At 43.2% G+C, this 63380-nt stretch overlaps 3 protein-coding genes across 10 annotated transcripts in view; all 3 read right to left on the bottom strand.

Annotated features, from left to right (window-relative positions):
• Positions 1-2634: 2634 nt before the first annotated feature.
• On the bottom strand, positions 2635-21847 carry zgc:153184 (uncharacterized protein LOC751652 homolog). 5 transcript variants are annotated; one of them, XM_034292900.1, is made up of 5 exons: positions 21730-21847; positions 9988-10121; positions 9209-9283; positions 5185-5403; positions 2635-4608 (listed from the first exon to the last, which is right to left on the bottom strand). In XM_034292900.1, the coding sequence occupies exons 2-5, from the start codon at positions 10096-10098 to the stop codon at positions 4129-4131; spliced, it is 885 nt and encodes a 294-aa protein (XP_034148791.1). In that variant the 5' UTR covers positions 10099-10121; positions 21730-21847; the 3' UTR covers positions 2635-4128. The 5 variants fall into 5 exon arrangements, with proteins under 5 accessions (XP_034148791.1, XP_028976197.2, XP_028976201.2 ...); XM_029120364.2 differs by having other exon boundaries at positions 9988-10074; XM_029120368.2 differs by having other exon boundaries at positions 9988-10071.
• A 16686-nt stretch (positions 21848-38533) lies between these two features.
• On the bottom strand, positions 38534-45280 carry mlnr (motilin receptor). The gene is made up of 4 exons (XM_034294641.1): positions 45224-45280; positions 44893-45087; positions 44167-44758; positions 38534-41216 (listed from the first exon to the last, which is right to left on the bottom strand). Exons 2-4 carry the CDS (start codon positions 45058-45060, stop codon positions 40882-40884), a joined length of 1095 nt encoding a protein of 364 aa, XP_034150532.1. The 5' UTR covers positions 45061-45087; positions 45224-45280; the 3' UTR covers positions 38534-40881.
• Positions 45281-54903: 9623 nt separating this feature from the next.
• The window catches only part of fndc3a (fibronectin type III domain containing 3A), a 94190-nt gene continuing 85713 nt past the window's right edge, over positions 54904-63380 (bottom strand). For all 4 annotated transcript variants that reach the window (XM_029119395.2, XM_029119396.2, XM_029119397.2 and 1 more), the window contains one exon: positions 54904-57439. In XM_029119395.2, the coding sequence (XP_028975228.2) occupies positions 57116-57439 (324 nt within the window). In that variant the 3' untranslated portion in view covers positions 54904-57115. The remainder of the gene's footprint in view (positions 57440-63380) is intronic.

Here is a 63380-nt window from a genome sequence, read left to right as displayed (position 1 = left end):
TGAATAAATGTGCAGTGAAGACAAACGCAAGTCTAAATGTGCAGTGAAGACAAATGCAAGTCCAAATGTGCAGTGAATACAAACGCAAGTCTAAATGTGCAGTGAAGTAAATTGAAGGTGCAACGCATTTCTGCGTGCATGGCTGACAACTGCTCTTGAATGTCAGCCCACCACCTCAAGCTCAATCTTGACATGACTGAGCTGCACATCTTTTGCGCGAAGACCTATTAGTTCCAAGACATGTCCAGCATGGTTGAAAACTGCTCCTAAGGCGTGGTCACCCTGCACCTTAGCCCTGGACTAAGAGCCTCCTAAAACCTGGGCTAAGAGACTCCTAAACCCTGGACTAAGAGCCTCCTAAACCCTGGGCTAAGAGCCTCCTAAACCCTGGGCTAAGAGCCTCCTAAACCCTGGGCTAAGAGCCTCCTAAACCCGCCAAGTTTTTGCCAAGTTTGACAACAAACAAGTAACTTGTTCTGGCCTGTTGGTGCAACAATGTATACAAAATAAATAAAGGAAATAAAAACAAATAAGAAAAGTGGACTGAGCATAAAAACAGTACACTGATGTGGGGAGGGGTTATAGATTTGTCCAGTTGAGGGTTGTGTGGGGAGGGGTTATAGATTTGTCCAGTTGAGGGTTGTGTGTGTATGTGGGGAGGGGTTATAGATTTGTCCAGTTGAGGGTTGTGTGGGGAGGGGTTATAGATTTGTCCAGTTGAGGGTTGTGTGGGGAGGGGTTATAGATTTGTCCAGTTGAGGGTTGTGTGGGGAGGGGTTATAGATTTGTCCAGTTGAGGGTTGTGTGGGGAGGGGTTATAGATTTGTCCAGTTGAGGGTTGTGTGTGTATGTGGGGAGGGGTTATAGATTTGTCCAGTTGAGGGTTGTGTGTGTATGTGGGGAGGGGTTATAGTCAACTTGGTTCATGAGGCCTACTGCTGTAGGAAAGAAACTGTTCTTGTGACGTCACGTTTTTGTCTTGATAGATCTCAACCTTCTTCCAGAGGGGAGAGTTCTGAATAGTCCACTTCCAGGGTGAGAGGGATCAACACCAATCATTGCTGCTCGCCTCGTTGTCCTGGAGATGTGTAGGTCAGGTAGAGACGGTAGATTGCAGCCAATCACCCTCCCTGCAGAGTGGATGATGCGTTGCAGCCTCCCCATGGTCCTTGGCAGTGGCTGCAGTGTACCAGACAGTGATGGAGGAGGTCAGGATGGACTCCATGAGGGCAGTGTAGAAATGCACTATCATAGTCTTTGGCAGGTTGAACTTTGAACATTCTTTGTAAGAGAGGTGATGTTCAGCTCCCACTTGTGGTCCTGGGTGATGATGGTGTCCAGAAAGCAAAAAGACTCCACATAATTGACTTGGGAGCCACCCAGGGGGATGTGGGGAGGGTAGCTGGGCTTCTCCTGAAGTCCACTGTCATCTCCACTGTCTTGAGGGCGTTGAGATCCAAGTTGTTCTGACTGCACCAGGACACCAGATGGTCAATCTCCCACCTGTAGGTGGACTCGTCTCCATCAGAAATAAGTCAGATGAGGGATGTGTCATCCGCCCACGTCAGGAGCTTGACAGAGTGGTGACTGTTGGTGTACCAGGGGAAGAGTAGGGGGACAGGGGACAGCCTTGAGGGGAGCCAGTGCTGATGGTCAGGGGGTCAGGAAGGCTGTGATCCACCTGCATGTGGACTGGGCCCCTCCCAGTTGGGACAGCTTGTCTTGGAGCAAAGCAGGAATTATGGTGTTGAAAGTCCACAAACAGGATTCTGGCGTAGGTTCCAGGGGAGTCCAGGTGCTGGAGGATGAAGGGAAGAGCCATGTTGACCACATCGTCCACAGACCTGTTGGCTCTGGAGGGAAACTGCAGTGGATTGGTGATGGTCTTGAGGTGGGACAGGGAAAGGCGCTCCTGCAGGTTCATGATCTACAATATTGGTAGAGTACAACCTCACCTCACTCAGGAAGCAGCACAGACACTTGACCAGGCACTGGTCATCTCATGTCTGGATTACTGCATCTCACTCTTGGTGGGGCTCCCGGCACTTGCCAACAAACCCCAGCAACTCATTCAGAATGCAGAGGCCTGTCTGGTGTTCAACTTTCTCAATTCCTCCCATGTCACCCCGCCTCTTCGCACACTACTCACCTTTTCATAATAAAATAGTTCCATGTCTGTTGTCATTTGTAAACTTTGCTTTTAATGTTTATTATTTGAACAGTCTTCTTCCAGCACTGACTTTTGCCGATTAACAAATTCATTTAATTAGAATTCACTTACTACTAAACTGTGGTTGGTTCACCTAGCTCTCTAAAAACACAGCTCCGGAAAAAATGAAGAGACCACTGCACCTTTTTCTTTCCTTTCCAAAAATGTCAAAAAGGAAGGTTTTCAGTGAGGAACAGAATGGATAAAATTAAGAGACCACTGCAAATTGAACACTTCTGTTCCTCACTCAAAACTTTCCTTTTCATATTTTCTGTAAAGGATGCAGTGGTCTCTCTGGTCTTTTTTCCAGAGCTGTATATGAGCTGCATATGAATTTACTGCAAGTCGCTCTGGATATCTAGTCCAGTTCTAGTGACCTCTTTACGGTCATACATATGGACATTATTACATTGGATAAACAAACGCATGTTTAAAATAGCATTTATTATTATCTTACCCACATGCAAATCAAAAAATGTTAAGCACTTAAATGTACATTTTATTGTATGTTTAAAAAGCAGGCCTATGATTCTGTTTAAAGATGGTTGAGGCAGTAAACTGTAACCACTGACCTTTACAGACAGACATGGAGGAATGACCCTGACAATGTTTTTACAACATTTTCTGGTTATTTGGTGCTTGTTTAGATATTTAGTTTTTTAAACAAAATAATCAATGTAGGAACTAAGGATTTTTGTTTTAATAGTTTAAATAGTTTAAATAAAATAACTCACATTAGCTGATTACTCTTCACTTCTTTCAACAAAAAACATTTGTAAAATATAAATCATAGGCTTTATTGAACATCTATTTACATGACTGAATGCCGTTAGCACGAGCAAAAAATTCAGACTGTTCAATACAAGCCTTCTCAGTCAAAACTGTAGCTTTGTAATTTCCATTGTAATTTATAGCAAAACAAAATGTAGTCTAACAATTTGTTTACACATCAACAACTGACAGAACATGTAGCCTCGGGTATTCTAGAGGCTACTGCGTTACGGACTGCTGAACATGGGTTTGAATCCTTCTCCCTGCTCTTTCAGCACAAACGTAAACTCTTTCCTCACTGTCACTGTTCAACAAAGCAAACAAAATACTCAACAATATATCTAAAAAAACAAAACAGCAAATAAAACTCAAAACACCTGCAGAAAATAAAAGTAGGGCACAAATGACAAGTATACATTTGTACTTCTAATGTTGTTTTGGGGGCACATAAGAGTTTCTTCACATTCACAAGACACGCTGTTAAAGATTGAAAGACGTATTTTTTGCTTGGCCGTAAGCTCCTTACACCAGTGTATTTATAGTACATCCCAAATGTGCACTCAACAACTTGCGTCACATTTAAAGAAACTAGAGCCTTTTCAGGTTATACTGAAAAGTTATTTAAAAAAACAGCAGCCATTGGTCATGACAGAAAAAGCTTAGAGACCAATTAAACCCAGTGGCCATTTTGTCTTGTTCTTGCAATTTGTGTTGTGTACTGCCTTGCTTCCTGTCTGAACGATCATTGCTGTGTTAATGTCACCAAAAAGCTAGCTTCATGGAAGCAAATACATTTTTCAAGTTACATTTTTCAAAGATAGAATGAAGAGAACCAAAATTTGACAGAACTGTGCCACAGTGTTAGTTGACAAGCTGCTCATCCAACGATGAGAGAAGTGACCAGGGTAGGGAGACAGACTATATATTATTACAAAGATTATAATTTTTTCATAGACACAAAATAACTGCAAATGGTTTATGATATATAACAAAGCAATGGTCTTTCATAGAAGATTTGGTTAATTTCACAGATGTTAACATTTAAATGTATGTTAGATATGGTTCTAGGTTTGAAGATGAGTAAAATGTCCGACATCAAGTTTCTCACAGAAAGAGCAGGTAAGTGGTTTGTAAACATTGTTGGAGGTTCAGAGATGCTCTTCCTCAGACAGTGGGTCCTCCTGTTCCTCGTTCTGGATACTGTCTATTTTTCCAACAGAGCAACATGAACCCTCCTCTTCTATGGCCTCCAAACAGTCTAAAGCCTGGGGCTCGCCTTGTATCTGCTCCCCAGCTTCTTCCTCCTCGTCCTGGTTAATAGGGTCCACCTCCATCTCCTCTGTAGTGCCTGGAGCTTTGCTCTCCTCTGCCTGTTTGCTGTCCCGACCGTTGTCTCCGGTGTCTGTCAGAGCGGCTGGGGGAGATGGATGGTTCCCCTGGGACCCCTCCCTGGCCTTCTGGCCCTCATCTGGGTTGGTGAACACCTGGTCGTGTGCCCCGTTCTCTTGGGGGCCGTCTGTATCAACCGGGGACACATCCCCGGGCCCAGAGGCCACACCTTCCTCGCCACATGACATGCGGTGCTGTCGTGTGGGCGGACGTCTCTTGAAGGATAGACGAGCTCGACTCTGCGGAGAGACAGGAAGTCTTACTATACAACACTCTTCTGGGTGAGTGGCCCGGCATGCCTGTTCAGAATTACAGTTCCCTATCATGTTAAGGTTATGTTTATTTCATTCAAGTAGAGGTTTTGACGCTCATTGCCTAAACTACAATCTTGGGTTTTGCAACATGACAGTTTATAATTCAGTTGTTATTAAAAGGCAGGGGAATGTGGGGGGATTGGAGGTTTAATTAAGTGGATTACATCTCCAATCCCCCTGGACCTTTTACTGAGGCTCTGCTGGGGAGGGGGCCTGCTTAACACCAGGGGGCCTGCTTAAATCCTGTCACAGCTCAGCACAGGAGACAGCATGAGAGAGAAAGGCCCTTGTGGCTTCTATGCACGCAGCAGAAACTACTTTCACTCAGACCAACTCATATACAGCAGGTTGAACCATCTCTTCATACTTCGATTTTCAGGTGTTCATCGTTAATTAAACGTGTATTTTCTAAACATTTACTGTAGATACAGATTCATTTTCCTGAAGAGCAAAGAATACAAACATCTCTGTCTGTATAGATCGTAACTATCACTATTCTACCTTGTTGAAGTTGGGCAGTGTGGTGCCCTCCACTGGCATCTCGAACGGGATCGCCTCCTCTGCCTTGCTGGACGGCTGTGACCCCAGGGTGGGGCTCTGGGGACTGAGGGGGCTCTGGTCACTGCAAGGGCTGGTGGGACAGAAGGGCGACGGTGGCAGCTTCACCTTGGGACTCTTGGGCGAGGACAGCAGAGAGGTGGACGACAGGGCAAGATTTGCCTGAGGGAGTAAATAAAAGAAATACAAAGAGAGAGGTGAAAGAGAGAGTAAAAGAGAGAGGTGAAAGAGAGAGTAAAAGAGAGATTGAGACGTTAGGTCTGTTCAGTTGTGATGGACGCTGCCAATGTTACACAGACACATACTGAAGGACTACAGGTGAAAGTTTGCCTTTAGGATTGAATCGGTCACATTTCCAAAACCTTGTCAAATGAAGGCTACCAAAGGAAGCTAGCTGACAAAACAGCCAGAGGAGAGAGACAAGGAAGAGCTTGAATCTGGCATGAGCATTGAGTACACAATCAAAGGAAGTAAAAGGTATGAGTACACACATTCAGGGGAACTATGAGGTATGAGTATATACAAGCAGAGGAACTATGAGGTATGAGTACACACAATCAGGGGAACTATGAGGCATGAGTATATACAAGCAGAGGAACTATGAGGCATGCGTATATACAAGCAGAGGAACTATGAGGTATGAATACACACAATCAGGGGAACTATGAGGTATGAGTACACACAATCAGGGGAACTATGAAGTATGAGTATATACAATCGGGGGAACCATGAGGTATGAGTACCGGTACACACAATCAGGGGAACTATGAGGCATGAGTACACACAATCGGGGGAACCATGAGGTATGAGTATATACAAGCAGAGGAACTATGAGGTATGAGTATATACAAGCAGAGGAACTATGAGGTATGAGTATATACAAGCAGAGGAACTATGAGGTATGAGTATATATAAGCAGAGGAACTATGAGGTATGAGTATATACAAGCAGGGGAACTATGAGGTATCAGTACACACAATCAGGGGAACTATGAGGCATGAGTATATACAAGCAGAGGAACTATGAGGTATGAATATATACAAGCAGGGGAACTATGAGGTATGAGTATATACAATCAGAGGAACTATGAGGTATGAGTACACACAATCAGGGGAACTATGAGGCATGAGTATATACAAGCAGGGGAACTATGAGGTATGAGTACCGGTACACACAATCAGGGGAACTATGAGGCATGAGTACACACAATCGGGGGAACTATGAGGTATGAGTATATACAAGCAGAGGAACTATGAGGTATGAGTATATACAAGCAGAGGAACTATGAGGTATGAGTATATATAAGCAGAGGAACTATGAGGTATGAGTATATATAAGCAGAGGAACTATGAGGTATGAGTATATACAAGCAGAGGAACTATGAGGTATGAGTATATACAAGCAGAGGAACTATGAGGTATGAGTATATACAAGCAGAGGAACTATGAGGTATGCGTATATATAAGCAGAGGAACTATAAGGTATGCGTATATACAAGCAGAGGAACTATGAGGTATGAGTACACACAATCAGAGGAACTACAAGGATTGAGTACATACAATCAGAGGAACTAGAGTATGAGGTATGAGTACACACAATCAGAGGAACTACAATGTATGAGTACATACAATCAGGAGCCAGGTCCTCCAGAGAACATCGATCAAAGCCCAAAGACAACCGCTTACGAAAGAAACACACATGACGACTTCAATACCAAAAAAAAAGACAAACAGAATCTAAAAATGAATGAAAACGAGTAAATGACCCAGTTCTCCTATTCACTCAGGCAAGGACACACTGCTGTGTCCCCTCAGAGTAGCTGTGTAGGCAGCAGGGAGATTTACCTGTGTCACAGAACAGGACAGATTAGTGTCCTTTCTGCTTTAGAAACAACTGCCACGTCTACCATGGTCATACCGTGTCCTGAAACACCTCCTGTATTCAACACCATGTACCTGACACAGCCCACACCCCTCTAACGTACTCTGTCCTTGTTCGGGAACGTTATCCCGCCCTTTCCTACCTGGATGGGGGAGAAAAAGTAGAGAGAGAAGCGGCAGCCGTTCTGTCCCATGGCTATAACCTGCTGCCTCTCTCTGAGCTAAATCCAAGCAGGGAGACTGAGGTGAGCCGATTGGAGAGTGTTTAGAGATTACACTACTCACACATGAAGAGATGAGGTTTATTCAAGCAGTGGTGTCGTTTGGCCACTAGGAGGCAGTAGAGCACTTTTCCTCGGGGGGACCTGAGGTGGTGTGTATTTGTTTGTATTTCTAGGGCAGTGAGATTTGTTTCACACATGATTGGCCAGGAGTGAGGTTAGATTTTTTTAACACATTGTGATTTTACTGTTTATTTTGGATAGGTTAGCTAGCCATACCGCAAAAGACCAGGCTATACTTTCATGTTATATCCGATTACAGATGGCACAAAAACCAACACTAACACAGATTTGCTAGTAGAAATAGCTGAGAATTTATGCTTTCTTGACTTTCTGCTAAATCTGGTTGACCTAACCACGTGGTTTGTACTAAATGCAGTATCTTGAATAACAGCCAAGTAAATGCATTTGCAATTTTTCATAAATTAGATAGTAGAATGCAGTAGATTAGTTAATTCCCCTTGGCCATGGTTTTCAATAAGCAAGGCTCAAATAAGTTTTCATTAGAATGACAGGAACTAGCAATATGAAAAATAGTAGGCAATGTATTTTACAGTAGATTACCAGCCACAGATCTCAATAGTTGTTGTCTTGTTAAAAGACAAGTCTTGCTTATTGAAAACCCTGGCTATGGTAATCCATTACTGAGATCTGTTGCTAGCAATCTAATGTCCAGTGGCCACTCCATTTAAACATGGTTACTTTGCTGTTATTGCAACAAATGAAAGCATACTACATGGAAAGACCAGATTTAGAGGAAAGTTGAGAAAGTGTGAATTCTTATTTCCACTGGTAAACGTGTTGATGTTTGCATTTCTCCTGGTAAATGTGTTAATTGTTGGTATAGTATATGATGTGCTGTTGGCTTGTAATTACTATACAGGCACAGAACACCACATGGGCTTGATCAACAGCGGTGTTTCAAAAATAACTGTAGTTTAAAGAGTGTCTTTTTTGTCTTCTAAAATGAATCACTGTTTTCTCAGATTGCTTAGGAACGCAATATCTAAGTTCGCTATGAATTCTGGAACTTGTGGTATTTTATGAACAGACCAATACAGATGAAGTAGATTTGACTATGAAATGTTAATTATCTCACTCAAAGTTGTGTTGAGGAGATCTTGTGTTTTTATGACACATGTATATTTGGTAACATTAAGTAGTTGTGCTATGCTGTAATGCCTCTTTAATAGAGGACAGCTATGGTCTTTAGAAGTTTGGTGTTGCATTGGGTTCACTACAAAAAAACTAAAGAGAGGCAAATCTGTCAACACGTCTTGGTCATTTAAATAAAACTGTTAGTGTAAAAAAACACTCTGAATAAGCACTTTGTGAAAACTACTTACAAATAAAAGGCTTTCAAAATACATTTTATCAGTTGATAAAGCATGTCAACTCTGTGAAATACTGGCTGGGGTTTTTACTGCCAATAAAATGTTTAGATTTGTTGTTAGCAGAACACTATGAATGTCCAAACCCAGCGTAGCAGGGACAGCCTAGTTTAAGATTGTTTGGGTTTTGTCTCCTCAAATGAACAGTACATTGACATATATTGCCATGAGTTACACAATCACATATCTATGGCAATTTAGTAATTGAGCAGACAGTTCAGTGGATGAAAAGTTAGGAAAGTTGTTTTCCAACCTAGGACAAAACTATATTTGCTGAAGTCACAGATTAGGTGATTGCATGGCTGATGCCTGACTGACTGACTGGCTAACTGACTGACTGACTGAATGAGCTGACATATGCGTCACGTACCACTAATTCAACATTGAATCATGCTGTAGGGCAGACTTCACTTACCTGCAGACGCTCAATGAGGGGGGAGCACTTGGAGGTCTGGACTTTGGGAGCATGTGGAGAGACAGGGCTTGGTGTCTACAATAACGACAGACAAAACACATGAACACCAAGACAAAACACATGAACACCAAGACAAAACACATGAACAGCAAGACAAAACACATGAACACCAAGACAAAACACATGAACACCAAGACAAAACACATGAACACCAAGACAAAACACATGAACACCAAGACAAAACACATGAACACCAAGCAGAGACAGAACAACTACCACATTTTTTCCATTTTCCAGTTGCAACACAATGTTTTATTTCAGAAACTGAAACTGAATATGTGGTCATATCTCTGGGTGTGAAGTGATTAGGTCTCATTCTGACTGGCTTCCACTAAAACAGAATTTTGGAATATGTATTTTTTCCAAACTGAAGAGGGAACTTCAGTTTGGCAAGTAGTAGACATAATTAGAAAACAACAATAGATGAACAAAAGAGAACAAAAGAAAACCCATTTTATTTAGAAGCCATATGTAAGTTTCAAAGCCATAGTCTTTCTGATTTAAAAGCTGCATCCATAAATACAGCCATGGATGCTGCTCTTCACAAACAGTCTATTGACCAATCACATCAGATCTTTTAAAGAATGTGAAAATTGAAAAAAAGATCAGAGTTTGCCTTCCTGTGGGAATGCAGCCCATGTGTTTACTATTTACACACAGAAAAGATCAGATTGGTCTCAGTTATAGCAAATATTTAGCAAAAGATAGGATGATTTCACCTCCTTCTGTACAGTGGGCATCAGAATAGCGGGACCTTTGAACCTCCCAGCCATCTCAGCCACCGACAGCTTGACTGGAGAATCCTTCTGAAACAGATTATTCAACAACATAGAAACATCACTGGAGAATCCTTCTGAAACAGATTATTCAACAACATAGAAACATCACTGGAGAATCCTGAAATACATACAGAACTAGTTTATTACCATTGAAACATTACTGTTGTGTACATCACATCCAAAACCATAGATGAGATGTATGCCAGTATGCATAACACCTGTGAGTGTACTCGTGAGATGCGCAAGTACTAAGAATAGGAACCACTCTCTGGAGTGTTGAGCCACCTGTTCCCCAAATGGCACTCTATTCCCTATATAGTGCACTATTTGTGACCAGGCCCAGGGTATTTATTAGTAGTTCTCTGTATAGGCATTAGGGTTCCATTTAGGACCCAGCCTGTGAATACAGAGCCACGATTGTGGTTCTGTATGTAACAACAGGAAGCTTCAGGGGTTCACCACTACCCTCCAGTCACACAGTCTGTCTTCACCACCACCCTCCAGTCACACAGTCTGTCTTCACCCCCACCCTCCAGTCACACAGTCTGTCTTCACCCCCACCCTCCAGTCACACAGTCTGTCTTCACCACCACCCTCCAGTCACACAGTCTGTCTTCACCACCACCCTCCAGTCACACAGTCTGTCTTCACCCCCACCCTCCAGTCACACAGTCTGTCTTCACCCCCACCCTCCAGTCACACAGTCTGTCTTCACCACCACCCTCCAGTCACACAGTCTGTCTTCACCACCACCCTCCAGTCACACAGTCTGTCTTCACCACCACCCTCCAGTCACACAGTCTGTCTTCACCCCCACCCTCCAGTCACACAGTCTGTCTTCACCACCACCCTCCAGTCACACAGTCTGTCTTCACCACCACCCTCCAGTCACACAGTCTGTCTTCACCACCACCCTCCAGTCATACAGTCTGTCTTCACCCCCACCCTCCAGTCACACAGTCTGTCTTCACCACCACCCTCCAGTCATACAGTCTGTCTTCACCCCCACCCTCCAGTCACACAGTCTGTCTTCACCACCACCCTCCAGTCACACAGTCTGTCTTCACCACCACCCTCCAGTCACACAGTCTGTCTTCACCACCACCCTCCAGTCACACAGTCTGTCTTCACCCCCACCCTCCAGTCACACAGTCTGTCTTCACCCCCACCCTCCAGTCACACAGTCTGTCTTCACCCCCACCCTCCAGTCACACAGTCTGTCTTCACCCCCACCCTCCAGTCACACAGTCTGTCTTCACCAACACCCTCCAGTCACACAGTCTGTCTTCACCACCACCCTCCAGTCACACAGTCTGTCTTCACCACCACCCTCCAGTCACACAGTCTGTCTTCACCCCCACCCTCCAGTCACACAGTCTGTCTTCACCCCCACCCTCCAGTCACACAGTCTGTCTTCACCCCCACCCTCCAGTCACACAGTCTGTCTTCACCAACACCCTCCAGTCACACAGTCTGTCTTCACCACCACCCTCCAGTCACACAGTCTGTCTTCACCCCCACCCTCCAGTCACACAGTCTGTCTTCACCCCCACCCTCCAGTCACACAGTCTGTCTTCACCCCCACCCTCCAGTCACACAGTCTGTCTTCACCACCACCCTCCAGTCATACAGTCTGTCTTCACCCCCACCCTCCAGTCACACAGTCTGTCTTCACCCCCACCCTCCAGTCACACAGTCTGTCTTCACCCCCACCCTCCAGTCACACAGTCTGTCTTCACCCCCACCCTCCAGTCATACAGTCTGTCTTCACCACCACCCTCCAGTCATACAGTCTGTCTTCACCCCCACCCTCCAGTCATACAGTCTGTCTTCACCACCACCCTCCAGTCGCACTTCTGCTGGGGGAGACATGATATCAGACGGGTCCTGTCCTGACGTCACACGGTCTTCTTATCAACGGTTACTGGCCTCACTCACTCTCTATCTACACCCCCTCCCACTCACTCTCTATCTACACCCCCTCCCACTCACTCTCTATCTACACCCCCTCCCACTCACTCTCTATCTACACCCCCTCCCACTCACTCTCTATCTACACCCCCTCCCACTCACTCTCTATCTACACCCCCTCCCACTCACTCTCTATCTACTCTCCACTTCTCCGACCTGTTTACTATCTCTCTACTCTCCACTCCCCTGTTTACTATCTCTCTACTCTCCACTCCCCTGTTTACTATCTCTCTACTCTCCACTCACATCTGTTTACTGTCTACTCCCCCCATACATTTAACTCTCTCTCATTTACTCTCTCTCTACTCTCCCATCTCTCTACTCTCGCCACCTTTTTCTTAAAGTGTTTTGGGAGTTGTTTTCCTGCTGAAAGACCCAAAGTCATATTACCTAATATTTTAAGGGAGTTTCCTAACTCCAGCCCTTGAATACTCCCAACCATTCTCAAATGATGTACAGTGAGTCAGTACAGCAGGGTTGGCGCTGAGTACAGTGAATCAGTACAGCAGGGTTGGCGCTGAGTACAGTGAATCAGTACAGCAGGGTTGGCGCTGGGTACAGTGAGTCAGTACAGCAGGGTTGGCGCTGGGTACAGTGAGTCAGTACAGCAGGGTTGGCGCTGAATACAGTGAATCAGTACAGCAGGGTTGGCGCTGGGTGCAGCGAGTCAGTACAGCAGGGTTGGCGCTGGGTACAGCGAGTCAGGACAGCAGGGTTGGCGCTGGGTACAGCGAGTCAGTACAGCAGGGTTGGCGCTGGGTACAGCGAGTCAGTACAGCAGGGTTGGCGCTGGGTACAGCGAGTCAGTACAGCAGGGTTGGCGCTGGGTACAGCGAGTCAGTACAGCAGGGTTGGCGCTGGGTACAGTGAGTCAGTACAGCAGGGTTGGCGCTGGGTACAGTGAGTCAGTACAGCAGGGTTGGCGCTGGGTACCAACTGAAATATGAATAGTATAATCGGGGGAATGTGTTCATTCATCAAGTGTGTATCGGCTTCTTGCTTCCGGGTTGAGCAGTTATCAGCATCAGGCTGGAAAGATATGCTTGGTCTTGCACTTTCCCTCACCTGTAGTTGAGTTGCTGTAACTCGGCAAAGGGCCAAAAATGGGAATTGGATTCTCTCTGTCTCTCTTTTGGATTTACTCCATCTCTGTAGTCTAGCAGTTATTTAGTCTTTCTGTAGTCCAGTAGTTATTTTGTCTCTCGTAGTCCAGTCATTTTTTTGGTCTTTCTCAGCAACATTCTTATAGTCACTGATATACACCCAAAATCCCAAAGTTGTAACTTTCATTCCACCCTCCCCACCCAAATCTCCATTTCTGGTTCTCCAGCTCTCTCATTCTTCCTCTGAATGATGTCACCCACTTCTCTTCCTCCATCCAGTTATGCCATCATCGACTGACTGCCTGTGTATATGTGTTTGTTGTGTGTACGTGTGTTTGTTGTGTGTGTACGCGTGTATGTGTGTTTGTTGTGTGTGTACGTGTGTATGTGTATTTGTTGTGTGTGTGTGTGTGTATGTGTGTTTGTTGTGTGTACGTGTGTGTGTGTACGTGTGTTTGTTGTGTGTATGTGTACTGAAACAACTCCATTGGGACCACCCAGTCTCAACCTTTATTTTGTCGGCCTTGATTGTTTAACTCTTTCCTGTGTGTGAAAACAAACCTCCGCCTAAGATTCTTCTATAGTTCAGAGCGGACAGGGCAGAACAAAGAAAAAACATTGTCTCATTCCACATTTACTTGTCTTGAGCAGAGGTCTCTGATACTGAAAAAACCTCAGCAACTAATTTGGAATTTTAGGGCGGGGAACCCTGTTGTTCCTTGCATCCAAGGGAGAGCAGAGCATGCTGGGAGCAGCTCTAATTTTGGGGTCCAAGACCTGGGAATAATCCACTGACATCTTGAGAAGCCAACCTTGTTTTTCAACACAGGGCTCTTACAGAGGAAGTTCTGCAGAGTGCCTTCACAATGGCTGATTCCACAGCAACTGGCCTGCTGACAGTGCTATCTATGCTGTCACTGTAAAGCCTCACTGTTGGTCACTCAGGCTTTGATGTCACTGTGAAGCCTCACTGTTGGTCACTCAGGCTGTGATGTCACTGTGAAGCCTCACTGTTGGTCATTTAGGCTGTGATGTCACTGTAAAGCCTCACTGTTGGTCACTCAGGCTGTGATGTCACTGTAAAGCCTCACTGTTTGGTCACTCAGGCTGTGATGTCACTGTAAAGCCTCACTGTTGGTCACTCAGGCTGTGATGTCACTGTAAAGCCTCACTGTTGGTCACTCAGGCTGTGATGTCACTGTAAAGCCTCACTGTTGGTCACTCAGGCTGTGATGTCACTGTAAAGCCTCACTGTTGGTCACTCAGGCTGTGATGTCACTGTAAAGCCTCACTGTTGGTCACTCAGGCTGTGATGTCACTGTAAAGCCTCACTGTTGGTCACTCAGGCTGTGATGTCAATGTAAAGCCTCACTGTTGGTCACTCAGGCTGTGATGTCACTGTAAAGCCTCACCGTTGGTCACTCAGGCTGTGATGTCACTGTAAAGCCTCACCGTTGGTCACTCAGGCTGTGATGTCACTGTAAAGCCTCACCGTTGGTCACTCAGGCTGTGATGTCACTGTAAAGCCTCACTGTTGGTCACTCAGGCTGTGATGTCACTGTAAAGCCTCACTGTTGGTCACTCAGGCTGTGATGTCACTGTAAAGCTTCACTGTTGGTCACTCAGGCTGTGATGTCACTGTAAAGCCTCACCGTTGGTCACTCAGGCTGTGATGTCACTGTAAAGCCTCACTGTTGTTCACTCAGGCTGTGATGTCACTGTAAAGCCTCACCGTTGGTCACTCAGGCTGTGATGTCACTGTAAAGCCTCACTGTTGTTCACTCAGGCTGTGATGTCACTGTAAAGCCTCACTGTTGGTCACTCAGGCTGTGATGTCACTGTGAAGCCTCACTGTTGGTCACTCAGGCCATGATGTCACTCTAAAGAGAAATTGTGTAACTAATTCAAAAACGGGTACCTGATGTGTGTAATCCTCCAGAGTGGTTCGTCAGGCATGCTCTGATTGTACATGACATGTATGCAAAGCAAAGAGTATTACATGACTTGTATTTTCAGAGGTGCTTCTTGTATTTCTGAGGGATATATGCTGCTCTGTGTACTGTTTCCACTGTGTGAAGTGTGCAGCATTTGTTCAGAACCCAAGGGACCCCAGAGTCCTTGTTAGGCTCAATATCCACTAAATCCTGAGGCCTCTTAGGGACTAACACGTGTTTAAAGCATTGCATTTTATCTTCTGTTATCTGTGATCGTCTTGTTTTGTCTGTTCTCTGTGTTTTTTTTTCTGTTTGTTTTTAATCACTGAACCTAAACTGTATGTGTTACCATGTATACACAGGGCCCAGTAAAAGTATGTGTTCCTTGTTGAAATATAGGTATAATACAAATAATAAAGGCTCACTCAGGCAGTGCTGCAGCCTACAAACATCAGGTCAAGGGACCCATAGAGGACAAGGCCACAGGCCTCCATCCCCAGTGGGGGTTGAGGTTAACAAGATGCATGCTATTTATGAATTACTGACTTCCCAGGATCGTCGCTCTGCCCTCCAGTCATGACATGAGAGAGAGAGAAGTTTTAGAAAACCATTAAATCTTTAGATGGTCATAAAAATACCTCAGACCTTCCTCCATGCCCTGTCAAAGACTCAGTTCAGATCTCTGACAAAGTTAATATGCTTGATTGCTTTAATGAATTTTGCTACTTCTGTTATTTATTTCAATCTCTAATTTCTATTTGCACTTCTGGCTAGCTGCTAACTGCATTTCGTTGTACTGTACTTGTATCGGTAAGTGACAATACAGTTGAATCTAATCTAATCCAAACTATGCCTGCCCACTCAGAGGTGGATGTTAAGGAGTTTGGCCACTAGCCAGCCGGGTAGTAGGCCAAAATATCCACTTGCCCTGTCAACATTTTACTAGCCCTTGTTGTCTGTGTCTGTGCTGTCTATGTATTTTTCCTGTATTCATGTTAAATTAGTCTCTGCACAATATTATATAACCACTTAGAATGAGAGAACAGTTTTGTAACTGCAAGTCACCCAAAAATATCCAACCAAGTGTAATTAGCAAAAAAAGTTAGATTATTAAAATAGTGCATACAAAAGTATTCACTCTGATAAATTAAAAAGATTAAAAAAAACTTGTTGTTTTCAAACTCAAATAAAACTTCAAGTCTTTCATGTGTCGATAGAATCATAGCTAAACAGTAAGTATTTCACATGTGTCAGTAGAAAAACAGCTAAACAGTAAGTATTTCACATGTGTCAGTAGAAAAACAGCTAAACAGTAAGTATTTCACATGTGTCAGTAGAAAAACAGCTAAACAGTGAGTATTTCACATGTGTCTGTAGAAAAACAGCTAAACAGTGAGTATTTCACGTGTCAGTAGAAAAACAGCTAAACAGTGAGTATTTCACATGTGTCAGTAGAAAAACAGCTAAACAATGTCTTCCACATGTCTATAGAAACACATGTTTCTGTTTTTCTCCCACACAAACATTTGTATCTCCTGATTTACATCCTTTAGGTGACTCTCTTATCCTGAGGAACCTTCAGTGATGAGTGCATACAATTTCAACGCGATCCCTCACAGGAATCAAACCCACAACCTCTGACACTGCAAGTGCCATGCCTACTACCAACAGAGCTACACGGCACAACTGATGTGGTTTAGGCACTTTTTTTTGACATTTTCTTTGTTTATTATATGACAAAAGTGCTTTTGAGAGTAAACAAGAAAAGGAACCAGGCAAGCCTATTTCTGCCAGACCACGCTCAGAAGGGATGAATGTTGTTGGCCAGACTGGATTCAATCTGTGGGTTACTATGTGGCAGACTGTGTCTTTAACCACTACGCTATTTAAACAGCGTGTGTTGTTGCACATGGTACATGAATAGAAATGTGATGTGTGTTTACTTCTGCACTGTTAAACCAATTAGTTGAAACCTCATGGTTCCCTATATTATTTAACATCCATACCAACAACAGGTATAACAAGGTCACAACATTCAACACGTTAAATTAGAACGAGATTACTGTAGTTGGCTATCTAATAGTTATACGGTAATGAAAACCAACATGGAGTGACTCCAATCACTCCATGGCTGGTTCCACTATGCTATGTGAACTACGCTTTGTAAATCTAAATCGAGAGGAATGTGTTCGTAGTCGGTGCATTTGGTCCATTGCAATATATTTTACCATAATATATTTTACATGTCACTGGAGTTTACATCTATTAATATTACTGCAACCTTCATACCAGTGGATGCTAATGGTAAACTATGTAAGAACTACATGCTGCTATTAGCAAGCAGCAAACTGCCCAGCCAGACGGGGCCTTTATTGTAGCAGACGTTTTCAATCACTCAAATTTGAAAAGTATTTTCTGGCCCACCAGAGGAAACAATACACTGGACCAGGTGAACACAAACATTCCATAGGCCTACAAAGTCATTCCCCTCCCTCACCTGAGACAGTCTGACCACCTCTCATTGTTCCTTCTCCTCAAGTATTTACCCCTCATTAAACGGGTGAAACCATCAGTGAGGACAGTCAAAGTGGGGCCAGGGGGAGCAGACGCACTTCTACAACGCCAGTTTCAACAAACAGGCTGGAGATTGTTTGCCACTCAAGCCGCCCTTGACTCCCATACGGACATTGAAACATAAGTTTCCTCCATTCTGGATTACATCAACACCTGCACCAACGACGTCACCAACCGTAAACTAATAAAGACCTTCCCCAACCAGAAGCCGTGGATGAACAGAGAGCTCTGACAACTGCTTAAGGCACGCGACGCTGCTTTCAGATCCGGCGATGCTTAGGCCTACAGCTCATCCAGAATAACGTCTCTAACCACTACGCTATTTAACAAGGGGTAGTCAGTCACTCAGTGGCTCGCTCACTAAGAGACATTCGCTCTTCTTGGCCGGCTCTGCTTAGGTGGTCCGGCAAAAACAAGTATGCTCCAGTCCTTCCTCATGTTAGAAGCACATTGCTTCATAGGATGTTGTTGTGATGTTCTCTATTTTCCCACAGTTTTCCTCTTCTTTTAGTATGCATCACAAATGGCCCACTACAGTACACAGTAGAGTGTACTACTCTGGATAATGTACCATAGGGGATGGGGTCAAAGATGGTGCACTTAGCTGGAAAAATGCTGCCATTTTGGATGCACTCTGCATGTTGCTGTAAATAGGTACTTCTCCCTATACTGACATATTCCTCTACAGCTAGAATTACATGGTTCTATGAACAGAAGAAGGTTGTGTGTATTTACTCTTAAACAACAGAAAAGAAGAAGGTTGTGTGTATTTACTCTCAAACAACAGAATAGAAGAAGGTTGTGTGTATTTACTCTGAAACAATAGAATAGAAGAAGGTTGTGTGTATTTACTCTGAAACAATAGAATAGAAGAAGGTTGTGTGTATTTACTCTGAAACAACAGAATAGAAGAAGGTTGTGTGTATTTACTCTCAAACAACAGAATAGAAGAAGGTTGTGTGTATTTACTCTGAAACAACAGAATAGAAGAAGGTTGTGTGTATTTACTCTGAAACAACAGAATAGAAGAAGGTTGTGTGTATTTACTCTGAAACAACAGAATAGAAGAAGGTTGTGTGTATTTACTCTGAAACAACGAGCGCCCTATTTCCCGCTCCAATTTCGCTCCGCTCAAACTCGAGTCTAAGCATGCTCAGTCGGGCCTGACCCAGAATCCATCTGTGTCTTGCAAAGTCATCAACACACAGTACAACACAGACAGTAGACGTAATGGAGTTCAAAAAGTACTTTAAAAAAGAAAATGACAAGTCATACAGGTGTAGTCTTAAAATAAAACGAACTAACAATGATAATGTGGTACAAGAAAACGAATGTGGAGACATCGTTTTTGTAAGTAAAGATTCATTTTGGAATCTGAAAAGACACATCTCTCGAAAACACGAAAGTGTGCTACGTGAACACGCTGGGAAGACAGCAATAGGTTAGCAAATTGAATACTTAACTTGTAAGAAAGTTTAAATTAAATATAGTGTAATATTCAAACAAATTTGTTTTGTCATTCAAGTAGGCCTAACGGTTCGTTTTATTTAATTTGTGTCGTCCGTGAATTTGTATTTAATAGAGCAAGAGGAGGAGCAGCTGAAACAAAAGAAAACGGTTGAGGAATTCAAAAGTTTCTTCACTGTACGCAAAGGCCCAACAATAACAAAGGAGAGAAAAAAGAGAGCTGGATGTAGCATTTTTTAAAAAGGTTGTGGTCTGAGCTATAAGTGAAATCTACCTTTTTTGGTGCGAGCGGGGGGTGATTTGAGTGGAGCGCGAAGCAAATGCGTTGAGCGCTGAGCGATAATGAGCGGAGTGGCCTGATGTGGCTTTGAGCGTGGGAGCGGAGGGTTGAACAGTTCCGTGAGCGATGAGCTGAGATTCTCACCGCTCCACTCCGCTCATGTGCTCTGACCTGTATTGATAGTTATTGTATCAATGTCATTCACGCATGGCTAATAAGCTGTTAAAACGTCCGGTGACATAAGTCATACAGTTCATAGATGCTATTTGTGGTGGAGGTGAACTTCATAAGAAACGTTAGTCAGTTTAACACAATGCTTAATGGTGTCTAGCGACATATTCAGACTGTGCGTGATGTTAATGGGATACAGTATACTGACAGTAGATAAGCGTGCAGTCCCGTGGTCTAGTGGCTGAAGACTCATGTGGGCGACCCCGGTTCCAATCCAGTGCGGGTGACAACATTCAACACTTTCAGTGGCGCCCGGCTGAACTCAGCCTGGTTCCTTTTCTGGTTTTAAAAGTGTTTTCAATTCCTCTAACCAGGGTGCAAATGGTATTCAGTAGTGTCATTGTACTTTTGAGGGCAACGTTTAATTGATATGCTACATAACATGGATTTGAGAATAATGTTTAATGTTATGTGAAGTCTAGGGTTTGGTCAATATAGAGTGAGTTATAGTTTGAGGACATGTAGTATACATTCAGGAAATGTATACATTAACTGAGTTAGGAGTTATGAAACAAATTAACTGTAAAAAATATTAAATAGAAATAAAGAGGGGGGGACTGAGGGAAAGACAGAAAAAGACAGGGAGAGAGAGGAATAGAGAGACAAGGAGAAAGAGGAAGAGAGAGACAGGGAGAAAGAGGGAGAGAGAGGGAGAGACAGGAAGAGAGAGGAATAGAGAGACAGGGAGAAAGAGGAAGCGAGAGGGAGAGAGACAGCAAATGCAATCTACAGAGCTCAGCTGACTTTCTTGCAAAACTCCATCAGTTTATTGGACGACTGCTCTCTATTCCCTTCATGGTTAGCATTCAACAGCCAGGCTGTGTCCTAAATGGCACCCTATTCCCCACATAGTGCCCTACTTCCAACCAGCATCCTAGACCCTCGTTCCCTATATAGCGCACCCTAACCCTAACCCTTGTTCAGACCGAAGTATGCTAACAATCATGTGAGTGTGTCTCCTGTTATCAGAGTTGGTGTGAGCTGGATTATTGACTGTAAGGATGTCTACAGGCTCCACATTGTGACTCAGTCACTTGACTATGCCTGGGTTTGGTAGAATGGGTCATGAAAATGTAGCCTAGGGGATAAAGAGACGAGACAGCAGTCTGAGGGTTTACAGTTTGAATCCCAGGGATGACAGAAAAAATCTGGGAGGTAGAGGGATGACAACCAGGGTGACCAGGCCTTTAACCCCTGTTCCCGGAGAGCTGCCATCTTGTAGGTTTACTTTCCGACCCCAATTGTGATTAAACTGATTTGGCTTTCCATCCAGCAAATTAATAGAATCAGGTGTGCGGGAAAAGGGTTGTAGAGAAACCTTACAGTATGGTAGCTCTCCAAGAACTGGTTTGGGCAGCTTTGTCCTAGACACTGTTGCCAGTTGCAGCGCACATGAGCAAGGCATGTATACCCTTGCTAACTGCCCCACATAAGCCCAGTGACATGGCCCCCTGCTCCAACACGAATATACCTTTCAGAGGTTGAGATGATGTGGAAGTAAAAGTTCATTACATTTTAAACATTTTCTTCCCAAAAAGAAATGAAGGGTCGCTGTCTTAAACTCCTGTGCTTCAGAGGCAAAAAAACAGAAAACAACAGCAGGGTTTTCTCTGTGTACTATGGGAAAACGTGTTCTACAGAATTACATGATTTTATGGTTAGAGCATGATGCTTCCAATGCCAGGGTTGTGGATTCGATCCCCATGAGTCCAGTACTAAAATGAATACGCTAACTAGTGTTGATTCTGTCTGGATAAGGGCGTCCGGTTATTTTCTTAAATGCAATGTCAAGTAGAACAGCAAAATGTTGTCTAAGTCTCATGACAAAAAAACGCGTCATGATTAGCTATAAAACGTGTAAATACATTGTCTTTAAAACAGTACCATTTACTCTCAGCATTATGGCAACAATTTAAAAAATGCAGGTCTGCTAAAGAAGAGATGAGAAGTCAATATCCCGAATTAAAAGTAAAGCTTACAGAAACTCCATTCTGACCAACATTCCAAGAACGAGGTCCGCTTCAACAAGTTGTTTAAAACGACCTCTGCAGAGTTCGGACAATATTTTAGTGTCAAATACCGCCCAGGCAGTCAGTGCAAAACAGTTATAACGGTTGCTTACCTCCATCATCTACGAATTCGCCTGAAGCACCTCTCCTCTCCTCTTCTCTGCCTCCTCACCTTGGGTTTCGCGCTGCCTTTGAGTGAAGTCACGCACGCTGAACTCACCTACAACTCTAACCCACCCAGTAACCAAAATCTTTGCTCCAGCCAAAAGCTACGCCACGCCTACAAAGACGTTGGTTTATTCTCGGAATGATTAGGCCTACGTAAGATTTCCGTTTCAGTGGTCATGCAACTATCTGTTTTTCAGAACGTCTCCCCCGCGATAGAGGGATTCGGAAGATTTTGTGCAGCGTCCTTGAAAATACGTTTTTATGTCTCTACGATAATCATTTAACACTAGTTGGAATTCCAGAGAACACTTCACGCACGGAACATCACTAATAGAGCGTTTCAAATGCCTTCATTATTTTGAAACTTCTGTGCGTAAGGTGTATTTACACACAGAAGTCTGGTATGAGAAGATGTATTTTCAAGACACATGACATCTGCAAGTGCCATACAATAATTGGTAATAAAGTAGACCAGTCCATGTGGACAGGAGAGCAACTTACCACAGAGATAAAATGCTTTTGTAAATTCCCAGGCCCTCCACTAGAGTCAAATCCAGAACCGTGGTGTTGCAACACATACTCTTACCACCTGAGCTACACAAGACCTTGAGTTGTAGTGTATCATGTTAGCTAAGCGCAACTCTAACCTATGTCCTAACCTTAACCTCATTCTCCTAACATGTTTTGTTCAACGTCCTAACTGGCCTTACAGGGTTTGCAGAAGCAGCAGCAATTCCAGAACAGACTCTGGATGCTTTTGCCGGTGCTTGGGATCCTGTGCGGTTCATTTGGTAAGAGCGTGGTGCTTGCAAAGCCATGGTTGGGGTCAAGACCCATGCGAGGCCAGTACAGAAAGACTTAAAATGTATTCAGTTAATCCTGTAATAAACCCTACACCAAAACGTCAACTAAACGACTTCCATGCAAAATATTCTCCACGCCAATTTTCAGACCCAACCCATCTATGCAATTACCTGTGCTTGCATTGAAGTATGTCATCTGTATGTAATTGGTTGTGACACTTTTTTACTGGTAATTGATCTTGTGCCTGTTAGCGGGTTAGAAAGGACACCTGATGTGACAAGCTCTTGTAACATTTCAGCCACCCTAACTTTAAATGTTTCCAAAGATGTGTAATTATGTACACCAAATGCCAAAAATAGTTCAAATGATGGACCTGCTGGATGTGTTAGTTTACCGAAGAGTGAGAAGACAGGCAGAGAGACAGGAAGGATGACAGGAAGACAAACAGATACACAGGAAGACAGACAGAAAGACAGGTGGTGGTGGTTTCTAGCTTAAGAAAGCAGAACAACATTTTTTTTTCTAATCAGTGTTCTCTATCCTGTATCCCTAAACCTAATCTTAATCCTAAACTTTACTGTTACCCTAACCTCAATAACCTAATCTTTATTGCTAAACGTAACCTAACCTTAGCCCTAACGCCTAACCCTAAACATAATCAGCAATGACTAAACCTGAAACTAACTTCTAACAGTACACACAACTGTAAGTTTTACCCTAAACTGAATTCCTATGCTGGTAATAAAAAAGTCCATAGTGGAGACCAGTTGTTCAGGTTTTTCTATCTTTGTGAAGACTTTCAGTCTCCACATGTACCCACAGTCCTGGATCACTCCCAGTAAAACACATACACAAATTTTTTTGGGGCAACAACACTATTATTTGCAATCCAAATCCTATTGACTCTAAAGCCTAACCTCTACCTTATCTCTAACAATAAACTTAACCCAAATCCTAAAACAACAGCTCTTAACAAGGGATCCAAATTACCTTGGTCGACTAAAATGTTTCCTTAATATGTTTTTCGTTTATATTTATAATTAATTCAGAACAACTTTCAAATGTTATTTTTCACTTTGACATAATTAACTTTTTTGTGTTGATCTGTGGAAAAAACTGCAAATTGAATACATTTTGATTTAGTGTGGTAACACAATAATGTGTGGAAAAGGCCAAGCGGGGTGAAGACTTTTGAGACTACTTTAAGGATACATACATAGAGCAGTAGTGCTGGTTAAAGACTTTTGAGACTACTTTAAGGATACACACATAGAACAGTAGTGCTGGTTAAAGACTTTTGAGACTACTGTAAGTATACACACACAGAGCAGTAGTGCTGGTTAAAGACTTTTGAGACTACTGTAAGGATACACACACAGAGCAGTAGTGCTGGTTAAAATCTCACATCCCTGTGTTCTGCTAAGACACATGTTGTAGTTTTGAACCGCGCCCCATGTCTGTCTTTTTCTCTCTGTCTCTCTTTGTATTTATCAACAGTGTCAGTGAAGCTGAGCAATCTCTCTTCCTGTGGGAAATGAATGGAAGATGAGTATGGAATGCCACAGAATGCGAGAGAAAGAAAAGGAGAAAAAGAGAGAAAGAAAGTGTGGGGAGCTTTGAGAAAGCAGATATTGCATGAAGAAAGGGGGGTGCGCTAGAGTGAGACAATAGGAGAGAGAGCAGACTTTTTCATATTCCTCCAAAGTAAGAAAGAAGAATTTATGACATTTTAAAGTCAACGTACAGTCGACTTCAAATGAAAATAAATGTTAGAACTTGTCCCAGATTCTTTCACACCCCTTAAGGGTTACAGGGAGCAACATTTTGAGGTCAACACCTTTTTATATTTATGTAGATGAGTTTGCAAAACAGTTGGCGTTATCTACAAACCACAGGCTCCTCCAAGACAACACAGATATTGAGGGACATTTTAATGCTACTCTACATGGCACAGGGCTGATTTTGCAGACACACGTTAAGCCTTGTCTAAGACTCAAAAAGTCAAGGGCAATGGGCCACTCCGTTCTGGTAAGGCATAATCTGTGTCCACAAAACCTGCCCACAGTGTTCACCCATAGTGACCTCTAAAGGTTCTGGGCTTTTTTTACACTGTATTCATACACATTCAGTTTCAAATAATATAATGACTACAGATTTAAAGTTCACACTGGCCGTTTTAAATTAAACATTTTGACATCCATATCAGATAAACCATTTTCACATTCTAATAGGTTGATGACATGCTTAGAGCCTCCGTTTTAAGGTACTCAAAGTTTTTGGACAGATTAAAATAATCTACAATAAAGTAGATATGTTTACTGATGTAAAGTAATGTAGAATTAGTACACTCCCTGGAAAGTTGGCTTTTTCTGTACATTTTTGAATACAAGGGTTTTTGATCTACATTTAAACAAATGAATAAAGGTAACCCAATAAATCCCACACATACTGTAAGCAAGATTTAAGCACTTACAATAAACAGAAATACAATCTGAAAAGAGGCCTATAAATCCCTTGCTGTTACCCTGGGGTTCTCTGAGACTTGATCATCAGTAGTCTGACCAAGGACCATAACACTATGATCATCAGTAGTCTGACCATGGACCATAACACTATGATCATCAGTAGTCTGACCAAGGACCATAACACTATGATCATCAGTAGTCTGACCAAGGACCATAACAGTATGATCATCAGTAGTCTGACCAAGGACCATAACACTATGATCAACAGTAGTCTGACCAAGGACCATAACACTATGATCATCAGTAGTCTGACCAGCAAACATAACACAATGATCATCATTAGTCTTACCAAGGACCATAACACTATGATTATCAGTAGTCTGACCAGCAAACATAACACTATGATCATCAGTAGTCTGACCATGGACCATAACACTATGATCATCAGTAGTCTGACCAAGGACCATAACACTATGATCATCAGTAGTCTGACCAAGGACCGAAACCCTATGATCATCAGTAGTCTGACCAAGGACCAAAACCCTATGATCATCAGTAGTCTGACCATGGACCAAAACCCTATGATCATCAGTAGTCTGACCAAGGACCATAACACTATGATCATCAGTAGTCTGACCAAGGACCATAACACTATGATCATCAGTAGTCTGACCATGGACCATAACACTATGATCATCAGTAGTCTGACCAAGGACCATAACACTATGATCATCAGTAGTCTGACCAAGGACCATAACACTATGATCATCAGTAGTCTGACCAAGGACCATAACACTATGATCATCAGTAGTCTGACCAAGGACCAAAACCCTATGATCATCAGTAGTCTGACAAAGGACCAAAACACTATGATCATCAGTAGTCTGACTAGCAAACATAACACCATAATCATCAGTAGTAAGGTTGAGGAAATGCAGACAGGAAGGTACAGTAGTAACATTCAGTACAGGAAGTAAACTTTTTCAACAGGATGTAGACAGTTGTTTTGTTGCTTATATTGGGGACACAGATTAAAAATACGATGAAAAGTGAAGTAGTGTGTAAGTGAAGAACAAGAAGGAGCCTACATACTTTGTCATAATAATTATAATAATGAGAAGAATACATTGGGAAGTCACGTTCTGTTGTTTTAATGTCTTTAAATTGTTGGTCCTAAGAGAGACTTCTGTACAGATAGACGAACAGATGAGTGTAACATATATATATAGAGAGACGATATGAGAGAAAAATATTGAATAAGCCATAACATAAAGTTGCTGTCACATATTTTAGCATTTAACAAGACCTTCCTAATTAACTCTTTGGAGAGGGTCTGAAAGCGTAGTTGTTGACAGAGGTTACTTAAGGTTGGTGAGAGTAACTTACTGAGATTGTTCTCGATTGGACCAGAGTAGGGTTCCCTAAAGAACAGAAACTAAATGAAAGCATGTTTCAGTTCCTAAATTAACCCCACATTTTTCAGAAAAAAAGCAAAAAAGATTCTTTGTCGAGGTACACGTTACATTTTTCCAAGGCCATTAGATTCCCAAATCTTATATCCATATATTAATTTCAAAAAGGGAGGAAAACTGGCTCATTTGAAACTGCTTATGGTAAACGTGTGAGAAAAAAAAATACATTTAAAGAAAATGAAACAAATCCAGTATTAACACCTTTTTTGTGCTGGTTTAATATATTATGACGATAATATAAAATATATAAATATCTGAGTGTACTTGCATTGTAAGAGCGACTGCTCCCTTCAGAATAGTTTCAACAATATGTTGTGGCACCCTCATGTGGTAGAAAATATTACTACTATAAACATCTGACCCCTAGTTCAAAGTGCATACTGTACCTTAGAATTAACTATTAAATATATAGGAATATGTTGCCATTCATGAAGCAACCACTGTTTTCAGAATTTTCCTGGAAGTACTAATCATGTTTACTAGATTTTGGTTTTTAAAGGACGGTCTCCAAGTGCAGATACACAGATTATATACAGGTGCTTTTTGTGCATTAAGTCTTCTACCAAACTTTGTATTTGAGCTGTCATTTAAATTAATGTTATTTTCTTTGTAAAATGATCTGTGGAATCCTATATATATATAAAAAAAATAGGTTTTATTATTTACTTAATCATTGTAAAAAATTATGTAATTGTCAGAGCATGTTCAAAAACATTTAATGGACAGTAAATAAATTGAGACATCTTAACATGCAACAATATGCCAGTCTAATTCATTGTAGAGAGCAAAAACCATCACAGTAAATCCCCCTTTCTCCACAGATTGACCTGTTAGATATAAAAGCGTGGTAGCTTCGTCATGTCCTTATAAAAATGACCTTACAATTTTGTCAACTGCGTTAGACTATATCGTGAAGATTCTTTCATTCCCACTGTGAGAGCAAGCGGTTACAAAGAAAGATATTAGGAAATGTTAAGACCCGTTTGAACCACTTAACTATCTGAACGCAAGTCACAAAAGATACAAAATAAAGTAGCGTAGATGAAGGCCAAGAAAGGAGAGTAAAAAAAGTATTTGAGAACGGCCTAAATAAACCCTTTTTACACCACTGGGAATATTTAATTTGTTTTTTCTTCCTTATGGTTTTCGAAAAGTGCTGTGTGATAATGCCAAAATTACAAGAGAATTCGTCCGCCTCATTACCACATTTTCATATAGACAAAAGATTAGAAATGGTGGCTCCGTAATAGAGTCCAGCCTGATTCTGGGGGATGTCAGAGAAAATAACATCCTGTAATCTGTGAAGGAAAACCAGCTTCTCCTCCATGGAACACAAGGCTGCATCATTACTGGGATTGATTCACAGAGGAAGTGGTCACAGTAAAAAAAGAAAATCCCACTGGTAGAATTTAACATTAAGAACCTGAAGATTAAATAGTCAGTTATAAAATCTGATATTGTGATTGGAGCAATTTGATGGCAGCTGACATTAAATCACCACTCTGCTTTCCTAGCTGAACTGGCTACACTAATGTATTGTGCTTAATTTGCCAATGTTCAACACAAAAAATTGAATAATGGCAAAGTAAAAAATTAATCTGGAAAATGCTCTAAATGTAAGGACCATGTGAGTTTAGGGTTAGGGTTAGGGTTATGTTTTTACTTTTTTTGGTTACCCTTTAGTTTCAATGAACAAAATCTAAAGAATCCTACATGCATTTCTGTCATCTGAAGTGTTAACCAAATCCAAAACTGCAGATTGAAGAAGAAGAACAGAAAATATTCACAAATACCTCAACAGTTGCATTTGACAAATCATTTTACCATATTTCATTAATGTTTCCTAATAAGTAAATTGTATTACAGTTTTCCACAAACAGCACTTTTATTGCTTTATAATGATGTGTATCTCCAAAAGCCATTTTTACAACTTCTGTGGTGCGAAAGCATCCCATCTGCCTCATCAGCATCACCCTACTGCCCCAAATAAACTTGGAAGCTTCTGGAATCTTGGTCCACAGCTATATGCCTCCTCATCAGGGGAGGCATATAAGCTCCCAAGGTGCAGCTTGGGTTGGAGGCCAGAAAAGGATATGTGAGGAGCAATTGGATTTGTCCATTCGCTGCCATCCCTCCAAAACAATCACTGCAAGGACTTTCCTGTGAACGACAGTCTTTGGTTCTGATTTTCCCCATCTCCTCCTACCCCTGACCTCAATAAAACAACCCCCAGGGCCCAAAACCCTTTGTTATGGCCGTTCCTTGTGTCTCTGTGTGTTACACTTCCTACAGCTACACGAGCAACTACATATAAAAAAGGCTTGTTGTTTTACAAGGTCAATAAGTTCCTATAATATATTTGTATCATTTTATTATACTTTTGTGTAAGAGATCATACGGGTTGAATTTCTGTTTTTCTCAAACTGTCAGCTAAGTTTTTAAATCAGTTAGTGGTTCTTCATTCTCGCCTGTAAATGACAACACCTACAGAGTTTTTCAATATAAAATCCCAGGCCAGAATGGAAAACCCTGTACGGTTCTTCAAAAGGATCTTCTTTTCCAGAAGCTTAAAGAAACAGCTGTCCTTCCTGCATTTCAACACATATTGCCGTTGGGCAGAGATCCATTAGTTGTATTATGGCTCATCTAATGCTACTGTTCCCATCTGGCTCCTGTTCCCGTGGTTTTTAGGGCCCCCCCAAATGGCATCCTATTGCCTACATAGTGCTCTAAATAATGAAGCACCAGAAAGCCGTATGAGGTAGAGATGACATTTGGGACAGGGTAACGGCAATTTATGTTTTTTAATAACTTACATTGGGATGTCATATTGGGAAAAGAAAAGGTTTCCTTCCGTCAGAGACAGCAGTGTCGTCTCAGCGGGTCCTTGAGCGGGTCCTTACTGGGTTGTCTTGGCGACGCTGGGTAAGGGAAAATAAGTCTCTTAGGTGGATGAGTGGGCCTCATTCACTAATATCTTACTATCATTTTTTTCTTAAATTTGTTCGTGAGAAAGGTCCTAAGAGTCTACGTCAGATTAATGACGTGTTCTTAAACCGCAGAACAGTCTGCACCAATGTTCCTCTGATGAATCCCATTTCCTTGTAAATTGAAAGTGCTTGCCAATTGCTCCTAATTTGCATAGGTAAACGTCCTGCCAATCCCCATAAAAGGGCAAAGTTCTGCAGGGCTCTGTGCAAACAGAAAAATCACCAACAGAGGAATCTCAGATCGCATACTTGTGTACTATAATATGCCAGATTAGTTTGCCAGAAGAGAAGTATGTCCCAAACGATATGTCGCTGAAAAGAGCATGCCAAAAGTTCCCAGGTGGTCTATTCTTTATGGTGGATTTTCGAAGTATGCATCTCTGCATGCTTTTTGGGGTAATACAGACCACAAACCGTGATGCAGTAAAGAAGAAAGATTTCTTTCGATAAACGATTCTCTCATTGTAGCTGCCAGAGTCAGGTTTAGTTTAAATTAATTTAATAGTTAATTCTAAGATTAATCTACTTTTAATAAGATAATATTTTTATAATTAAGAGATAAGCAAGAACATTTACCTGCCTGATATTTCAATAGCGGGACCAATATTCCTGTGCTAGTGGGTCGGGTTATTAGCATTAGTTGCTACGCGTTACCACGGGAGGCAGACCACCTGTGAACGTTGGACAGAGAATGTCACTATTAAGTTTCGTTGCTGTATGGTACATTAATGAAGAGTGGAATATATTTAAGTGAAAAGCTGGAAGTTCTTTTCTTACTCTTAAATTATGCGGCCAAAGAGGTATACCAGGTTTTATGTAGGATATGCTAAAGTGTTAGTTAATTGCTAATATACTAACAAAGTTCACGTGATAGCAACATGATAGCCTACCTACATTTTAGTAAATCAATTTATTTTTATGATGTTTTTGTCTAGTTCTCACGGCATGTTGAAAGCATGTTCACGGCATGTTGAAAGCATGTTCACGGCATGTTGAAAGCATCTTCACGGCATGGATGTGTGAATAAACGCCCATAATCAGAAGAACGCCTTGTGTTCATGATTTCTCCTGAGGGGAGTTAATACTGGTCTTCTCACTCAATGAAAAAGTCAGTTATCGTCACCTATATTGATAGTTACTGCCTCAGTGTCAATCATGTATAAAAGAAAAATGAACATGGTTGTGCCATGAAATGAAATAGCATTGACAGTGTAAAACAATACATGTTTAAAATGGATAAGAGTCCCCAGTTTAAATTTGGTCTGCAGGCTATTCCATAAACAGGGAGTGTAACAGGAAAAGGCAGTCATACCTAATTCTATGGAGATTGCAGGGACCTCAAGTGTAATTTATGAGTTATATTTCTAATGTTGATAATTGATGATAAATAAGAAGGTTGTTTATTTAGAAATGCTTTAAAGGCAAACACGAGAGCATGTTGTTCTCTTCTCAAGGACAGCCAAGTCCAGGCCTAACTTTGATATAAACTACAATGGTGAGTTCTGTAGCTAACACCCGTAATAAACCTGAGTGCACAATAATAATTTGCATCCAGAGGGTTTATTTGAAGCTATGGGAGTCAATTGTAAAACATTCTCCCCTGACCTCTTTTCATATCAGGTGACCCAACATGGTGTCGCGACCCCTAGTTTGGGAACCTTCGGTTCTGTTTCTATATAAGAAGCCTAGTTTGAGCTTTAGCCATTTACATGTTGAGTTCATCAACGTAAAGACAGTTGATCATCCAGCTAAATCCCATTATTTAAATGCAGAGACTTGATTAATTTAAGAGCCATCTAAGCATGAGTGCAAGTGTATTTTCAACCAGCTGTTTGGACCTATTAAAAATGATAAAATGTGTTTTCTTTGCCTTTAAAACAAGTTTCAGTTGTAATAAAGACCCTTGTAGTGTCCAAACATCTATCTCCAGCTGCAGTAATGCTTGATCAGCTGTCAAAGCAGTAGAGTACATGACTGTGTCGTCAGAGTACAGATGAATTTACTCTGTCTTCTCATCACTGATATTATTTACGTAGAGAGTGAACAAAAATGGATCAAGTATAGAACCTTGAGGGACCCCTTTAATCAAGTCCAATGGCTCCAAACAAATCCCATCTACTCTGACAGCCTGACTTCTGTCCTTAAGATAGTCATGAAACCAACAACAAGCATCCGGTCCAAGTCCTGTTGACTACAGTTACTCAAAACATCACGTGGTCTACAGTGTTAAAGGCTTTAGATAAATCTACAAACATGGCGGGACACAGTACTTATTATTGTCTAAAGCATTAGCAATATAATTTACAACAAGTACTGTGGTCGTAGTGGTACTGTGTTTTGGTCTGAAACCAGATTGAATGCTGGAGAGAGTATTGTTAATTGTTAAAAATTATTGTAGTTCCTTATTTACCAATGACTCTAGAATCTTTGCCAAACAGGCAAGTTTAGGATGGACCGGTAATAATCTACTTCATTACCATCAACTCTTTTGTGGAGTGATAAACCAAAACATGTTTTCTAAGCTTCAGGAATCTTTCCAACGACTAGTGTTTGATTGAAAATGTGCGTCACTGTAGGAGTGACAGGAGTGAATATGGACCCAGATTGTCGGCACCTACTGATTTCTTGGAATCTAGCCAGGGGTTCACTAGTGAGTAGCGGTAGCATACAGTCAATGTCCAGGATCCATGCCCCCGAGTCAGCAGGTGGTGGCAGCTTTCCTCATCATATTGTGGACTCATCATTTTTGATCAAGGATGAGCCCACAATAAGGGCAGTGGGGCTGTTGTTTGGTCGATTTTTTAAAGATGTGTCTCTTTTAAATGTTCTTCCCCCTCTACGGTTGTTTGGGGCTGGTTGTAGGACTGCTGTGTTGTAAATTGCAGAGTTGATTGTTGTTATGGGGCCTTCAGCAGAGACCTTCAACTCTTCCAGCACCAGCATTTTGTTTCTCAGATCTACGGCATCACTTTGCTAGGTAGCCTGTTAACTAGCAGGCCTATGGAGCCAGCTGATGCTTCTGTATTAGCTTCCATATCAGGCGCTAGTAAAACTAGCCAATGCTAGGAAGCTTGTTAACTAGCAGGCCTATGGAGCTAGCCAATGCTTCATAGAAAGCCAGTTTGGTAAATACTGTAGTTATGTGTGGAGGTAATCTTTTCAAAGTAAATAAAATCTTAAAAATATTATTAAAACAAACATAAAACAAGGAAACATTAAAAATAAAAATAAATAAAAAAGGCTGGCTAAAGCAGCTAGCAGAAAAGCTAATTGCGACTGACAGGCATGAAAGCAGGAAGTGATGTTTGGTTATTGATACTGGGTTACTGATTTTGGGTTATTGACATTGGTTTATGGATTTTGGTTTATGGGATATTGATGGTTGGTTATTGTTGCTAGGTGATGGAGATCCGACCCACTAGATCATTCCTGGTGGAGTTGTTCTTGACCACTGTGAGAATAATCATCATTCAAGTTAATCTGCACTGTTGTATTGCACTCACAAGTTAAGGTTGGACACAGACACCTAAACAAAACATCTACCAACATGTTTTTCTCAACAGCGTAAATATTCATTTTGGGTTATGTAGTTAATAAAGATTCCAGTTGCACATTAAGTTTAGAAAATGTAATGTAACAAGGAGAGATGCCAGGAAAGGACACTCAGTTTTATTGAAGAGGGATAGGAGGAGAGAGGAAAAAGAATCAGAACCAGACAGACCTCTCTCCTGTGTTGAGGTGTTGTTCTCCGGGGCCTCCTCACGGTGGCGGTTTTGGAGGGATGGGAGGGGGTGTCCTCTGCTCCCTCTGTCATGGGGCTGTCTTCCTCATCTTTCGTCCTCCCACATTGTGTGTCGTTATCTATGTTGGCCTCCGCCCCAAACTGCTCCTTGGGAGCTCTGAAATATCTCCTCTGATTAGGTCCCAACGGGATCCAGCTGTGCGAGGGGGAACATTCCAGAAGTTCTTACCCGCACCAGCTTTCTGTGGGTAGGAGGTGTGCCGCTGATTCCATGGCACATATGAGCTACAGTACATAATGTTTATACAGGAACCTCCTCACTGCTGACTTGACTAGCAAAACGTTGTAAGCCAACTATGTTGTGTCTTTCCTTTCATCATGGAGTTGGCCTGTGATGTCTTTCCTTTCAATATGGAGTTGGGCTGTGACATCTGATGTCTTTCCTTTCATCATGGAGTTGGGCTGTGACATCTGATGTCTTTCCTTTCATCATGGAGTTGGGCTGTGACATCTGATGTCTTTCCTTTCATCATGGAGTTGGGCTGTGACATCTGATGTCTTTCCTTTCATTATGGAGTTGGGCTGTGACATCTGATGTCTTTCCTTTCATTATAGAGTTGGGCTGTGACATCTGATGTCTTTCCTTTCATTATGGAGATGGGCTGGGACATCGGATGTCTTTCCTTTCATTATGGAGATGGGCTATGACGTCTCCTTTCATCATGGAGTTGGACTGTGATGTCTTTCCTTTCATTATGGAGTTGGACTGTGATGTTTTTCCTTTCATTATAGAGATGGGCTATGACGTCTCCTTTCATAATGGAGGTGGACTGTGATGTTTTTCCTTTCATAATGGAGTTGGACTGTGATGTTTTTCCTTTCATCATGGAGCTGGACTGTGATGTCTTTGGAATCTGTGAATGATTGCTATAGTCAGAATATACTTAAAGCTGGTTAGAACTTCTGCAAATGGACTGAAACTTAATGGACTTCAATCTAACTTTAAATTATTCCTGTGGCAGTTTAAATCAGACATCAAAAAGCCTATATGTCTCTAGGGAACTGCCTTTCTAAATTCCAGACGAGTCATTGGTAACGTTTTTGGGGTCTGTGATTCCGTTTGGGGACTCTTAGGTTTTTGGTTTCACAGGCTATTCTAATAATACTGTAACATGAAAACTCTATTTAAAGTAGTTTCCGGGAATACTTTGAGCATATAGTTAAATGGAAAGAAATTGCAAAAGAGACCCATCAGTTTGCAACAGAGCACAATGAACTGAAAAAGATTGGGAGGGTCAATTGTGTTTTTCTTTTGCCTCTGCCATCCTTGTAAAGTAATATTTATAATTTTTATTTTAAAACCAGGTTATTTGAAAAATGACTGATTTTCTGTAAGGAATGTATGTGCTACAAAGACTCCTACAAATGTGAGGCCTATGTGATTTTTATGTTTAATCAACATGGACAACAATTTAGACAAATCCTCAACTCATATGTTCTTAGAAGCATTTGTAAATTATCAGGAGGTTCAAGCTGGGCAAAGGAGAGGTGGAAGCTGGGCAAAGGACCTTCAATTTGTTTCATAAGCAATGGCCAACTAGGCAAACTGGAATTCACAGGCCAGTGCCAAACTAAATTTAGAACTTAAAGAGGAACAAGGCTCAGAGGGGTGACCAGTCCTCTTCTGGCTGTGCCAGGTGAACATATTAAGAGTACAAATTGTAATAATTAATAAATGCATGTGGGCTGAGTCCAGAGTCTATTTAAACTTAGTCAAGGTCGGAAGCATGACCAGATGGACAAGGACAGGGACAACACAGGGGAGGTCTCAGCACAGTGGCAGCTGAAATCATCAGGTATCATCTTGATCTGCAACACAACCAGGAGGACTTTGGACATGGACAGCAATGGATCTTTCAAGCCAGGTACTCCGCAGGTGTGGGCCAAGGATTTATAGTGGAGAAGGAGAACTGATCCTACTACCCCAGGACAATAAAATTGCAGTGTAAGACCATGGGCCCTACAGACAGGAAATCAATCCACCCACATTGCCAAGCATCAACCAAAGGGACACCCACCAACCGCAACTACCCTGGATGAGGGCCAAATATTGCCAGCAGAGAACAGCCCAATTGCACAAGCGCGCAACAGAGCGACAACAAGCCAGTGACTCCACCCCCAAATGGCACTGGAGGGAGGGCATCCCAGTAGCGATGAGAGCCCACCTGGCAAGACAGCAAGGGTGGACAGTATCAAGCCTTCTGGTCACCTTCACGCCCCTGGGCCAGAATAAACAAACCAATGTAAAATGTATTTTCAGTCTATAAACATACATTTCTCATGAATATAAGTTTTATACCACAGAACACATAACAGTTTCAGACAAAATCACAAAATATCTCAATTTAGCCATAAAACCAGATTGTATCAGAGGTCTGGGAAGCTATTAAAAGCTGTATAGTCTGTAAAAGCACTTTGGAACAATCGCTGTTGTAAAAGGCTTTATAAAATACATTTGATTGATTGATCGATTAAGGCAATTCCCTGTGGAAAGGCACCTAATGTAGATTGGCTAATATCTAGAGTTTATTAAAATAAACAACTGATATTTAAATAAAACAACTGATAATAAAATAACAAATGTTTAAATGAAACTACTGATTTTGCTCTTTGTGGTTTTTATGTTGCTCTTTGGGGTTTTTATGTTTTTATGTTGCTCTTTGGGGTTTTAGGATGGATATCTGTATAAACCAGTGGCAAACTGTGACTATTCGAGCTAGGCCCTCAGCTGAAGAAAAAGATCTGATGTCATACATATACAGTAGATAGAGAACTTGAATGCCTGTGTTGTGTACAGAGCATGACTTGAGACCTTTGTTGATCTATGTAGGAGAAGCAATTGTTTGATGACAGAGTCAAACGGTCTGAAGCCACGCCTCGGCTGTAACTCACAGTTGCAAATCATAGCAGGAACCACGTTAGAAGGAAATATCGTTGTTTCAAAGAAACATTTGCCAAAACAGTCACTCAAGTAGTGGCGGAATAAATTCAACCACACAACTACTCACATTGTTTCAAGACCAAGGACAGTAAATGCTGTCAGACAGGAAAAAAGTTGCACTGTATTCAATGTTTTATCTGGATACAACACAAAATGTCATGTACCCAGTACTTCCAATTGCAATGACATTACCTTTCTTTTTACCACATAACCAGTGATCGAAAGTTTAAATAATATTTTACACATTGTATTCAAAGATATATGAACAAGTTAGTAGCAAAAAGCAAGCTGTAGATGAAAACACAAAGTCCACTCACCTGTCCGTCTTTATGAAATGGGCAATGGCAGGTTAGTATAGGTCGTCTTTTGATTTTAAAGTTCATTTAGCTTGTCTTTTGAGATCAAAGCCAGGGCTGACAATCGGGCCATCGCCATCCTTGTACACTCACTGCAAAAAGCTAGCCAGCAAGCTCTGCTCAAGCGTGTGAAAACAAGATAAGGCTTGCTATTGGCTCTGAATGTGGTGTATACTTGAAGTCAATTTCAATGATGGTGGCTGGTGCCTTCTATTCAAAGCCTGAGGGCCTAGCCAATGAGCGTTGAGCACAGCTAGATAATGTCTACCAAGATACTACCAAAGAAAAATTCTGATTGGATATTTTTTTCTCTTAACGCTTCTTTTTTCAACACAAACTGAAGAAATTCAATAAGATGATCATTACAATTATAACAAAAAAGTGATAATAGATTAAAAAAAAATATATACAGCTTTGCATCTATTCTTAGGCCCTCGATGAGGCCATAGAGGGCCCAGGCGGTGTCCCACTAATTAACGAAAATTAACAACACAACTGATGGTAAAACAAAAAACTGTTAAATAAAACAATGTATGTTTTAATACATAACAAAACTAAAGGTAAATAAATCAACAGATGATAAAATAAATCTACAGATGCCTAGATGACACAACTGTTGTTTAAATAGCTGATGTATAAATAAATGAACTGATAGTACATAAAAAATCTACTGATGTTCTAGTAAATGAACTCATATATCTAATATATGAAACTCGTAAATCAGTATAAAACAGGATGTCTGTCCATGAAGCTCTCATTATTAAAATACCACTATACTTTACTTCTCTGTTGACAAACAAATGTACATACTATCAGATGGTCTGTAGGATGGATATCTCTGAATGTCTCTTAAATCTCCATCGAGTTAGGTGAGTCAGCTTTGAGTTTGTTTTTCTCAGAATGACCTCCAAGACACTTAAATGTGTTATGAACTGATGCTTTTAGGACAGGGATGGGCACCTTGGATGAGCAACTGGAGATGCCGAAGTGTTTTAAATGAATTTGGCTTGCGGGTGCGAAGGCCCAGACTGGTACGTACTGCTGAGCTGAATGAATCAGACAAAACCAATAAACAGTGACTGGAAGGACAGTAACCACCCATCCATCTTCTCCCTGCATTAAGGGGCTTTGGAGGTGAGATCAGAACAGGTCAAGCAGCAACACCTCAGGGGTATTTGTTATTGTTTTCATGGTCAGGAAGTGAGTGTCCAGGGAAAACCTAATGATCTTATAATACACCACTGTTCTGTCACACGTGCAACAGTGTTAGAGATTTTTTTTTTTTAAGTAATGTTTGTTGTGGAATTATCATCAACAAATCAATTAGCATCATTAAAATAAACAACACACATTACCATGGAAAGGACTGCATCTACAAACAGCCATTGTCAGAGCCTGTTGGGATTACAACAAATGTAATGACGACAAAGTCATTTTAGTAACATTTACATAATATGTGAATTCCATTTTCTGTTCTCACTAGATAAGGAGGAACACATGGTCAACACATGGTCAACACATGGTCAACACATGGATTCAGCACTTTAGGATTATGTATTATTTGCGTCCTAACAAAATAAAAGTTTTGGGGAGAAGGACCAGATCTCCTACCTCATCAGTCATTCCACTCCAATACACAGTGAACAAGACCTTGTCCTGAGCCCTGGTAAACGCGACATCTGTCAGGAAAATGTCCCCTGTCACCTTGGGAAGGTGACGTGTGACAGTTACGATATTCACCTGTTTACTCAAAAATATATATATGTCTGACACAAATATGGCCCGAAGAACACAGTATATGACATTATATCCACACACACACACTAACATCAGGGGGAAGACATACACTCACAAACGCACAACCCCATTGACTAACAGAGGGAGGTTGAATCCCCAAGAGAAAACAGAGCATGAATATGTATGATGCATTAGTTCCTTTATTATATCATTGACGAGGACAACATAACACCCCTTGACAACACTGCTGATACAGAGAAACAACAACGGCTTCAGATTGCTGCTGACACTTATTAAAGGGGAATTTTACTCATTTACACATGGACGTTTTTAATAAAGTGTTACCATGTAGTCACTTGCCATTGACTGTAAGTTAATGTGATAATCTTATTCACACACATTTCCACTGTGCCCTAAATCCATGCTGTTTTCAACAACACAAATATGGACTCAAAGAACGTTACATACAAAAAAATATATATAATATTTAGTGTAGAGACTTAGAGGAATTCTAATATATTACATGAGTTTGTAGTGCTTTGGGTGCAGAGTACTCGAATAAAATGAACAACATTATGGATATTTCTTGGGCTGGAGATTATGGTACAATTATTTAGTGTTATTATCCATTATTGGATAATTCCACACACACTTCACACAGTGTTGAGCGTTGCCTGGGTTATTTGAGGGAATGAACATCGCGCTCAGAGTGCTCTGATTGATGTTGCAATAATACCATGTTGAGGTAAGATTAATCAAACCTCTGGATTTTTATGATCATGAGGATATCCGTGTACAAGAATCACGTGTGTCAAACAGATACGATTATGGAAAAGACTATGAAAACATTGGCACATCCCTGACACTTTCTAAAACCCTTTACAGGTACATAATTAATAGTAATGTAATGAAACAAAATATGTTTTGGGGATCAAGTACAGACAAAGACGAGGTAAGTTAAATTCCCTGTAAACTGCACAGCCGACCCACTGCCTCAGATTTCTTCATTGAAGCATCATAACTCTAATTCATACTCAATCCATTGATACAATAATCAATATCAACATGGCGTGGATAACAAACAATGCACAATCCTTGAAAGGACATGTTGATAGCAGCAGGTACTCTGGTGATCCACGGGAAAAACACAAAAAAAAACATGACAAATAACCAACCACTCAAACACTAACAGACCAGAACGAATGGAGTGACACTGAAACAGGTTTGAAGTGACCCGTTTACCTGGAAGTGGTTTTACAGGATGTCCATATACAAGAACTGAGGCATGACTTGAAATTCTGAGTGTTTAATTTATCCATTTAGAATTTAATTAACCGTAGATAAACAAAGCATGGCCTCGCATAAGTGGATGGAAAAGCTTCTCATGTTCCTTGGCTAAATATATATACTTTGAATACACTGTCACGAAGTAACAACAAATATTGTCTGGCCACACTGTACAGGGACAAACAGTGAGCAATAGCCTAAGATGTTTTTTTCCAACCATTACCTCTCTCTCTCTGCCTCTCTGACTCTGTTAACAAAAATAAATAAGTCCTTCACATAGAAGAACTGTCTGGAATAACACATTAACTGGCATCACCTTAATTAAGGAGTACAAAATCACAGTAATGCCTGGAACACAGTGACTGGAACGGAATCGAACATGCCACATGCTTGGCACCTGACCCATCCCCTTGTTCCAGACATCAGTCAGAGTCCATCCTTCTTAATCAAGGTGCTTCCAGAGCAGCTGCTTCTGTGTGTGTTTGCCTTGACAGCCATCATTATGAGCTGTCTTCTCTCAGTAGCCACCTGTGGTGAAAACTCTTCACCTCCACATGGGAGACAAAAGCCCCAGATTCTCTCTCAACAAAATAAATCTTCTTTCCTCCAGGTCTCGATTGGCAGATTTCTCCCCTCCCTGCTTCGTTCCCCTGCATTCCCTTCGGAAGGGGTGGCTGGTAGCCTAGTGGTATGAGAATCAGACTGGTAACCAATAGGTTTTTAGATCAAATCCCCAAGCCAGCAAAGAGACACAGAAATTCTGTTGTTCTGTCCCCTAAGCACAGGTGTTAACCATAATTGCTTCCCAGGGTCTCAACTGGGCAACCTCCTACACCTCTCAGGCAGTGCAAACAAAGATTATCCTCTTTTCCTCCTGCTTCATGTGCTCTATCTCTTCCTGTTTGCTTCCTACCAACAGATCATGGGGTCACACAAACACCAGTTGTCTCAGAAACACCCAGGGTTGATGGAGGAAATGATTATCCTGTCTCACAGCGCTCTAGAGACCCCTTTTGGTGGCTCTGGAACCTGCAAGCTCTAACATGGCTGTCAGCTGGAGAAAATGCTGCCCTCCAGGCATGTAAGTACCACCGATGACTTCCTGGTTGAGAGATCAGTGTGATAATTAAATGGAGGGCAAGTGTCAATCGTCTTCTCTCCCGAGTCAGGTGGGAGTTGCTGTGATGGACATCACAACATTTTTGAAATGAAACATGTCTTGTGAGTTAAGCTTGTTGCTGAACTACACCCCTGTTACAGTTTCATGAAGCCAGGTGGTGTCATCTCTGATGGACAGCTGCGGTGTCTGTCCAGTCGGTCGATGTTTGTCGGTACTATGGTGTCTGGGGAGGGGCTTGCGTCTGAGCAGGAAGAGGCGGTGTGCAGCGGCACGGTACTTCCTGGACATGAGGTTGTAGAGGACGGGGTTGATGGAGGCACTGAGGTAACACAGGACCATGGAAGCTACGTTAAAATCCTGGCTCAGTTTAGCCTCGTCGTAGTCATCCACCTGGGCAAACAGGTTGCGGCCAATATGGAAGGGCAACCAGCAGATGACAAATGCCAGGACTACCACCACTGAGGGGCAGAGGAAGGAGGGAAACACGAAAGTGTTACAGTTAGAGCAATAAAAACAGTAACGTAAATGGCCTCAAATCAAAACCTTGTTGGGCAACATATTTTAATAACTGTTTGAATTGAGTTTAATGTTTAAACACAAAATGTATGAGAGGACCTCATATATATATATATATATATATATATATATATAAACCAATGAATACCTGTGGACTATATAACGTTGCCTATATCCAACAAAAGTTGGAATAAATTAGTTGGTCAGGTTTATCAGTAATGATACAACATTGGATTTAGTATGAGCTATATGACAGTGATATCAAAACAGAGTAGTGATGTGACTGTGCTACGATATCTAAAGTTTTACAGTGGCTATCCACCAAGAGACACAAAGTGACTTCAACATGGGTGGAAAACCATTGTGGTTGACTAAACATGTTGTTGAAGTGCAAATTAATGTTGGTTTTTGGATGTAAACATCTATAAGGAAATGTAATCTAATTTAAAAGACTACAACTCAGTTGGGACAGTACTTCATGCTCTGGCATAATCCTCATTGTGAAGAATTCATTTTTGGAAGTGATCTCCTGTATGGATTAAATACAGCTAATAAGTACAACTTCGTTTCCAAAAACTTTGGAACTCTGTGTGAAATGTAAAGAAAACAGAATGCAATGATGTACAAATAATTTAAACCCTATATTCCATAGAAAAATAGTACAACATATCAAATGTTGAGAAATGTATTACATTAGGGGACAGAACAGCTGGATGAATACGTCCATATTATACAGAACGTGGTTTTTACCCAAGAGACTTGCTCTGGTAACACAAGGGGGCTTTACCTTACATCTCCATCTCAACTCACATTTTGGGCTGAAAGTGTAATATGTTGTTTATGTGTGAATAATCCCTGATTAGAATCAATATATCTACTCAGCCATGACATTCCTCATTTGATGGCGCATTTTGGCAAAAATAAGGACATTCATAACATGGCACTCTATTTTCGGGAACCCTTTTTGCAACCTGTGGCCAAAATCCATGGACTGCCTTTTTAATGGAAAACATATATGGTCCTAAAACATATATGGTGAAGTGATCATGTTGAAATCTGTTGTCATTTAAACTGTGGCCCTACCAACTGTTAAGGATTTAATTGCAAGACTTAGTTAAGGGTTACGGTTTGGATTTGAGTGAAGTATTAATTCCGAGTGATTGGCTTATGGTTTGGAAAAGGCTTAAAACAACCACTAGAGTGACAGGGTTTGAAGATACAGACTGGGTCTGGGGTTGTAGTCCATGCCCAAGGCCCTGGGAGCTGTAGTCCATGCCCAAGGCCCTGGGAGCTGTAGTCCATGCCCAAGGCTTTGGCAGGATGCCAAACTGCTGGACTGTAACAGAGCTCTCTGTTGTCCTTGGTGGATGATTTCAAAGGCATATATCAATGTTCAAAGGACATACTGACATCTAATCTGGACTGGGAACTTTGACTTCAGTAAAACACACTGGGACTACAAATCAAGGACAACCAATTAAGATGATTGCTTACAGTACATAGGTGTTAAATGGATATAATTTGTTCTTCAGAACAGGTATTTCATGTCGTAAAATTTACTCTGTCTTTGTACAAAACCTCCAATAGTTTGAATAGAATCCATCCTCAAGGTTGTCTAAACCCCATTTCACACCCTTGGGAGCTATTTTTAATCTAGAGGTCTTGACAGACTGTGTAAACACACTGTAGAGATTGACTGTGTTTGTTTTGTGAATTAACTGAAAGCTTCACTGTAACAAATGCCGGGTTGTTTAGAAGATCCAACTGCTGGGTTACAGTCGTTGGGTCACGTCGTTGGGTCACGTCGTTGGGATGTTTTATTTGTACAGTGCCGGTTTATTGAGATTTCTGTGTCAGATCGGAATACTGGAAGCGCCACAGGGGCTTGGGTTCTATACTTTCTATTTGGCCAACGGTGAGGGAGATCTGTTCTGTTGTACTGTTTTCACATGTTGAACAATGACAATGGCTAATCAAGGCTAACCCCACGGTATAATTTTCTAAAGCACCTATGCATTTCGTAATGTTTAGATAGTTATGACTTCAACAATATGTAAATAATAACCTAATGTACAAACTAACCATTGCAGTGTACAAACCTAACATGGTAAATAGGAATGGTATTTATTCTCACGGTCAGACAAAAATATGCCACACCCCTAATAGCAATCTCCTAATAAGCCTCCTAATAATCTTGAAAATAACATGACTGAAAACATAGCTGTTGTGTCAACCCTAACCTCGTAAAAACAAACCTCAAAAGTCTTATTCAGTCCATAATTATTTATGCAGAGCTTGGATACCAAATAATTTATTTGGTATTTATTTAGATGTTTGTAGTAGTCACATTAAATATAGAATTAACATAGAACACACCTGGAATTAACATAGGGATTAAACTAGAAATAACCCAGCATTACACCTAGAATTGATGTAGAATCATATCTATAATTAACATAGGAATTAACCTAGAATTAACTGAGCATTACACCTACAATTAACCTAGAATTTAATCTAGAAATAACAGGAATTAATCTAGAATTAACCAGTATTAAACCGAGAATTAACATAGGAATTAACATAGGAATTAGCATCACACTTAACCTAGGAAGTAACCAGGAATTAACCTAGGAAGTAACCAGGAATTAACCTAGGAAGTAACCAGGAATTAACCTAGGAAGTAACCAGGAATTAACCTAGGAAGTAACCAGGAATTAACCTAGGAAGTAACCAGGAATTAACCTAGGAAGTAACCAGGAATTAACCTAGGAAGTAACCAGGAATTAACCTAGGAAGTAACACAGAATTGACATAGAATGAATGAATGTGCATCAGCATAAAGGTCAGCAGGTTAGAGGTGAAAGGGCTCTGGGCATTGCGGCCATGACCTACCCAATATCCTGACAGTCTGCCGATGCGACCTCTCTCTGACCAGGGTGCTCGCTCCCTGTAGGTCATTTTTGCTCTTCCACAGCTTCCGTCCAATTGAGCCATACAGGAACACCAGGCAAACCATGGGACAGAAGAAATATATGGTGGACACCCAGATCATGGTGTGGAGCTGCCCGGAGCTGATGGCATAGCTGGTGTGTTTACACTGTCTGGTGTTGTAGTCCGGGTGGGTGTTGTTATCATACTCCACCCCCACCAGGAACAGCATGGGGGCAGCAGAGAGCAGGGCGAAACCCCACAGGGCCACGATGATGTAGTGGACCCTGCGTTTGGTCACCAGCACCCTGGCCCGCAGAGGGAAGCAGATGGCCAGGTAGCGCTCCATGCTGAGGGCCGTGATGTGGAGAATGGTGGCATACGTGCAGCCTTCGTTCACATAGTGGAAGAGGCGGCACACGGCCTCGCCAAACACCCAGGGCACGTACTTCCACAGGCGGTAGATGTCAAAGGGCAAGCAGAGGAAAATGAGGAGGTCGGACACCGCCATGGAAGACAGGTAGAGGTTGGTCGTTGTCTTCATGTCTTTGAAACGCTGAATTCGAAGGAGGAGGAAGAACAAGCATTGTTAAATCATGGAGTTCTCCGGCCGATAGATTTTCTGTCAGACATGGGATTCAAACCGGACACCTGCCAGTGGCCGGCCTAGTTCTCTAAGCTTTAGGATACCTGGATGATGAGGATGGTCATGGTGTTCCCCAGCACGCCGACCAAGAAGAGAAGGATGCAGATGATGGTGACGGGGATGAGGGTGGAGGTCGGGAACAGAGAACCTTCGTAGTGATGGTCGTCATAATCCATGCTTTCTGCAGGCTGGGTGGGTCTGGACGATGGCATCAGGACCCCAGGACTAACAGGCTGGGGGTGGTCTGGACGATGGCATCAGGACCCCAGGACTAACAGGCTTGGGAGATCTGGACTATGGCATCAGGACCCCAGGACTAACAGGCTGGAGGTGGTCTGGACTATGGTATCAGGACCCCAGGACTAACAGGCTGGGGGGGTCTGGACTATGGCATCAGGACCCCAGGACTAACAGGCTGGGGGTGGTCTGGACGATGGCATTAGGACCCCAGGACTAACAGGCTGGGGGGGTCTGGACGATGGCATCAGGACCCCAGGACTAACAGGCTGTTGGTGGTCTGAACTATGGCATCAGGACCCCAGGACTAACAGGCTGGGGGGGTCTGGACTATGGCATCAGGACCCCAGGACTAACAGGCTGGAGGTGGTCTGGACTATGGTATCAGGACCCCAGGACTAACAGGCTGGGGGGGTCTGGACTATGGCATCAGGACCCCAGGACGAACAGGCTGGGGGTGGTCTGGACTATGGCATCAGGACCCCAGGACGAACAGGCTGGGGGGGTCTGGACTATGGCATCAGGACCCCAGGACTAACAGGCTGGGGGTGGTCTGGACTATGGCATCAGGACCCCAGGACTAACAGGCTGGGGGGGTCTGGACTATGGTATCAGGACCCCAGGACTAACAGGCTGGGGGGATCTGGACTATGGTATCAGGACCCCAGGACTAACAGGCTGGGGGTGGTCTGGACGATGGCATCAGGACCCCAGGACTAACAGGCTGGGGGGGTCTGGACTATGGTATCAGGACCCCAGGACTAACAGGCTGGGGGGATCTGGACTATGGTATCAGGACCCCAGGACTAACAGGTTGGGGGTGGTCTTGGCTATGGTATCAGGACCCCAGGACTAACAGGCTGGGGGGATCTGGACTATGGTATCAGGACCCCAGGACTAACAGGTTGGGGGTGGTCTTGGCTATGGTATCAGAACCCCAGGACTAACAGGCTGGGGGGATCTGGATTATGGTATCAGGACCCCAGGACTAACAGGCTGCCACGAAGGGAGAGACAACAGTTCACTGGTCAAAAGTAATGTACTATGTAAGGCATTTGACTCATGTACAGTGGGGTCAACAAGTATTTGATACACTGCCGATTTTGCAGGTTTTCCTACTTACAAAGCATGTAGAGGTCTGTAATTTTTATCATAGGTACACTTCAACTGTGAAAGACAGAATCTAAAAAAACAGAACTGTTAGTTTTTCCTTAAGAAGCCCTCCTGTTCTCCACTCATTACCTGTATTAGCTGCACCTGTTTGAACTCGTTACCTGTATAAAAGACACCTGTCCACAATCTCAATCAAACAGACTCCAACCTCTCCACAATGGCCAAGACCAGAGAGCTGTGTAAGGATATCAGGGAGAAAATTGTAGACCTGCACAAGGCTGGGATGGGCTACAGGACAATAGGCAAGCAGCTTGGTGAGAAGGCAACAACTGTTGGCACAATTATTAGAAAATTAGAAGAAGTTCAATATGACGGTCAATCTCCCTCGGTCTGGGGCTCCATGCAAGATCTCACCTCGTGGGGCATCAATGATCATGAGGAAGGTGAGGGATCAGCCCAGAACTACACGGCAGGACCTGATCAATGACCTGAAGAGAGCTGGGACCACAGTCTCAAAGAAAACCATTAGTAACACACTACACCGTCATGGATTAAAATCCTGAATGGGAGAAGGTCATGTGGTCTGATGAGACAAAAATAGAGCTTTTTGGTCGAGATTCCACTCGCCGTGTTTGGAGGAAGAATAAGGATGAGTACAACCCCAAGAACACCATCCCAACCATGAAGCATGGAGGTGGAAACATCATTCTTTGGGAATGCTTTCCTGCAAAAGGGGCAGGACGACTGCACCGTATTGAGGGGAGGATAGATGGGGACATGTATCGCAAGATCTTGGCCAACAACCTCCTTCCCTCAGTAAGATGGGTCATGGCTGGGTCTTCCAGCAGGACAACGATCTGAAACACACAGCCAGGGCAACTAAGGAGTGGCTCCGTAAGAAGCATCTCAAGGTCCTCAGCATCTCAAGGTCAAGGGCCAGTCTCCAAACCTGAGCACCATAGAAAATCTTTGGAGGGAGCTGAAAGTCTGTATTGCCCAGTGACAGCCCCAAAACCTGAAGTATATGGAGAAGGTCTGTATGGAGGAGTGGGTCAAAATCCCTGCTGCAGTGTGTGCAAACCTGGTCAAGACCTACAGGAAACGTATCAATCAGTCAAATGTATTTATAGAGCCCTTTTTACAGCAGTTGTCACAAAGTGCTTTACAGACACACCCGGCCTTAAACCCCAAGGAGCAAACAACAGTAGTGTTGGATTTCAGTGGCTAGGAAAAACTCCCTAAGAAGACCGAATTTTAGGAAGAAACCTAGAGAGGACCCAGGCTCAGAGGGGTGACCAGTCCTCTTTCTCTGGGCAAAATCCAGAGTCTATTTGATTTTAGACTAGGTCAAAAGTATGACCAGGTGGACAAGGACAGGGACAGCAACGGGCCCCCCAAACCAGGTACTCCGCAGGTGTGGACCAGGACCTCATCTCCACCTAAAATGTAAAACTGGAGGAGACTGAGAAAAGTTAAAAAGTGCATTCCTCATATCCCCCAGCACAATAATATAGCAGCGTAACACCTTGGAACTGAGACGGGGGGGTCCGGCAACACTGTGGCCCTGGACAGGGCCCAACAGGCAGGAAATCAATCCACCCACATAGCCAGGCATCAACCAAAGGGACACCCACCAACCGCAACCCCCCACGCATGATCTTTGTAATTGCAAACAAAGGTTTCTGTAACAAATATTAAGTTCTGCTTTTCTGATGTATCAAATACTTCATGCAATAAAATGCAAATTAATTACTTAAAAATCATACAATGTGATTTTCTGGATTATTAGATTCTGTCACTCACAGTTGAAGAGTACCTATGATAAAAATTACAGACTTCTATATGCTTTGTAAGTGGGAAAACCTGCAAAATCGGCAGTGTATCAAATACTTGTTCTCCCCACTGTACATACAAAAGGTTAAACAGTATGCAAATTAACCATTATCATGTATGTTTTTGTTGTTGTTGTTTGCATGTCTTTAAATTGCTGGTCTTCAAAAGACAATAAGGATTTACTGAACTCAGACTACGACAGAGAAACAGAGAGAGAAACTAGTGTGTCCGGTGATAGGTCTGTTGAAGAGTTTCCTTTTGAATTTGGCAAGGTTGAGGTATCAAGGACAAATCTTAAAATACATTGGTGCCAAAATTATTCTAATAATTACCTAAAGTAGACAAATCAAATATCTCTGACCTCAGCTCCCATCTCTGACCTCAGCCCCTGCACCACAGGGAGCAGAAACTGCCAAACCATAACCACTCATTTCAGGACAACAGACTCTCCAAGTGAATGCACGTCTTTCATTTCCTTACCTTGGCTAAATTCCCTAAGACCCCAGCCAGCAAAACAGGCAAGAGTCTGAGGAAAAATTTGAGTACATCTTGGCAGTTCTCAGAATATTAAATTTGACTTTCAGCTTAGGAACTTTCTTTTAAGTGTCCAACGACTGACTGTCCCCGACTGACTGACTGACCGACCGACTGACTGACAGTCACCAACTCACTGCCCATCAGGATGGTAATCATCGATCCAACTTTCAGGAAGAACCGCTGGATACAGTGCTGCATAACACTGGTCTCCCACAGACACAAAAAACCTTTTTCAATAAGAACTTTACCTCTGAAGTTGAGCTTGAATCAGTTGTCTCTCCTAGATGTTCTCATCCTTAAGGATCCCGTTTTCTTTCCCGGGTGCTTCGTACACAGAAGATCCAGCGGGGAAGGCAAGCAGAGAAACAGAGAGGAGAAGGCGAACAGAGAGACAGAGTAGAAGAGGAGAGAGAGGGAGAGAGAGAGAGAGATAGCTGCGAATTGCTGAGAAGACGGGCTGATCGTTGGTGTGAATACGAAGCAGGTTTGGAGTAGGACGAAGTTGCAACACATCTTTCCTCAGGGGAGGCATAGAAACAGGGGCTGTTTCTTTGTGTGTTTTTGTATGTGTGTGCATGTAGTATGACATCATGCACTATGAGGAAATAGCAAGCATTTTTTGAACGGTCTGTTTGAGATATACATTTGAGGGGGGTATTTTTTGTTTTTCTCTAGTATTTCTTTACGGTATAATAAGTAACACATGTTCTTAAACCGTGACCATGGTGACTATAGAAGGTCTATACCCACTTGAACGTTTTCTCATTTCGTTGTCAGTGCCTCAGAGTTTCATGGCTGTAATTCTGATTTATTTTCACACTTATCTACAAACCGTGCTCCAGTTTGTAGGGAACATTTATTTTATTGCAACATTTCTGGTGTAAAGACGGAGATTAATAATCATGTCGGAAGAAAATAACCTGTTCTTGCATGAATTTCTGGAGAAACGTCAAACCGGGTCACGAGGAGGTATCGGGCAATTTCAAAGAAGAAAACCGATTACTTAAAAATGGAGAATGCCCCGATTGCGCTGCTCGTGCTGGCCAGGTTACACGTCACATGCATCCACACATTGACTGTGAGATTCGCTGTCAGCAGTGCCTGAGCGTAGGAGAACACTCCATGCCTGTGTGTAGCTTGGTGTTATTCTAAGCCTCCTTCCCCCACCCTGGCCCCTTTCACACACACACACACACACACACACAGTCACACGGCACACACACACAGCTGCCCTGATACATTCTCTGCATTTAGTTAGCATGTACAACCCAAGCTGCCACAGCACCAAGCATGATGAAGCAGTGCAACACACACACACACTCACTCACAGACACACACACTCACTCACAGACACACACAATCACTCACAGACACACACACACACTCACACAGCGTGAGTTGAAGCTGAAGAACGTGACATATTAAAACAGATTGAAGGGCATGGGAAGACCCACAGTGCCATCATGTCAAGGCCAATCCCCCAGCCGCCCTGATACATCAGTAGTATTCCTGCAGCCATCATGGCTTAGTCAGATAACCATGTGTGGCGGTCAGGAGGTGGCCTTTACTGTGGGAACGTTCGAGCTGAGACACAAGGGGCCGAGGACTTGTTCCTGTCCAGAGCACTTCCCCAGCCCTTAACAGTGAGGAAGTGAGTTTGACAACAGATGTTTATTTAAGGCTAGAGGTTTGCTCTGTGGCCAGTGATAAGAAACCTGTTTAGCAGAGACACAACAAACCTATTTATTCATTTTCTTGGTGAATTAGAGTTGGTTTTTAAATTATTAGGAGTGTGGAGGTCTTCAAGAGGGCTGTAAGCCTGGACACCACCACTTGATGTGTTAGGTTGGTGCTTAGATTGTTCCTATTTCATACATAATATATATGTGTGTGTATATATATATACAGCTCCCGAAGAAATTAAGAGACCACTGCACCTTTTTCTTTCCTTTTCAACTTTTTTGCGGAACAGAAGTGTTCAATTTGCTCTCATATTTGTCTCATAATTTTAACCCTTCTGTTCCTCACTCAAAACCTTCCTTTTTTTATATTTTTTTATATACATCTCTTAATATTTTCCCGGAGATTTGTATCTACACTGAACAAAATGATAAACGCAACAATTTTGTTTTGCCCCCATTTATCATGAGCTGAACTCAAAGATCTAAGACTTTCTCTATGTACACAAAAGGCCTATTTCCTTCAAATATTGTTCACAAATCTATCTAAATCTGTGTTAGTGAGCACTTCTTCTTTGTCGAGATAATCCATCCACCTTACAGGTGTGGCATATCAAGATGCTGATTAGACAGCATGATTATTGCACAGTTGTGCCTTAAGCTGGCCACAATAAAAGGCCACTCTAAAATGTGCAGTTCCATCACACAGCACAATGCCACAGATGTCGCAAGTTTTGAGGGAGTGTGCAATTGGCATGCTGACTGCAGGAATGTCTACCAGAGCTGTTGCCCGTGAATTGAATGTTCATTTCTCTACCATAAGCCATCTCCAAAGGCATTTCAGAGAATTTGGCAGTACATCCAACCGGCCTTACAACTGCAGACCACGTGTAACCACACCAGCCCAAGACCTCCACATCCAGCATCTTCACCTCCAAGATCGTCTGAGACCAGCCACCCGGACAGCTGCTGCAACAATGGGTTTGCATAACCAAAGAATTTCTGCACAAACTGTCAGAAACCGTCTCAGGGAAGCTCATTTGCATGCTTGTCGTCCTCATCGGGGTGTCGACCTGACTGCAGTTCGTCGTCGTAACCGACTTGAGTGGGCAAATGCTCACATTCTATGGTGTCTGGCACTTTGGAGAGGTGTTCTCTTCACGGATGAATCCCAGGTTTCACTGTACAGGGCAGATGGCAGACAGCGTGTATGGCGTTGTGTGTGTGAGTAGTTTGCTGATGTCAACGTTGTGGATCGAGTGGCCCGTGGTGGCGGTGGGGTTATGGTATGGGCAGGCGTGTGTTATGGACAACGAACACAGGTGCATTTTATTGATGTCATTTTGTAGGCACAGAGATACCGTGATGAGATCCTGAGGCCCATTGTTGTGCTATTCATCCACGACCATCACCTCATGTTGCAGCATGAAAATGCACAGCCCCATGTTGCAAGGATCTGTACACAATTCCTGGAAGCTGAAAACATCCCAGTTTTTGCATGACCAGCATACTCACCGGACATGTCACCCATTGAGCATGTTTAGGATGCTCTGGATGACATCGTGTTCCAGGTCCTGCCAATATCCAGCAACTTCTCACAGCCATTGAAGAGGAGTGGACCAACATTCCACAGGCCACAATCGACATCCTGATCAACTCTATGCGAAGAAGATGTGTTGCACTGCGTGAGGCAAATGGTGGTCACACCAGATACTGACTGGTTTTCGGACCCCCAATACAGTGAAACTGCACATTTTAGAGTGGCCTTTTATTGTGGCCAGCTTAAGGCACACCTGTGCAATAATCATGCTGTCTAATCATTATCTTGATATGCCACACCTGTGAGGTGGATGGATTATCTCTGCAAAGGAGAAGTGCTCACTAAAACAGATTTAGACAGATTGGTAAACAATATTTGAGAGAAATAAGCATTATGTGTACACAAGTCTTAGATCTTTGAGTTCAGCTCATGATAAATGGGGGCAAAAACAAGTGTTGTGCTCATAATAATGTTCAGTATATATATATATATATATATATATATATATATATATATATATATTCACTATTGTTTAAAAAGTATTCAGATCCATTTGCTTTCTCATTTTGTCACACACAAAATGTATAATTAATTAGATTTTTGTTTTACCATCAATTTACACAATATCTCACAATAACAAAGTGAAACACTTTTTTCAGGGGGTAGTTTCTCCTATTCTTACTTGTAAATCCTCTTCGAAGCTTCGATGGGGAGTGTTGGTGAACAGCGATCTCCAGCTCTCCCCCACATATGGTCAATGGGGTTTCCAGGCTTTGTCTGGGCCAGTCAAAGCCATTCAGAGACCTTCCAGCTTTGCCTTGGCTGTGTAATACCAATGTACATTCTTAAATCACATTCTTTTTTATCTTCCTGGCTCCGTCAAAAACAGACAATGTGGGAGTCGATCCAACCAGTTTTTTATCTTGTTTGGGTCAGGGCCAGTGTGGACAGGCCAACCACGCTCCATCACGATCCAAAACTATAACCAATTCACTGCGCGTGAGCAGATTAGGCAGCATTTTTTTTAAGATGCAAAAAGTTGGATACAAATAAAACATGTAGATTTTACAATAAGTTTACTTTATTTATAGAATTATGAATCATATCATTTAACAAAAACGTAAATCCACAAGAATACAATATACATAAAAATAATAAGCAAGATGCCTAAAATTGTCTCGGGACGGTCAAGTTGAAAGATGAAAGGTGATGTCTTTGGGAGTTGAGGCAGTTCTGATGGTAGTACAATTATGAGTGGAAGAAGTGTTGATGGTCTCAGTCAGGTGGGGGGAGGGTCTCAGTCAGGCGGGGGGACGGTCTCAGTCAGTTGGGGGGACTGTCTCAGTCAGGCGGGGGGAGGGTCTCAGTCAGGCGGGGGGACGGTCTCAGTCAGGTGGGGGGACGGTCTCAGTCAGGCGGGGGGAGGGTCTCAGTCAGGCGGGGGGACGGTCTCAGTCAGGCGGAGGGACGGTCTCAGTCAGGTGGGGGGACGGTCTCAGTCAGGCGGGGGGAGGGTCTCAGTCAGGCGGGGGGACGGGGTGTTTTGTCTCATTAGGACACTAATTACCTCTCTCCTGGAATTTAAACCGCTTATCTCTCTTTTAGACATTTTACATTCAGCAGATGCTCTTCTCCAGGGCACAGCAGCAGATCTTTTTTGGCTCTGGGATTCGAACCAATGACCTTTCAGTTACTGGCCAGGGCTTTAACTAATAATACACACACACCACACATACACACACACACACTTTCCTGACCCCTGACATATAACTCTTCCCTGACCTCGGTAGGAATGTCCGTTTATTAAACACACTGAGAGGAAAGGCTGTTAACCCTTGTAGTCCACTTAGGGGTCTGCCTGCTACCATAGTACACATCTCATCCCTTTGAATAGCAGCTCTCTCCTCTTTCAGAAAAACCTCCCTCTTATCCCTTTGAATACCAGCTCTCTCCTCTTTCCCCAAACGTCCATCCGTCCCAAAACAAGAGACAAACAGAGGAAACGGTGGAATGAACAAAACAATTGTAGCCATTTTCATGTCATGTGACCACCGAGCTGCCTGGAAGCCACTGAATGGAATTGACACTTGGATTGGAATCTGTGTAGTGGTCAGAGGATGTAGAAAGAAAACTCCCCAGCCTCCTAGCACAGAAGATATGCAGAAAACGACCCGGTTCTAATGTAAACTGCAGTGGAAGATCTGTGACGTTAAGCATTGGTGAGGCCATTGCTTGACGCTACTTACCTGATGACTGAGGCATTGCACTGCTCATTAATCAGACCGAAAGTTAGGTCTGAGACTGCAATGGTCGAAGGAATCCCCAGCCAGGAGTGTCTTATGAAGTGAAGGTTCTCAGAAGATTCTACATGGAGCAACGGTCCAAAATCCCTCCCAGTTTGTCCTCCAAACTCATCCATCTTTTTATTTTATTTTAAAAGGCCCAGTGATTTTTCTTGCAGCAGAAGGGTGCTGGGGTACTGAAACTGCTGCTAATAATGTCTGTGTTACTTAAGCAGAGCAGATATAGTATAAAAACAGAGACTGGAACAGGGCACTGCTCTGTGTATAGTGGAGCGTACTGAGGAATCATCTCTCATATTTGTACTTTCTTTAATGGTGTTTTTGTTGTCAGGATATGTGCATGTTTGTTCATATGTTGCATGGGTCCACCATGCCTCTAACAATGTCCCCCTCGGGATAATCAAGTTATTTTTAATAATTAGTACATCATGTACTTCTCTGGGTAATTGTATTAGTATAAAATCATATTATTTCACCATTTCCTTGAGCATACAACATGGCTCAGTAGTTGTATTACGTGTTTTGGGGAATCTTTATCAAGGGTGACAATCATTTTGTGTCTTTTAATCACCAGCCAGAGGGCTTGACTGACACAGACCCAGACCCACTACTGGGTGTCGACGAATGCAGATGGTTCCAGAAGAATAAACAGGAAATGAATACCAAATGGACTGTTTTCTGGTTAGAGTTGAAAAAAGACAGCATCCCGTCGCGTCCAGCATATGCCCTGGGTCGTTCTTCATAAACACAGGTTCCCAATCAGAAAAGAAAGGAAATGCAGACAAAACATTACAAAAATAAAGCTGTAGACCATTTAAGAATTATAAATCTTTTATTGTGCATGGATCTTTTTGTAGATATCATGGCTATACAGACACACTTCAGATACATATTTATGATTATACATGTTTTCCCATAACATTTGAACATGATATGTCTGGCCCTGGGAGATGAATAGTATAACAAATTTTCCTTTTGGAATGTACGGTGTTATGAGGTAACTGCAAACATTAAAATTACATAAAAATGGTCTCATTTTTTGTGCATATTTTATTTGTTTTTGTATCGTTTCATTTCTTCTTTCTCCCCCTCAGCCACACAGCAGGTTAACCACGGTGAGAAGGGCTTAAAATTGCACACACTGTTCTCTATCAAAAATAGGAATTTGAGTCCTTGAATGAGAGTTAAGACATCGGAGGTTAGAGATGCCTGGCCAACCAAATCAAAGTAATTCCCCCAAGACGTTTGGCAAGGTACCTGTATAGTCATCATTATAGTGGCTGCAACAGCAAGAATCATAATCTGCCCATAACCAAAACACAACACTAGACTCTACAGTCTGATCAATGACTACACTGACCAGCTCAGCGCAATTCGGAAATCGGCTACAAAGACTTGCACACACAGAGAAAAGGCCAAACTTTTGATTCACAGGAAGTACGAGTTAGCACAGTTCTGATCTACGGTGTTATTTTTTGTCTCATGAATATTTATTTTGGTGTTTTCTTATTTTCTCCAGACAACTTAAAATAGCATTTATTTAAATCTCATAAAAAAATAGACAAAAATATATCTAAATAAATCAGAAATTACCATATCCTGCTAATAATATTATTTTAATTTCATGATGATGAGTATATTAAATACTGTTTACTAGAAACATCAAATCAATTGCTAAAAAAAATTAACAAAAAGAAAAAAAGAACAACTTTTAGTGTTTTCTAAAAACTAAAAACAACCCCCATCCAAAAAAAAATGAAATTCTGGGACATTAAGAAAATACTCCTAAATGTTAATTTGTTTATAATGCAATCCTGTCGCCTGGAAACAGCTAATTGGTTCTGATACCATTGGGAGCAACAAGCTGTTCGGGTCAGAGCTCGGTACGTGCTTGGGTGGTGGTACTAGAACTTTTAAAACACCCCAAACACACGTAGGGTTTTGCACAATCTGAAAATGTGTAGTTCTATAAAACGCATCACCGAGACAGTCAGTCAAGGTTTCCTCTTTCATCAAGTGCAAAATAAAGAGATTCAGGATAATAAGCAAAGTCCATGTTTTGTGCTGAACAACACTGAAGCAGCTGCATGATTGTAAAAACAAGCTACAGTATAACTACATGATAGTAAAAATAATTAGAATTTTTCATCATTGTGTAAGTTTTTTTTGTTTCATTTCTCTAAAGTCTACATCTGAGCAATTTATTTGTCGAACAACTAACAGGTCCTCGTGTCGTTACTGTACAAAAATATACTAACATTTCTCCAGTCATTTTTGCATCCTTACACATTCTGAACATCAAAAAAGTTGGAAAGTGCTAAATGAATGTTCTATAATGCAAACAATATTCGTATATCTATGACATCTGACTTCGCCCCCCCAGCTCCGCCCTCTCCTACCTGTGTACCTGGACACACCCCTCTGTGCAAACACTGGCCAATCAGGTCCCAGGTGTAACAGCATAGGCTATTTAATATAATCCAACTACATACTAGTTTTGGAACATTAATCAAAAACATACATGGTTCATACGGGACACTTTTAAACTCAATTATAAATATGGATTATCTATTAGCTATACAAATATATGGTTGGAAACATACATGCCGAGTGACAGAAAGAGAGCTTTGTTAACCTTTAAACCATCTATCCCTGCTCCTTCATTAACCAATCGCACAGGAATCTAGACCGTTTTTAACCAATGAGAGGCCATGAAAAGAACATCACGTAACTTCCTGTGGCCTTGGTGCCCCCCCCCACACGCCCACCACCCCAAGCCTTCTGCTAAACATGATCATCCAGGTGTGACAACACAAAGAAACAAAAACAACAACAACATCAACAACATCATCAACAACAACCACAACAGGAGAATAAAGCTGTAACCCTGCAGCTGGGAACAGAGAAAGAGAGACAGAGAGAGAGACAGATATAGAGCGAGAGAGAGCGGGGGAGAGAGAGAGGAGGAACCGGGGAGGGGGGGGGGAGAGGAGGAACCGGGGAGGGGGGAGAAAAGAGGTGCAGCTCACTTGATGACAAAGTATTGGATGACGAACGCGATGAGGATGGAGATGACAGCAAAGAGCATGAGGATGAGAGCCGCCCACTGCTCGTCGCTGAGGGGGGTGCGTATTGGCCGGGCCACGTCCGCTCCAGCCCGGGGACCCGCACCACTCAAGCTGCCCGCCGACAGCTCACTGCGCTGGGGGGACAGCACCACCGTGGGGCTGTAGGGTCCACTCAGCTCCGGAGCGTCCTGGCACTGCCGGACGGCACACACCCTGAAGCGGTACTCACTGTTGGGCTGCAAGCCAGGGACCTGGCAGGACGAGGCTGGACCCTTATACACCTGGAGGAGAGGAGAGACAGGAGGTTATCAATAGGAGGCCAGAGGAGAGACAGGAGAAAGGAGACAATCCGCATTACAATATCTGTCTCATCCTGAACAGTCTGATCATCATGATGTAGTCCATAACTCTGTCTCATCCTGAACAGTCTGATCATCATGATGTAGTCCATAACTCTGTCTCATCCTGAACAGTCTGATCATCATGATGTAGTCCATAACTCTGTCTCATCCTGAACAGTCTGATCATCATGATGTAGTCCATAACTCTGTTTCATCCTGAACAGTCTGATCATCATGATGTAGTCCATAACTCTGTCTCATCCTGAACAGTCTGATCATCATGATGTAGTCCATAACTCTGTCTCATCCTGAACAGTCTGATCATCATGATGTAGTCCATATTAGGGGTGTGTATTGGCAAGTACCTTGCGATACGATATAAATCCCGACACACTTTTACTATTCAATACATCACGCCTCATTACGATAACGCCAGTCTCCATAGCTAAAAGAACAGCCGTCTCCGTAGCTAAAAGAACAGCCGTCTCCGTAGCTAAAAGAACAGCCGTCTCCGTAGCTAAAAGAACAGCCGTCTCCGAAGCTAAAAGAACAGCCGTCTCCGAAGCTAAAAGAACAGCCGTCTCCGAAGCTAAAAGAACAGCCGTCTCCGTAGCTAAAAGAACAGCCGTCTCCGTATCTAAAAGAACAGCCGTCTCCGTAGCTAAAAGAACAGCCGTCTCCGTAGCTAAAAGAACAGCCGTCTCCGTATCTAAAAGAACAGCCGTCTCCGTAGCTAAAAGAACAGCCGTCTCCGTAGCTAAAAGATACAGAAGGAAGGAGTCTCTCAACGGGCAGAATGATGATGACAACAGGACAAAACCCAGAAGAAATAGGCAGCTGCATATTCAAGCTTTGTAATGTAATTATAGTGTGACAGGCAGAACAGTGTCAGGTCAGGTCAGGACAGGACGGGCCAAAAAGAAACCTGACTCATCATTACCTGTCATCATGGAGGGGAGACAGACAGATGGATGATGGAAAAGGGGGAGTCTACAGCTTCTTATTGTCCCCCGGGTTAGGGGTTAGGGGGTAGGGGTTAGGGGTAGGAAGTGTCCTATAGAAGCTGCAGGGTGCAATTTGAAATGCAAGCATAGAGATGCAAGGGTGGAAGTGACACCCTCACAAACCAATCACTATTCAGAATGACGGTTTGGTACATGCAAACAAACCAATCACTATTCAGAATGACGGTTTGGTACATGCAAACAAACCAATCACCATTAAGCATTATGGTCTGTTACATGTACAACCCCGTTTCCAATTATTAGGAACACCTGTTCAATTTCTCATTAATGCAATTATCTAATCAACCAATCACATGGCAGTTGCTTCAATGCATTTAGGGGTGTGGTCCTGGTCAAGACAATCTCCTGAACTCCAAACTGAATGTCAGAATGGGAAAGAAAGGTGATTTAAGCAATTTTGAGCGTGGCATGGTTGTTGGTGCCAGACGGGCCGGTCTGAGTATTTCACAATCTGCTCAGTTACTGGGATTTTCACGCACAACCATTTCTAGAGTTTACAAAGAATGGTGTGAAAAGGGAAAAACATCCAGTATGTGGCGAAAATGCCTTGTTGATGCTAGAGGTCAGAGGAGAATGGGCCGACTGATTCAAGCTGATAGAAGAGCAACTTTGACTGAAATAACGTTACAACCGAGGTATGCAGCAAAGCATTTGTGAAGCCACAACACGCACAACCTTGAGGCGGATGGGCTACAACAGCAGAAGAACCCTCCGGGTACCACTCATATCCACTACAAAAAGGAAAAAGAGGCTACAATTTGCACAAGCTCACTAAAATTGGACAGTTGAAAACTGGAAGAATGTTGCCTGGTCTGATGAGTCTCAATTTCTGTTGAGACATTCAGATGGTAGAGTCAGAATTTGGCGTAAACAGAATGAGAACATGGATCCATCATGCCTTGTTACCACTGTGCAGGCTGATGGTGGTGGTGTAATGGTGGGGGGGATGTTTTCTTGGCACACTTTAGGCCCCTTCGTGCCAATTGGGTATTGTTTAAATGCCACGGCCTACCAGAGCACTGTTTCTGACCATGTCCATCCTTTTATGACCACCATGTACCCATCCTCTGATGGCTACTTCCAGCAGGATAATGCACCATGTCACAAAGCTTGAATCATTTCAAATTGGTTTCTTGAACATGACAATGAGTTCACTGTACTGAAATGGCCCCCACAGTCACCAGATCTCAATCCAATAGAGAATCTTTGGGATGTGGTGGAACGGGATCTTCGTGCCCTGGATGTGCATCCCACAAATCTCCATCAATTGCAAGATGCTATCCTATCAATATGGGCCAACAATTCTAAAGAATGCTTTCAGCACCTTGTTGTTGATTCAATGCCACGTAGAATTAAGGCAGTTCTGAAGGCGAAAGGGGGTCAAACACAGTATTAGTATGGTGTTCCTAATAATCCTTTAGGTGAGTGTATATTGTTCAGCATTAATAGTGCCTTCATAGAAGTGCAAGTCACCCATGCCATGTGCACTAATGCACCCCCATACCATCACGGATGCTGTCTTTTTAACTGTGCGGTGATAACAAGCCAGATGGTCCCTAACCCCTCTTTAATCCAGAGGATGTGGTGTCCATGATTCCCAAAATTTGTTTCAAAGGCTGATTCATCAGACCACAGGGCAGTTTTCCACTTCGCCACAGTCCATCTTAAATGAGCTTGGGCCCAGAGAAGGCGGCAGCAGTTCTGGATCTTGTTTATATCTGGTTTCTTCTTTGCATGGTAGAGTTTTAATTTGCATTTGTGGGTATGTAACATACATACCCAGGTATGTTTTTATTTGAGATAGATACGTACCTTCAAACCCCCCTTAATGATGAAAAAAATATTGAGTACCGTGACGTCGCCCGGTATGGTGCAGCCGGGGCCCCACCCTGGAGCCAGGCCCGGGGTTGGGGCTCGTATGCGAGCGCCTGGTGGCCGGGCCTTCCCCCATGGGGCCCGGCCGGGCTCAGCCCGAACGGGCGACGTGGGGCCGCCCTCCCGTGGGCTCACCACCCACAGGAGGGACCATAAGGGGCCGGTGCGAAGAGGATCGGGCGGCAGTCGAAGGCAGGGGCCTAGACAACCCGATCTCTGGACACGGAAACTAGCTCTAGGGACGTGGAATGTCACCTCGCTGGCGGGGAAGGAGCCTGAGCTAGTGCGTGAGGTTGAGAGGTTCCGATTAGAGGTAGTCGGGATCACCTCTACGCACGGCTTGGGCTCTGGAACCACACTCCTTGAGAGAGGATGGACTCTTCACCACTCTGGAGTTGCCCATGGTGAGAGGCGGCGGGCTGGTGTGGGTTTGCTTATAGCTCCCCAGCTCTGCCGCCATGTGTTGGAGTTTACCCCGGTGAACGAGAGGGTCGTTTCCCTGCGCCTACGGGTCGGGGATAGGTCTCTCACTGTTGTTTGTGCCTACGGGCCGAACGGCAGTGCAGAGTACCCGACCTTCTTGGAGTCTCTGGGAGGGGTGCTGGAAAGTGCTCCGACTGGGGACTCTATTGTTCTACTGGGGGACTTCAACGCCCACGTGGGCAACGACAGTGACACCTGGAGGGGCGTGATTGGGAGGAACGGCCCCCCTGATCTGAACCCGAGTGGTGTTCAGTTATTGGACTTCTGTGCTAGTCACAGTTTGTCCATAACGAACACCATGTTCAAGCATAAGGGTGTCCATCAGTGCACGTGGCACCAGGACACCCTAGGCCGCAGGTCGATGATCGACTTTGTTGTCGTCTCATCTGACCTGCGGCCGTATGTCTTGGACACTCGGGTGAAGAGAGGGGCGGAGCTGTCAACTGATCACCACCTGGTGGTGAGTTGGATCCGATGGCGGGGGAGTAAGCTGGACAGACTCGGCAGGCCCAAGCGTACTGTAAGGGTCTGCTGGGAACGTCTGGCCGAGTCTCCTGTCAGAGAGATCTTTAACTCCCACCTCCGGCAGAGCTTCGACTGGATCCCGAGGGAGGTTGGAGATATTGAGTCCGAGTGGACCATGTTCTCCACCGCCATTGTCGAAGCGGCCGCTCGGAGCTGTGGCCGTAAGGTCTCCGGTGCCTGTCGAGGCGGCAATCCCCGAACCCGGTGGTGGACACCGGAAGTAAGGGATGCCGTCAAGCTGAAGAAGGAGTCCTATCAGGCCTGGTTGGCTTGTGGGACTCCTGACGCAGCTGACGGGTACCGACAGGCCAAGCGGGCTGCAGCCCGGGTGGTTGTGGAGGCAAAAACTCGGGCCTGGGAGGAGTTCGGTGAGGCCATGGAGAAGGACTATCGGCTGGCCTCGAAGAGATTCTGGCAAACCATCCGGCGCCTCAGGAGAGGGAAACAGTGCCCTACCAACGCTGTTTACAGTAGAGGTGGGCAGCTGTTGACCTCAACTGAGGATGTCGTCGGGCGGTGGAAGGAATACTTCGAGGATCTCCTCAATCCCGCCGTCACGTCTTCCATTGAGGAAGCAGAGGATGAGGGCTCAGATGTGGACTCGTCCATCACCCGGGCTGAAGTCACCGAGGTGGTTAAGAAACTCCTCGGTGGCAAGGCACCGGGGGTGGATGAGATCCGCCCTGAGTACCTCAAGTCTCTGGATGTTGTGGGGCTGTCTTGGCTGACACGCCTGTGCAACATCGCGTGGCAGTCGGGGACAGTGCCTCTGGGATGGCAGACCGGGGTGGTGGTCCCTCTTTATAAGAAGGGGGACCGGAGGGTGTGTTCCAACTATAGGGGGATCACACTTCTCAGCCTCCCCGGGAAAGTCTATGCCAGGGTTCTGGAGAGGAGAATACGGCCGATAGTAGAACCTCGGATTCAGGAGGAACAGTGTGGTTTTCGTCCAGGCCGCGGAACACTGGACCAGCTCTATACCCTCTACAGGGTGATGGAGGGTTCATGGGAGTTTGCCCAACCAGTCCACATGTGTTTTGTGGATTTGGAGAAGGCATTCGACTGTGTCCCTCGTGGCATCCTGTGGAGGGTGCTTCGGGAATATGGGGTCCTGGGTCCTTTGCTAAGGGCTGTCAGGTCCCTGTACGACCGAAGCAGGAGCTTGGTCCGCATTGCCGGCAGTAAGTCAGACTTGTTCCCTGTGCATGTTGGACTCCGGCAGGGCTGCCCTTTGTCACCGGTTCTGTTCGTAATTTTTATGGACAGAATTTCTAGGCGCAGCCAGGGGCCGGAGGGTGTCAGGTTTGGGGACCACACGATTTCGTCTCTGCTCTTTGCGGATGATGTTGTCGTGTTGGCCCCTTCAAGCCAGGACCTCCAGCATGCACTTGGACGGTTTGCAGCCGAGTGTGAAGTGGTGGGGATGAAAATCAGTACCTCCAAATCCGAGGCCATGGTCATCAGTCGGAAAAGGGTGGCTTGCCCACTTCAGGTTGGTGGAGAGTGCCTGCCTCAAGTGGAGGAGTTTAAGTATCTAGGGGTCCTGTTCACGAGTGAGGGAAGGATGGAACGGGAGATTGACAGACGGATCGGTGCAGCTTCTGCAGTAATGCGGTCGATGTATCGGTCTGTCGTGGTGAAGAAAGAGCTGAGCCGTAAGGCGAAGCTCTCGATTTACCGGTCAATCTACGTTCCTACTCTCACCTATGGTCATGAGCTTTGGGTCATGACCGAAAGGACAAGATCCCGGATACAGGCGGCCGAAATGAGCTTTCTCCGCAGGGTGGCTGGGCGATCCCTTAGAGATAGGGTGAGAAGCTCGGTCACCCGGGAGGAGCTCAGAGTAGAGCCGCTGCTCCTCCACATCGAGAGGGGTCAGCTGAGGTGGCTTGGGCATCTGTTTCGGATGCCTCCGGAACGCCTTCCTGGGAAGGTGTTCCGGTCCCGTCCCACCGGGAAGAGACCCCGGGGAA

This window comes from Esox lucius, chromosome 1 (genome assembly GCF_011004845.1).
Source record: "Esox lucius isolate fEsoLuc1 chromosome 1, fEsoLuc1.pri, whole genome shotgun sequence".
Lineage (NCBI taxonomy): Eukaryota > Metazoa > Chordata > Actinopteri > Esociformes > Esocidae > Esox > Esox lucius.
Note: the sequence above shows the minus strand (reverse complement) of the source record. Positions and strands in the feature narration are given on the sequence as shown.

What these genes read in the sequence shown, in the direction of transcription:
- zgc:153184 (XM_034292900.1), bottom strand. Translation starts at nt 10,098, where the DNA reads ATGTTGTTGAATAATCTGTTTCAGAAGGATTCTCCAGTCAAGCTGTCG. An exon ending in CCCTCATTGAGCGTCTGCAG is followed by an intron (nt 5,404 to 9,208) that starts GTAAGTGAAGTC and finishes TTACTCCCTCAG; the next exon opens with GCAAATCTTGCCCTGTCGTC. An exon ending in CACTGCCCAACTTCAACAAG is followed by an intron (nt 4,609 to 5,184) that starts GTAGAATAGTGA and finishes GTCTCTCCGCAG; the next exon opens with AGTCGAGCTCGTCTATCCTT.
- mlnr (XM_034294641.1), bottom strand. Translation starts at nt 45,060, where the DNA reads ATGCCATCGTCCAGACCCACCCAGCCTGCAGAAAGCATGGATTATGAC. An exon ending in TGACCATCCTCATCATCCAG is followed by an intron (nt 44,759 to 44,892) that starts GTATCCTAAAGC and finishes CTTCGAATTCAG; the next exon opens with CGTTTCAAAGACATGAAGAC. An exon ending in GCAGACTGTCAGGATATTGG is followed by an intron (nt 41,217 to 44,166) that starts GTAGGTCATGGC and finishes TCTGCCCCTCAG; the next exon opens with TGGTGGTAGTCCTGGCATTT.